This window comes from Triticum aestivum, chromosome 6B (assembly GCF_018294505.1).
Source record: "Triticum aestivum cultivar Chinese Spring chromosome 6B, IWGSC CS RefSeq v2.1, whole genome shotgun sequence".
Lineage (NCBI taxonomy): Eukaryota > Viridiplantae > Streptophyta > Magnoliopsida > Poales > Poaceae > Triticum > Triticum aestivum.
Genome location: NC_057810.1, coordinates 703,734,003 through 703,804,656, shown reverse-complemented (window position 1 = coordinate 703,804,656; position 70,654 = coordinate 703,734,003). Strand labels below are relative to the sequence as shown.

The window sequence follows — 70,654 nt, the reverse complement described above, 5'->3', positions numbered from 1 at the left end:
GGCAACAGATATCACACCAACCAACGAGGTCTCATGTTTCTAAAGTACTAGTCAATGTGTACGTGAATTGCACGTTAATTTGGAAGTATATTAAGTGCATGCGGATATTAAGTAGGATATTATTTGCATATTATTATGTGATTAGCATTATATTTGACATGAAATTAATTACATAATAAATGTGTTGAGCGCTCGACATTGAAGCAGTCTAGGTCGTTGGATTGACATGATTTGATAACCGAGATTAATTGAATCTGCCCCTTTTGGTCTTTTTATATTGGTATAGATAATTACTCTTTATGGTTGTATAATAAAATATAACTTAAAAGGAATTTAAAAGTGGTCATGTCATTTTAAAAAGAGTTCATGTGTTATATTAAAACACATTAATACACTTTATAATATATATGAATCTACACTAATATAAAAAGATCCAAAGGGGCAAATTCAATTAATCTCGGTCATCAAATCATGTCAATCCAACGACCTATACTGCTTCAATGTCGAGCGCTCAACACTTTTAGCGTGCAGTTAATTTCAAGCCAAAATAATGCTAATCACATAATAATACACAAATGATATCCTACTTAATATCCGCATGCACTTAATATACTTCTAAATTAACGTGCATTGCACGTACACATCGCCTAGTTATTAAAAACATACAATTCAAATAGTATTTATGTGAGGATCTAAAATCTGAGGGAGCACTAGGCTCGTATTTTTTTTAGAAAACACAAAAACTTTTATATACTATGTAAACTTTTTAAAACAATATAAAGTTTCCTTAAAGCAAGAACACTTTTATATAGTACATCAATATTTTATAAAAATGGATAAATTTAAAGTTATATGGGAACTTATAAATATATGAACCTTTCTAAAATTACTTTAATATTTTGTTAAACATGCAAACACTTTTTAAAATTATCAAAACATTTTCATAATGCATAATTTAATTATGTCTATTTTTGTTAAATTATTGTGTACATATTTTATGAAGTTATATGAACTTTGCAATGTAATTTACTTTAATTATATGTATATTACTTATAACACATGATCATAATTTACATGCTCTCTCCCATCAATATTAATTGTTGCTGACTTAGTACACTAACTTGTTTTCGCAGGGGACTTAGTACAACTTACAAACTAGTACTAACTCAGAGACAACTAATATAGACCGGAGGAAGTATTTTCTTTTACTAATTTAACCATTTTAGCCACGAGCGCGTTATGCTATAAATAGAATTTATCCTTTCTAAACTAAGTGGTTGTGGCTTGAGTCGTATGTGTGACCATTATATAACCTTATGTTCCAGGTTCGAATCATCGACTCGGCACTAGCCTTATGTTGTAGGTTGGAATCATCGAGAGGGCACCATTTTTGCTGGAATAAGTTTCTTAATTTATGTTGTTCAGACTTATGAATCCTTACATGATAGCAAAATAGCAAAAAGGTCCGTGCGTTGCGACGGGATAATAAAATCATGGTCTTCAAATATGCACACTACACGTATATACATGTATTTGAATATTTGTATACTGACCGGCGCGCAAGCGGGCATAAGGCATGTGCATTCTAACATGCTCATGATGGATCGATGTTGGACTTGATCCTTGATGCGTGTATTTTTATTAATACATCCTCGATGCGTGTATGAGAGGGAAAAGAGAAGTCAGTCTCATGATGGATGAAAACTGGAGGGCCCTATGAGGTACAAATAATTCGAAGAAACGCCCATTCTTTTATTTTTACGGGTGGCGAGGTGGGTAATTTACTTCACGACACAGATGAACAATTAGAGAAACAATTAACGAATAATTTTTTTCACTTACGGGTGGCGGGGAGGGTAATTTACATCAAGTTTAGTGACAGTTTCAATGGTTGAAAAAAGTCAGAGAAACAATTAACGGAAAATAAACAAATTACACTCACATGTGGCATGATGGATAATTTATTTCAACTTTATGGGCAGGTAGATGGACGTATAAAATATCGAAGAAACACACTCTCCTCTAATATTAGGTATAGATGTGATCGGGTCAATTGGCTAGCCACGCATGCATACGAGCGGCAGGTCACGGGTACCTCCACCGGACCAGTTTCCATTTTTATTTTACAATTTGTGTTGTTTCTCTTTGCCGGCCTTTTTGTAAGAATTTTTTTAGGAGGTTTTCTGCAAAAAATAATAGGCCAGACACCCTCCTTCCCGACCTTCAGTCACTGACAGCAGGTCCCACCCCACGTTGGCGCATCTAGTCAGCACTGTGTTTATATACAAACATGATTTGCATTGTACATGCACACACAGCCGAGTTATGGCACTAGTTCGATGTACGCCGTAAGTATTGACACCAAATTAAGTGACTTTTCTTGCCAAATTTAAGCACTTTATATAGCTTCAGTCGATACCGTTGAGCCGTGATCCGCGCTCGCCATGGGACCAACACTGCATCTGCCTCTACGCAAGCAGCCATGCATCAAAGCTAGTAGGATTATTTCAGGAATTCTAGCGATACACTTTTAGTGGGAGGAGACGTTTCTCTCGATGACAAGGCGCCTACGGTGACTTTGTAAATCTCAAGATGATATGTCGGCTCAGTCTTTTGAAGATACTCATAGGAGTATGGTGTACGTATGTGCGTTCATAAGAATGAGTGTATGCGCATATGTATGACGCTTGCGTCTGTACTTTGTTAAGAAAAAAGCTAGTAGAACACTGGATACGATTCGTAGAGCTAGCAATGTTTGTGCATTTTCTCAGTTGAGCATATTGTGGAGTCGTGTTTCACGCTCGCCATGGGACCAGCGCCGCATCTTCCAATACGTAAACGTCCATACTACTACATCGAAGCTAAGCTATACTGTGGACATTGGAGATGCACACTCAGAAGGAGAATCCACACATTCCACCAACAGCCCAGTGTTTTTTTTTTTGAGAATCATCGGGGGAGGAGTCCCTCCATCTAAATATATTACTCAAAGTGGTCATTATGCCAGGAGAGTGATCCAGTTTATAAGGAAAACCGGATCGAAAACCTAAACAAATTGACCCGTTTATAAGGGAAACCGGGCCGAAAACCGTACAATAAGGTTACAAGGAGAGGAGAAGAACAAGACACCCAACAAGGGCAGGACCTAGCTAGCAGACTAAAAGGACCATCACTACGAAAGACACAAGTAGTTGTGGGGTGTCGTCGAGGGATCACAATACTTAGACTTTGCGAGGAACCTAACGCACCGCATTGCGTTCGTACCGAGCCCCACGGCACAACTCAGGAGCATCCACAACCAACGAGTGCAAAAAACACGAACCTTGGCTGGATGCCCCGCCACGGAAGATCGGAACGATTAACAATTTGGGGAGGAATCTGGCGCCATCAAATAGCAAAGATGAACCAAGACATCACCAAGAGCACGACACTCGCCGCAACACATCGGCCGCCAAGGGAGAGTCTTGAGCATGCATAGCGAGACACCTTCACGAGGGGGAAACAGATGGCCGCCCTGCGGCGCCCAAGGCACCGCCACCAAACCCCAAAGAACACCACCAGACAACCACCGTCGACTCCAAGCCAGTCACACCACCACCAGCACCATTGGACCCTCCGACTGGTCCCAAGTTGGCCACACCACCACCACCAGACGCGGCAACCTCAACCACACGCAGGCACAGAAGCCGTTGTTTGGGTCTCCAAGATGACGCCTCCAAGGAGGTAGTGCCGACAAGGACACAAGATCGTCATCCGATCTGACAAGCCGGATCTTAGGTTTTCACCTGGATACCACAAGACAAGGTACTGCAGGTGCTGGAGCTCCACAACGACACCTCCAACGAGGAAAACGATGTCCACAGACACCATTGCCGCCGACATCGACATACTCGATGCAAGGTTCTCACCCGGAGTTTGAGCACATCCCTACAGCAAGATGGCAGCTGAGCACCACCACCATCGGGCCCCTCCGAGACGAAGAAGCACGACGAACCGTCGCAGCCAACCGCACCCCACGGAGACCGCCGACGGCCAAACATCAGCACTAGGCACTGGATCCACCAGTGGTCGTCCGAACGTAGGGCCACCGGACGCAGCGCGAGCCGCCGAACCTAACTGAGCACCATACCAGCGAGGAGCAGAGGAGCGCTGCCCGAGGCCAGGAACCAACATGGTTCCGGGCTGCAGCCAAACATCAGGAGCACCAACACGCCCCACGCGCGCCACCGTGCACCTGCCGGAGACCAGATCCAAAGCGCCACAGCACCAACCGAGGTGGGGGGGGGGATCGAAAACCGGCTGCAGCATTCCCACCTCACACCACCAGCAACACTCACCGCTACCAGCCTCCACTACTCCTGCCTCCACCAGCCAGCAACACCACCTCCCCAAGCCGAACCACCACGGGCCAGATCCGCCCGGATCCAGCCAGGCCAGCGAAGCACCACCTATGCACCTCAAGCTCCACCAGCACGCGCACGGGCAGGACGTACGCAGGAAGTGACCCAGATCCAACCCCCTGCCGGCACCCCCGACCGTGAACCCCCGCAAGGCGCCAGATCCGCGCCGCCGGAGGCCTCGCGCGCCCGAGCCGCGCCCCGCACGCCCAGACGGGCCACCCCGCGCGCCCACTCGCGCCTTCCCGGACGCGGCTGCCCATGCCAGCGCGCGCACCCGCGCGAGCGCCACGCCGAGCTCCCGCCGTAGCAGACGGCCCGCGCCGCCCCTGCCCGAGCTGGAGGAGGGAAGGACCCCGCCGCCGCCAGGCCGCGCGGGCTTCGCCCGGCGACGTCCGTCGACGGCGGCGAGGGGAGGAGGGGACGGAGGGGAGCTCGTTGGCGGCGCCTAGGGTTCGCTCCCGGGCCGCCCGTGGGAGCGACCAGGGGAGCGGGGAGAAAAACGGTCCTTCCACCAACAGCCCAGTGAACTCAGCAGTCATGATCATTTGCCTTTGGCGCCGTTTGCAACATCCGGTTCCGCGTGCGTGTAGACCTGCATTTGTTTGCTTGAGAGGTCCCCGTACGTACGTGACCAGTCCCTCAAGAGGTTCTGCATTGAACATATGCATACAAGTAAAATAAAAAAAATAGAGGCACGACGGAATTAATACACAATTTTGCTATTTTTCAGCTATTTGTATATCAGTATAGTGTAAGAACAGTCTGACTTGGGCACTAAAATTCTAACTCCTTCCATCCATGTAAACATTACTTAATGCATTTTTCGAGACTGTTTTTAACTATTGATAAGGTTAATTATATATGAAATTTATAATATGAAAAATATATCATTGCAAGCTTCTTTCACATACAAATTTAACGGTATACTTTGTGTAACTTGATTGTCATATACTGTTGTTCTAACATTTGATTAAATTTAGTCTAAAAAAGGCATTAAACTATATATGCATATACAGAAGGACCAGAGGATGTTAACATACGACAACTATCAATATCAATTGAAGAATAACCATCCCCCTCAGTCGTGATTCACGCTATGCATGGGACCAGACAGATACCGCAGTACCGCATCTGCCTACACGCAAACATCCATACATCTAAGCTAGCTATAGTAGAAGGTTGGAGACGATGCATGTATGCAGACGGCAAATCTAAATTCCGCCGAGCAGCTAGAGACACCAAAAGTCACGAGAACCGCCCATTTTGTTTTTCAGAAAACATCCATTAGAATAACGTAGACATACACACACTCACATTCAGTGGCGGAGCCAGGATTCGAGTATAGGAGGGCCGAGTACGTATATTAATCTAATCTTGTTGGTAATTGCTCGTCGCTCCTACTAAAACGGTCGATCATTGGGGGCGGGGGGGGGGGGGGGGGGGGGGGGCTGGCCCCCCCTGCTCGTCCCCCCTGGCTCCGCCCCTGCTCACATCACCACTCACAAACACTCACCCGTCCCCTACTTAGAGCAACTCTAGCAGACCCCGCAAAATAACCGCCAAAATGCGGGCCGGCGGCGAAAATCCTGCCCGAACAGACACCGCAAACGCGGCCGGCCCGCAAAATTTTTTGAGGGGCGTGGCAAAAACTCGACTCCAACCCGTGTATTCGCGCCCCCCCCCCCCACCCGGCCCGTCGGTGCCCTGCATATAGCGGGAGCGGTTGGTGGGGGGCATTTCAGCCCGCACTTTCCCCCACCAACCACCTCCCCTCTTCCCCTCGCCCCGCCGCCGCCCAAGATTCGGCGAAAGTGGCCGCCGGGAGCACGCCGAAAGGCCTCCACATGCACGAGGGTGCCCTCCTCCCCCCTCCTCTCCCCTTCCTCCTGGGTTGGCGGGCCGGGACCTTGCGGATCTGCAGTGCTTCATCACGGGCGGCCGGATTTGGCTTTCCCGGCCGCCGGCGGCTGCGCCAAGCTATGGAATGGTAGGGGAGCACCTCGCGCAGCCCCAGCAAAGGCTCATCGATGCATGCAGGTGCGGGTTTGTCCGCTCGCCGCCGCCGCCGGTTTGCCGGCATGGGTTTGGCCGGCCGGCCGTCGGGCTCGGCCCTCGCGCAGAGGCTCTGTGGCTCGTGATGCCGCTCATACAGTGCTGCGGCTGACGTCGGGCACGCCGAAGCACACCGGATGGGTGTTCTTCAAATGCGAAAACGACGGGGTACGTGTTGTTTTGCATTCGGTTCATTTCGATAGCTCATTATGTTTGCTCAACTCGAACATCATCATGCGTGTAGGAAGATGGTTGCTCATTTTGGTTTGGGGAAGGCGAATACATTGATTTATTGATAGAAAGAAAATAAATAGATGTTCCTGCACTCCTTAGTTCAATCGAAGGCAATGAAGCGCATGCATGTGCAACTAAAGGGAAAGCAACATCTACTTCTTTAGAACCAAAGAATAATAATGAAGAATGCAAGATTAAGAATCCGCAGATCAACAATGAGTGCATGGAGAAGATATTGCTTTAACTAGTGGGAGCAGTAATGGAAGTTGGAAATCTTCTAAAATGCATACTTGTGGTTCTTATTTTTTTTTGGTTTTGCTATTCTAGCAAAGATTTAGTGATGTCATGTGTATCCAATGTGGTTGAAAATGCAAAAAAATGCAAATTAAGGTGCAAATTTATATTTTGCGGGCTGGGGGAGGACGGCCACAGAGGTCAGACCTCGCAAAGCTGACCCGTAAAACAAGATGCGGGTCGACTTTGCGGGGTCTGCCTCTGCGACTTTTCGCTGCAGACTGCAAAACAATTTTTCCGTGAACTGCAAACGTAAAATGCGGGTCGGTGAAATGCGGGATCTGCTAAAGATGCTCTTAAAAGCGGATCGATGTTGAGGAGATTCCGCCTCATTATTGACGAAAACATATCGCCTACTAATGAAATAATTATCTTGATTAATGAGATAGCAATGAGTCCGCGTCGTCAGATACATGGCCTCTTAGAAGAATTTATCATGCACGTACCCGCAGAAGAGGCAAAGGCATGCTCGTACAATAATTATTTGCGATTTCTCTATATTTTATAGAATACTACCTCCAACCTGGTTTACTACTCTCCTTTATATTCTGGGTCATATTTTGATCATGATTTTAACTAAATATATATGTTATACGTAGCAAACAATAATATTGTTGGAAACTATATTCAAATACAAATTCAACAATATAATTTTGTGTGACAAGCATTAGCATTTTGCTAGTCAAATATATGGCCAATGTTGATCCAAAATACGGTGGACACTTGTAATCCAGGACGAAGGTAGTAGAAAGATAGCTATTTCTACCTAAGGGCACCTCCTACGCATCCGGCATCCGCCCGCGGACGGGGAGGGACAAGTCCGCGGACACGGATACGGGAGGCGGCGATCCAACGCTGTCCGCATACATTTCAAACACGGTTCAACTAAATTGGACAAAATTCGTGCAAACACTATGGATTTTTATATAAACCGGACGAGATTCATTGCATTTTGGACAATTTTTAACTTAACTCTATTTTAAACCTAATCTAAATGATCGTCGGCGGCCGTTTCCCATGTCCGGCCAAAATTGAAGCTTTGGCTCTTGTCTTCGCCTTCTCTAATTCCGACTCGGTGCTCTCCAGCTCTACCTCTGCAGCCTCCGCCACCATAGATTGAGCGGCTAATCACCCCAGGATTTTCAGACCGCCAAGCTTGGCTTTGGGTGGAGGTGAAGAGCGGTGGCCTTCTTGGGACCCGAGCGACAGTGACCTACCATGCACTACACTTTTTCGCTGCCGACGGCACCCGCGGACATGCCGAATTTGTGGTTGTGGTGACAGGGCGCGGCCTCGGTGGAGCCGGCAGTGTCCTCCTCCTCGTCGCTCTTGCCCCACACCTCGTCCGCCACCTCATCCATCTCCTTATAGGCAGCCTTCAGTTTCTCTTGATACTGGCGGTACTGCTAGCGGTCGCGGCGGATATCGCGGGCGGAGCAGTAGGACTTGAGTAGCTTCGCCTACTCCACCACGTCCGCGTCCGACACAATGGCCATGCCGGCGGCGAACTGCTCCTCCGCCTGCCGATGCTCCTCGAGGAGCTGGAGTTTGTAGGCCTGGTTGGCCCGCGCCTTCTGGAACTGCTCCTCTCGCTCCTTCGGCATCATGTCCATATAGTGCGAACGTGCCTTGCCGATGATCATGCTGACATGCACCGACAAGGAGGGTGGCGCCGGCTCATCCTCGACCGCGTCCTCCATTGGGACATCGTCGGCCGTTGTCTGCTTGTCGGCCTGTTAGCCGGCAGCAATGACATTTATCTCCTTCTTCTGCTCCTACGGGAGTCCGTCCTAGAGGGCTTTCGAGCACGAGGAGGCCCTGGTGAGATTTGTGCAGAGAGAAGAAAGGGATCGGAGAAGGATGACTGCGCCTATGGCCAGGCTTGGAGTTTATATAGTGGTAAGATGGCAATGGTGGGTGGCAGACGGACAGAGACGAGTGGCACCGGAGTAGGTTCCTCGGCAACCATGTGTCATTAATGTAGGGTGATGGACGACTATGGCATCGTTTGAACGCGGAGCAGTCGCGTGCACGGGAAGCGGCGCGGGCTCTCGGTTGGTGCACTGCTTCAATGCAGCATCACTGAGAGGTCACATCCGCTCTTGCCGAGCATGAATGCTTCACTGACGCTCTGGAGCGGTGCTGATAGTTTCAGACGGAAAGCGCGTGCAGGCAAGGGGGGGGGGGAGTTGGGTGGGCCAGGGCTGTCAGAAGCGGATGTGGCAGCGGTCCAACAAAGCCCCCCACACTTTGTCACTGATTTGCGGGAAAAAAAGCTTCCGTACCGATACAGTCCCGCATTGGATGGGGGAACATGTGCTCACATTTTGCCTATCTCGCCTGCAGAGGCTGAAAGAGGCGGATAATGTTTGCATACCTGCCTAGGAATAAAAGGACACACTATATCTAATCCATTAGGTTTCAAGTCCTAGACTTGGCACCGTGCTCATATTTTTATGGGTCTACAATTGTACTATATGTTCAGGCCGTACGATGTAGCAGTTTTTTTATTCATGGACTAATTCGTCAATTAGAGATTGCTTTTACCATGCAGTTTTTATCATGTAAATAAGATTTGCTTGGCTAAAAGTACAAGTACAAATCACTCGCAAAACAAAGTGTAAGAACAAATTGTGAACCGGTTGAAATGGGAGTATCATAAGTGATATTATACATGTCAACTAAACTTTTTGGATGATGTGACACACAATTAAATGAGAAAAGAGGGATGTAGTATCATATCATGATACTGTATCATATTAAATGTTGTACTACTTTGTATCATGCATTACAATTAATAAGGCAACCTAAAATACTAACTTATGATACTAAAATATGATACTTTCATTACCACCAGCTTAAGGCTCTGATAATGTCTCATAAAAGGTTTAAGAAACAGGACAACGAGATACCACCGACGCTCTCTCCGTGTAGCTACTAGTTCCAAAAGTATAAATAAATAAAATACAATAAATGTACGCCACAAAAATGGGAAAAGGTTTTCTGAGGTTGCCCAGCTGATCGATCTGGCCTCCAATAAATTGCCTACACACAACACCCCGCCTACACACACGCACGTAGAGACACATAGAGAGAGAGAGGGGATGGCAATGCTGCCTCAGCTGGCCTCGTCCGAATGCTTCGGCCTCCGTTCACAAAACAGCCATTACTACCTGCAGTGCGTGCATCGCAAGGAGGGCGGCAATCGCATCGAGGCGAACGCCGACGCCCTCATCGAAAACATGCGCGCTCGATTCTTCGTGGAGCCGTGGGGGGAGCACCCCGGGTACGTCCACGTCCGCTGCTGCTACAACAACAAGTACTGGATACTCTCTCCGTCTAGGTGAGTAAGTCATTTTAGGTTGTGCACCGTGACCAAGGAGGAGGGGAAAACAAAAGAACTTAATATTCATTTGCTAATTAATAGCATTGCATGCAATGAACTAACCACTGCATGTCGTGTTTGGTACTCTCAAGTCATTAAAAGCATGCACACCCCACATCTCTTATTGATTGATATGTCAAGAAACAAGAAACGATGTAGAATTTAATGCACCACGCCTAAGTGTTTTGAGATTATTTGGTTTTCGTAAGATGACTTACACACCTAGACGGAGGGAGTACCTGTGGAGGTGCAGGAGCCCGGCGCCCACGGCACACGCCCTTCCTCTTCCTGGGTCATTGGCACCGCCACCGCAAATGAACCGGAGGAGGACACGTCCAGCCCGCATTGCATGCTCTTTCGGCCCGAGCGTTTCAAGACCAACGACACTATCAGGTTAGGGTTACTTGCCTCTACTCTACTCGTACGCCGGCCGGGTAACAAACATTTTTTTCTTTTCTATAAAAAGACTTTGACTAGCCCTTCTAGTTCTATTGCTGAGTTTGTTTCCATAAAAGGCTTCGAAACTAATCGTAGTAAGGCTGGTCATAATAGGAGTAATATAAGTAGTACTAGCATAGATGTCACGTAAGCAAAAATTGTGAGATGGCAAGTAGTTAATGATAAGAGAGGCAAATAGAGTAACATAATATGTTATCATCGCATAGCATTTTGCAATGCAAAATGATTCTACAAAGAAATAAATAAAGACATCACATATGTTACTCCCCACTAGGAAGGTGGTAACATAGACTAATAACATATGCATGTTATTAGTCTTAGTTACTCTCCACTATGACCAGCCTAAGAGTAACGCTAGGCATACATATAAGTGTAACTCTTTGTATGTTTAGTATTATTGGTATTATAACTACGATATGACTCTCTTTTTTATCACCATCAACACTCTCGTTATGATTATATTACCGGTTATTACCATCGTCCCAAAAATAAATGTCTCAAATTTAGTACAACTTTGTATTATACTTATTTTGAGGCGGAGGGAGTAACAGTTATCACGCTACCAGAATAGTATTCCTTCCGTTCCATAATTTAACTATAACGAAGACAAAAACTATGGAACGTAGGGATAGTTGATACTCCATCCTTCTTAAAATATAAAGTGCGCTTAATTTTGCATGGTCTTTGATGCATGACTTTAACCACTAATATATATCAAAAAGTACGTGGATTGCACACAGTGGCGGAGCTACCCGAAAAACTCGGGGGGAGGGGGGGAGGGGGGGACACAAACGATCAGTGTCTGGGGGCGGGGGGGGGGGGGGGGGCAAATGCTAAAAATGTTCTAATTTAAGTCTCCCAAAAAAATTTCTTTAGAAATTGGTCAAAGGCTGGGGGGGGGGGGCAGCAGCCCCCCGGCCCCAACATAGCTCCGCCTCTGATTGCACATGTATAAGAAGTCAATCTTTAAAAAAAAATTGCGGGTCAAGAAGTCAGGCTGCAAGTGGGATCACCTGCGCCTCCCACATCATGCCACATATGTCCACATGATTATGTGGGATTAAGTGGGCTTTCCACTTAACACAAACAAGAGTTTGCGGCCGCCGCATGCCCACTTAAATCAACTCTCACCCTCAAAAAAAAACTTAAATCAACTCTCCTGTGTTAAACGCACGCCCACATGAGTTTGCACGTTTTTCTGTCCTGAGTTTGTATCCATGGCTACCAGCGAAATATCAGCAGCCGATTGCATCCTTGGCACATATGACAGCCGCCCCGCACTGTCCATGACGGTTGGCGGCGCTGGTGTCTGGCACGGCGGCGCACTGCAGGGGAGGTCTAGGACGGCGATAGCCGCCAGATCCGGGGCGGAGGGACTCGTTTAAGGCGGCGAAGGGTCCGGGACGGCGGCGGTCGCCAGATCCAGGGGAGAGGGACTCGTTCAAGGCGACGACGGAGCTTGAGGGCAGCAGCGCCGAAGAACTCGGGTGTGGTGGTTGTCCATGTCTATTGCTACTTTTCTATGAGGCAGACGAGGGCGGCCCTAGGGCGTCCATCAAAGAGACGGACGCCGGCGCTACGGTCGATGGACGAGGCAGACGACGGCGCTAGCCGGCCAAGGAGGAGATAGGCGGCGGCGTGCCCTATACCGTTGCTGCATCGCAACCGTCATGGAAGAACGAAGAAGAAGTTAATTCTAGGGGAATGAAGAAGAGGAGGTGGGTTAGAGGCGGCACCCGCGGGACAAATGATCAGTGTCGGGGGGGGGGGGGGGGGCAAATGCTAAAAATGTTCTAATCTAAGTCTCCCAAAAAAAATTTCTTTAGAAATTGGTCAAAGGCTGGGGGGGCAGCGGCCCCCCGGCCTCAACATAGCTCCGCCTCTGATTGCACATGTATAAGAAGTCAATCTTTTAAAAAAAATTGCGGGTCAAGAAGTCAGGCTGCAAGTGGGATCACCTGCGCCTCCCACATCATGCCACATATGTCCACATGATTATGTGGGATTAAGTGGGCTTTCCACTTAACACAAACAAGAGTTTGCGGCCGCCGCATGCCCATTTAAATCAACTCTCACGCTTAAAAAAAACTTAAATCAACTCTCCTGTGTTAAACGCACGCCCACATGAGTTTGCACGTTTTTTTGTCCTGAGTTTGTATCCATGGCTTCCAGCGAAATATCAGCAGCCGATTGCATCCTTGGCACATATGACAGCCACCCCGCATTGTCCATGACGGTTGGCGGCGCTGGTGTCTGGCACAGCGGCGCACTGCAGGGGAGGTCTAGGACGGCGATAGCCGCCAGATTCGAGGCGGAGGGACTCGTTTAAGGCGGCGAAGGGTAGGTCCGGGACGGCGGCGGTCGCCAGATCCGGGGCAGAGGGACTCGTTCAAGGCGGCGACGGAGCTTGAGGGCAGCAGCGCCGAAGAACTCGGGTGTGGTGGTTGTCCATGTCGGTTGCTACTTTTCTATGAGGCAGACGAGGGCGGCCCTAGGGCGTCCATCAAGGAGACGGATGCCGGCGCTATGGTCGATGGACGAGGCAGACGACGGCGCTAGCCGGCCAAGGAGGAGATAGGCAGCGGCGTGCCCTATACCGTTGTTGCATCTCAACCGTCATGGAAGAACGGAGAAGAAGTTAATTCTAGGGGAATAATGAAGAGGAGGTGGGTTAGAGGCGGCGCCCACGGGACAAATGATCAGTGTCTGGGGGGGGGGGGGCAAATGCTAAAAATGTTTTAATCTAAGTCTCCCAAAAAATATTTCTTTAGAAATTGGTCAAAGGCTGGGGAGGGGGGGGGGGGGCAGCGGCCCCCGGCCCCAACATAGCTCCGCCTCTGATTGCACATGTATAAGAAGTCAATCTTTAAAAAAAATGCGGGTCAAGAAGTCAGGCTGCAAGTGGGATCACCTGCGCCTCCTACATCATGCCACATATGTCCACATGATTATGTGGGATTAAGTGGGCTTTCCACTTAACACAAACAAAAGTTTGCGGCCGCCGCATGCCCACTTAAATCAACTCTCATCCTCAAAAAAAAAACTTAAATCAACTCTCCTGTGTTAAACGCACGCCCACATGAGTTTGCACGTTTTTCTATCCTGGGTTTGTATTCATGGCTTCCAGCGAACTATCAGCAGCCGATTGCATCCTTGGCACATATGACAGCCGCCCCGCACTGTCCATGACGGTTGGCCGCGCTGGTGTCTGGCACGGTGGCGCACTGCAGGGGAGGTCTAGGACGGCGACGGCCGCCAGATCCGGGGCGGAGGGACTCATTTAAGGCGGCGAAGGGTAGGTCCGGGACGGCGGCGGCCGCCAGATCCGGGGCAGAGGGACTCGTTCAAGGCGGCGACGGAGCTTGAGGGCAGCAGCGCCGAAGAACTCGGGTGTGGTGGTTGTCCATGTCTGTTGCTACTTTTCTATGAGGCAGACGAGGGAGGCCCTAGGGCGTCCATTAAGGAGACGGACGCCGGCGCTACGGTCGATGGACGAGGCAGACGACGGCGCTAGCCGGCCAAGGAGGAGATAGGCGGCGGCGTGCCCTATACCGTTGCTGCATCGCAACCGTCATGGAAGAACGGAGAAGAAGTTGATTCTAGGGGAATGAAGAAGAGGAGGTGGGTTAGAGGCGGCGCCCGCGGGACAACCCACTTATTTCACATACAAAAACGTAAATTACATGGGTGTCCACAAATGCAAATTATGTGGACTTTTAAGTGCGCACCGTGGGCAGCCCATGTCCAGTTGCAGCCTGAATAAGAAGCATAGTCATATTTGTCTTGCAAAACAATTTTATTTCATATATCTATATACTAATCTTATAGACATAAAATACCTGAAAATTATAGTCAAAATTATGCAAAAAGACCAGAAAAGTCAATCGGCGCCTTATATTTTCGGAAGAAGGGAGTATGTTATTATGCAATTGCAAGTTATCTGGAAAAGGAGGAAACTACTGAATGTTCATTGGGAGAAAGGAGTAACTGGAACCAATTTGGGTTTTTTTTTATGGGAACCAATTCATGTTTTTTTTTTTGAATTATTTGGATTGCTTACCACATGTGTCATGTGGTAGGGAACCAATTCAGGTTCGTTGGATAGAAATGTCATTGGATTTGTTATGAAAATGTGTTTCACGTCAACATGGCACCCGTAGGGTATGGGTATGTTTAAAGCATGCCAAAACCCGCACCCGTCTCAATATTTTCCGCATAAATCCATACCCGTACCCACACCCCGGGTTTCAAATTGTTCCCATATCCGTACCCGCCGTGTACGGGTAATACCCGCGGGTTAAAATACCCATCTTGGCATTTATATTTCAGCATGTTCAAAGTTGACCAAACAATTATCAAGACATTCAAATAATCCATTCATGCATCATACACATTCTTCAGTGGACCAAACCAATCATCAGCACATTCATGCATCATGGAAATTCAAAAAAATGTTAAGTGTGGAGTGCAAAATTATTCACCAAATTGGACGCTTGTCATGCTTCATCATTTTCATTGGCGGAGCACATGCCCGGCTTGTAGTCACCGAAGCGCCCATGCATCTTCTCTAATGAAGGTGGTTGGAGGCGTGAGAAGGGAGGCGAAGAAGTATAATTTAACGTCCACGTCATCCCGTGAGAACCTGGAGGCACGAGGAGGGTCGCGTGCAGGAGAGAGGAGACCAATGACAACAAATCTACTTCGCAAGTTGTACTTAGCGTTTGGTAGCTTTGGTTTATTTTCTCAATCTAGTCAATGACACATGGGCCTACTTGACATGGTGTAGTAGTATACGGGTTTGCGGGTTCATGGGTATGGGTATTGCCTTCCCGTACCCATAACCGATTTATCCGATGGGTATAACTTTTTCTTATTTAGAAACCCATGGGTATTTTTATTTTCCATACCCTCACCCTAATAGAGTTTTTACCCGCCGGGTTTGCGGGTAGCGGGTACCCATTGCCATGTTGAGTTTCACTTTTTTTTATTTAGTTTATTACTTGCATTATCATTGAAATGTGAGGTGTGAAAGTTACTAATTAGAGACTACTGCCAAATAAGAAAAAGTCAACTATTCAAACAGAGGGATTAGTTATATTTCCATGCAGAGTTCTTCACATACTCCCTCCGTTTCTTTTTAGTTTGCATATAAGATTTGATCAAAGTTAAACTTTGTAAAATTTGACTAGCTTTGTAGGAAAAGATATCAACATCCACACTATGAAATCAATAATATTAGATGCATGATGAAATTAATTTTCATAACATATACCTTTAGTAATGGAGATGTTAATATTTTTTTCTATAAAGTTAGTCAAACTTTACAAAGTTTGACTTTGACCAAATCTTATATGCGGACTAAAAAGAAATGGAGGGAGTATGTATCACTTAAATCACACTAACACCCTACTAAATATTATCTCTTAGTCTCTTGCGCCGGCCACTGGATTAGCTCATCTGCGCTCTGCAGATAAGAAAGTTATTATGGGTAAATTTGATATATGCCACTAGAAAGTTTTAGGTTTTGAGAAATGCCCTAACTATTCTCATATTTTGAAAAATGCTAAGTTTTTTATACTTCTAGATATACCATTGCGCACTGTTTCAGACCATTATTAGAAAAGGCCCGTGCTAGGCACCGGTCGGCCGGCCCAAATTTGGACCGGTCGCCACGCGGCCCCACGATCTGCCTCGCAAAAAAAACAAGCTGTTAGATTAGATTATTATCTTTGTCCCCTCCACCTCCCGCACGCAAAGAAACAAAAAATAAAAATAAAAAAGTCAACTAAACCCTGTATCACGACATATCTCGCACGCGGGAAAAAAGTCCACCTCGCGCATCGCTGGTGACGTCCCCCTTCAATGAGCCCCCTTGGTCTTTGAGCTCCGATGAAGATGCCACCTGGGGTCGCCATGGCCGGTCACAGCAATTGCCATGCCCGGTCGTAGTAACAAGCATGGCCAGTTCCAACAAAAACTTGCCACACCGAAAACGCCGCTCGTGTCCGCTAGGGAGATGTCGTGGCTGGACGTAGCAAAATGTCATACCGGTTGTAGCACCACCGATGCTGGTTCTGGCTAAAACTGAGCGCACCACCATATTCCCAGTAAAAAAAAAACTCGGCAACAAAAACATTGTAATCGTCCATGGCAGCAAAAAGATTGGTGCTTCCAGCGAGAACTGTCAATGGCTCCAGCAAAAGAAGCTCATCGCTGCTGGTCGTAGCAAAAAAATCTATACGGTACCGATAAAAAAGAAATTTGTCAGTCTCAACAAAAACAACTTGACGGCCGTCAGGTTCCATCACAGATCAAAAGTGGTTGCAGCACCGCCGGCAAAATGATGCAGCTTCGCCAACAACGGATGAAGCTTTGCTGGCAACGGATGCAGCACCGCCCCCAGGCGGTCCCAACACTGTCGTCTATTGTTTGTAGCATCTCTGCCATGCCATCTCAGCACCTCAGCTAGGCGGTTCCACCACCTCCGTCCAACGGTTGCAGCATCCTCCTCCCCCACCCCCCTCCCGCCCGGCGTTACCGGTTTAAGCACTGGTGGCCGCCATCTCTAGCCTCGCTGGTTGCAAAGCATCCGACCTGATATGGACGGCCATGGCTTCCCCCGGCCGGGTTGCAAGAAGCCCATGGCCTCCCTTTGCAACACCCCTCTCGGACCTGAAAACCAAAGGGAGGACGGGCTCGCATGGCGGCCAGGGAGAGGAATAAGACGAGATCGACTCGATTTTCTAGAAGGAGAGAGAGTAGAGATAGGGGTTCTGAACGAGTGGTGGGGAGAAGATAAGGATGTGCAGGGCGGCGGGATGCCCCCCCCCCCCCCCGTATGACGTGGGAAGCAACACGGGGCAGCATATGTGGGTCGATCGTACGAGGGTGTGCGTCCGACTTAACTTTCGGCTGGTCCGCCAGGTGGTAACTTTCCCATGAGACAATTAGGAGATAAAAGGATGAAAATGCCCCTGGCCAACATGAATGAGCTGCTCCCGATCAACTTTCTCCCGTCTCTTCCCATTTCTTCCTAGATGCTTCTCCTGGCGCCCGCCCGCCGAGCTTCAATTCCTCCCAGTCACCGCCTCCCAGGTATAGTATTCCTGATAGTTTCATGCCGTGCATCAACTGCTCCTGGCCACCGCCTCCAAGGTCCAAGCTACTCACGACTGCCGCCTATGGTAACTCGGTCAACCATCATCTCTTGGGTGCCCCATGCCGGTTCAATTTGTTGCAGGGTTTGCGCAGACATTTCGAAACCGGCGCCCCCATTGGCGTTGCCACTCAGCCACCACGTCATCTGTGTTGCGGTCGTCTTCCATGGCTCCTTCAGGTGCGATTCCGGATTTCCTCAGGCTCACGCAGACGCAAGGAGCTTGTCCCTGCCACCAACACCCTCTCCCATGGGCTGTGCTGGCCGAATTCGGCTGTCTCCTTCGACTCCGGTTGTCGTTCGTCGTGTGTCGTTCTCTTCATGGGCAAGCACGTGTCCAATTTCTCTCGTCCACATGCTCCCCTCGACGTCGCCCTCTTTTTCACACGCTGATTTGTCGCTTCCGTCAACCACCATGCTCGCCCATCGTTTCCTAGCGTCAGTTACCATCGGCGATCATCTTCCGCTGGTGGCGTCCGGAAGGAGGAGGGGACACAATGGCGAAGAGAAGGAAATTAGAAGGGGCATCGGCGGCCTAGGGCAAAAATGGAGGTGTCAGCGGTCGATAGAAATGTTAGATTTTTGGAAGAAAAGAAAATACACCTTATATTAAAAAGGAGGGAGTATTATCTTAAGCATAGGTGCACCAAAAGAAAACTTAACCTTTTCTTTATCTTTCTCGAAGCTATTGCCCGCTTTATAGATAAAGTAAAATTTTCCTTTATCTTTAATACAAGAACTTTATTTATTTATTTTTGCTCTTTACTGAATGATAACAGGTTCCTCCATCTTTTCCTAAAAAAATGTGTTTACGGGCCCCTAGTAGGAAGACACGACTCCATACCCAAGTTGCAACTACAAGACTTTAAGGATGATATACCTATTAGAGATATGAGAGACTATCATTTTGGCGTCACTGGTTTGCCGAGACACGAGGCATTGCCTAGGCATGTTGCTTTCAAAGGCGACAATGGCAAATACCTCGGCACGACTCATGTCATGGCAACCATCTGGGAAAAAGTTGGGAAGGTTTTGGATGGATTTGGCCTGCTGGAAAAGCTCTTACATGAGAAACCTGCCGAAGATGCATTGAGAAATGAATTCGGACATCTACGTCTGCAATTTCACACAGAAGATAAGGGAGATGCAGGTGTGATTTTCACTACTTTTACCCGTGATGATGGGACCGTCCGCATATTATCCAACCTGAATGGGTATTGGAAGCGCGGCTCGGACTCAGATGATTGGGTTTCAAGTGCGCACATACAAGACCCCCTCCACGACAACGACCCTGATACATTATTTGAGGTGGTCACCGGGGATGGCTTCATTGCACTCCGGAATCTGGGCAACAAGAAATTCTGCAAAAGGTTAGACGCAGACGGGGTGTCACTCAGATTGCCTCAGTGCTTCCGACGAGAACATATCCCAATGCGCAAGGTTGGAGGTGGAAGAGCCAGTTGAGAAATGTGAGATCTATGATGAGAAGTACTCCCTCCGTTCGGAATTACTTGTCTCGAAAATGGATGTATCTAGAACTAAAATACGTCTAGGTGCATCCATTTCTACGACAAGTAATTCCGAACGGAGGGAGTACCACCTGGAGGAAGCAAGGATTTACAACAAGCAGATTCTAAACGTGGCCACTGATTACAGCACCAACGACACCGGCAAAGAGATGAAAGCCAAGTTTTCCTTCGTCAAGAAAATTGAAGTGGCCAGCAAGTGGGAAACCAGCGCTTCATCCAAGCAAGGAACCGGCCGGTGCCAAGATAAGCTTCGGCACCGGCGGGGAGAAACCGCCGATAATCGTAGGCGGAGAAGTCACATTCTCCTATGAGTCCTCTTCGTCGCATGCCAAGGGAACATCTGAAACCAACACCGGAGGAGACAACGGTCACGCAGGAGTATGATATCCCTCCCAAGACTGCAATCGCAGCAAAGCTGGTCGGAATGCGAGCTTTCTGTGATGTGCCTATTCATACAAGAAGAGGGTACGCCTGACCACCGGAAAAGAAGTTACCAGCACCCACCATGATGGCATCTATACCGTGGCCAACAACTACAACTTCGGAATCGTTTTCACCGATAACAAAGAAGAGGTCGATCGAGAGGTTAGAGGCTCGGTACTTTTCAACCGGGCCTTAGTTATGCTTTCTACTCAGTTGGGTTTCCTTTCTTTCACGTATGTTGTCTGAATAATCCTGATGTTTAGCGTCAGGCTAGCTGCACGTACGTAGTGGTGGAGTACTCCGTAGCAGCGTGCATGTCATGTTTGCTTGTTCTATCTATCGGGTCTACCACGTCACCATGTTAGACGTGATCCGCGGGTCGCACATGTAGTGTAATGTAATGTAATGTAAGCCTGAGACGTGCGGGTTCACGTCGAGGCGTTGTCTTTCCATTGTGCTGTGTCGGTTACCCAGCCTCCAGCTTCGGGTCGTGGGATGGCGCGATCAGATCGAGCTGTGAGCGTTGAGGGTTCTTATGTGCTATTGTAATGGTGAGCTTTGCTCCCGAGAATAAAAGTAAAGATACAAGAGAAGCCGCAGCAAGTGCGCGGCACAAAAACTTGTGTTCGTGTGCGTGTTTGTGTGTTGTGCAGACCAGTGTGTTCACGACTCGTGAGGATGGCAGGATCTACGATTTCAGTTCCACCTCGGTGAAGCAAAGGAGGAGATCATGAATCACTAGCTCAGCGATCGATGAACAGCTGACAACAAAAAAGAACTCAGTGATGAAAGCCAGATGTTCATTCGTCAGGAGAACGCATGCGGACAGTCATCCATGGTCTTGTGGTTGAAAACGGGCTCAGAGTGTGATCACAGATAATTATTCAACTCACAACAGATGGCATGGAGACGTTGACAGTGAATCTAGATCTTGCTCACGAATTGTTTGAAATCATAGGAAAAAATTAAAGAATCTAGATCTTGCTCACGAATGGTTTGAAGTCATAGGGAAAAAATAGAAAAAGAAAAGAGACCGGATTAGGGATCGGGGGAATTGAACCCGACGTGAATCGAACACGCAACCTTCTGATCTGGAGTCAGACGCGCTACCATTGCGCCACGGATCCGGGTGTGATATCGCTCGCTAATCAAGCTACAAGACTGAGAGCACGGGCACGGGTACTGCACGAGCAATAATTTTCTCTTCTCCTTTGCTAGTTGTAGCTGAAGATCAATTATTTTGGCCCACTGTCTTCATGGTCATCTGACTTGCAGAAGTTCCGCAGCAGTATCTTCCGATCCATGGAAACTCTACATGAATTAGCACGATTGCTTGCACTATCTATGATCTCTTTCATATATCACATGTAACATCTCTTGAAGCCAGTGAACATTGTCATAGTTTCCAGTCATTCTTGTGCAAGTAAACCTTGATCCTACCGTTTTCGCCTTTTCGGCGAGAAATATTCCTGAGATTTCCACCCAGCCATCTACATCTACAATGGTTCAAATTCAATCAACAAATCATATGGATGAGATGATGTGTTCCCCCTAGGATATCAATCACTTGGTACTTGGTACAAGCAGTAACTCAACACATTCTACAGTCAAGCAGGGGAGAGCAGAGCGGCTGCCCCTATAATGAAGCTTAACTTTGGCTCGCTTGACGCGGCTGTTTCAGAATTGCTTTCGGAACCTGTTTTTTTTTTTTGTTGGCTTGCAGAGTTTGAATTCTGCGGAGGTGCCAAATGCTTCCAGATTAGAACTTGCTTAGTAGTGAATTGGGAACAAGAAGAAAAAGAAAAGGCTGGTGCTTCCCTTGTTGAGTCTGTACTTCAACTAGGAGGTTGTTGATATCACTCTAGATTCTCGAAAGGCTACTCTTGTGGTGGATGGCGGCACTAGAAGTTGATGCTTTTTATGAACGGGCTTCCAGATTAAGCATCAGGAATTATTGGATTAACTTTTAATTCAGGACAAAACGATGGCCTGCTTATTCAGTCGTTGGAGCAACTTCTCGACAAGCAATTATAAATGAGATTGGTATGGTCCTGTATGGATTATAAGAGAGGTTTGGACTTTGGAGAGCCCTATTTCTGTGCTTTGGCGGCAAACAATTGAGACTCTCGTCTATTTTCCCTGGAGATTTTAATGATGCCCGAGTATTTACGTAAGTATTGCGGTGGGGGATGGCAATACGGGACCTTTTTCTGCTTTTGTTTTGGCTGGAAAAGAGATACGGGAGGAGGGGAAAATAGGTAGCCGTCGGATGAAGAATGGGCGAAGGGGAGCACGCAAGCTGCGTGTGCTCCCATACGTGCTCCTCTTTCATCCAGTCTTCATCCGATGGCTACATCCCTTTACATGAGTTTTGCAAGTTGTAGTTTATATTTCGTTTCGATGTGCTACCCTTACAAGGTACGTTGGGGATGGCACCGGCAGGCTACATCCGCGGCGATTCCTATGGACCTCACTGATCAATAAAACAACGTACTTACCCCCACAAAAACAACACAACATGCACTCTTATTTTTCACCCTTTTTCTTTTTTTAACACTATTTTTTTCTCACAATCCGCAGCGATTCATGAAAATTATTGTATTCATTGGTAAATTATGATAACTATTTTATATTGCTTCATACAATTGTTCATTCAGTTTTTTAAAAAAGTGTTCATGTACTTCAAATAAATGTTCTTGAATTTTCTTAAACTATTTCATGCATTCAAAAAAAAGTTCATGACATTTGCAAAACATTAGTTTATTTTAATAAATCATGATATTTTAAAACAATTGTACCATTTAAAAATATTAATATGTTTAAAAATGATTCATGACATTTTTGCGCTTTTAAAAAAAGCATACCATATAAATAATGTTTGTACCATTTTAAGAAAGTTGTTGATGACACTTAAAAATGTTCATGAAAACTAAAAAAATCAGGGAATATAAAAAGTACCCGTACACTGAAATCGGACTTATAAATTCATGGATAAAAAATGAACTGGAAAAGAAAGAAAGAGTGAAAAAAGGACAACAAAAAATAAACTGGCAAAATATTGAAACAAATAAAGAGAAGAAAAAACTATAAAAAGGACACAAGAAAAAACATGAAACAAGAAGCCGAAACAAAACTAAAAACCCAATAAGAGAACAAGAAATATCAAAAGACAAAAAGGACGGAAGGTTCCTAAAACCAGTCCGTTGGTGTTGGAAACGCCTGACGGGTTGTATATATTAGCAGTATCTTTTATTAATTTAATCCATACAAAAACCATGATAACATCACTACTCCTCGTAGCACGTTCGTTAATGATTCACATCCATAGGTCCAAGTTCATCTCCGCTCATTCACGAAATGACGATTCTCGACCATGGAATTTCCTCATAGGCTCGCCTCGCCCATGAGCGTGGTCGTGGCATGCTGCGAAGCGCACAGGGTGCTCGCCTCTAGTGATTGTTAAATGGGTTGGGCTCAAGTTCCCACTCGCCTAGCGCTCGTCTCTAGACGAACCAGCATACATCACAGCGCACGCACATAGTTTTTTTTTCCCTTTTTTTTATTTTTTTTATTTTTCCACCTCTAGTTTTTATTACTAGTAAGTTACACGTGCCTTGCATGCGGGAGTGAAGTGTGACCCAATATCGACACACAACATTATAATAGACAAACATATATATTTGAAGTAGGTTTAAGTTGCATCACCCATCCCATTCAAAATCAAATTATAAGTACATAATATTTGATGAATGTGGTATATACTACATAAAACTCACATGAAACATATAAGAACAGTTGGGTACTCCATTTGCAAAGAAAATTGGACTTTGGGAATATGTTGCATTATCTTTGAACATAAAAAGTAAAGTAAAAAATCAATGTCAAGTCTTTTGGAAGAAGAAAAACTTGGGAAAATTGAAGTATGGAAGAGTCTAGAACAACTGAGCAATGTATGTGTTATGTGCATATTGTACAAGGTCAAAAATAGAATAATCATGAATGTCCATTCTTTTAATAGAGGAAAACATGAAGAATTGAAGTCTGGAAGAATCTAGAACAAAGAAGAAGAGAGAATTCCTTGTTTAACACTGTCTTAAAATTTATTGCCTTATTTAACACTGAGAAACTTTTCATTCCTTATTTAACTCTGAGTCTAAAATTTATGCCCTTTATAATACTTTTGTCCATTTTAAATCTTAATGATGTTAAATCATACATGAAAAAACCTATTTGCCCCTCATGTGATATGTGACCAAAATTTTACGTGTATGTGTGTATCCAGCCAACTCGTTTTGCTATGCGTGTGAGCCAATTTCTATGGAAAATCGCTCGAGTGCTTCTGGTAGCTCTTTTGTACGTGCCACCACGGGGACGTCTCCTTAGTTTCTGTTGATGCGAGCTGCCCACCCGTAGGTTAGGTGTATTTGTACATACTTCCTCCGTTTTAAAATAGATGAATCAACTTTGTACTAACAAAGTTGAGTCATCGCCCACAACGTGGTTTGTATTGACAACCATCTTAGTGCGCCCTATCCCCTCGCTACAGTACTGTGAGGCGATTTTGGGGCCGAATCTTCGATCCCCGCCGGCGCTCGTGCTTGGGCGGCAGATGGATCTGATGGCTCTCCTCGGGTCGCTGTGCGCCGGCGATTAGCGCCCCCTGGAGGTGATCTCCGTCTGGGATTGCACATGGTCTGCAATCTCCTTCTTTGCTCCCTCACCTCCGTCTGTTATTTCTTTAGTTGTTCGGTGCGGCGGTTAGATTTCTAGCTGGTCGTGGTTCGGGGTGATTTTGGGGCAATCCTTGCATTGCTGCCCACCCTTGGCCATTGCTGACTGGGATCTGCCGGCGTGCTCATGGCGGGGGCTACAGAGGAGAAGGGGAAGAGTGGTGAGGCGGCCGCCCGATTGACCCCGTGTAGCGGCGGTGCCCCGTCGGGGCCGCTGCTTTCCAGCTTGGGGAAGGCGGCGGCGCTCTCTAAACCGGTGCGGGAGACGGGTGGTTCCGGCTCCAGTGCACCTGTAGAAGATCTGCTGGAGCGCTTGCGGCTGACAACAGTCGAGGCACAACCTGTGATGCTGGACAATGAAGACGACGCCGATCTGGTTGACTCCGGTTGTGCGCTGGTGGGGAAGGTACTTTCTCCTGGTGTTCTTCACATTCAGACGATCGCGTCGGCGATGAGGCCGGCTTGGGGCAATCCGAAAGGGCTGCTGTTCCACCCCGCAGGGGACAATCTGTTCGTTGCAGAATTCGGTACAAGAGAGGACCGTGTGCGTGTGATGGAAAACTCACCATGGGTGGTCGGCAAGCACGCCGTCCTGCTCAAGAATTACAATGCGGACGTGCAGCCGATGCAGGTTAATTTTGACCGGCTGGCCATTTGGGCCAGGATTATGGCACTCCCACCAAGACTGATGAACTCAAAGTTGGGCATGGAGTTTGCCAAGCCAATCGGAACTATCCTCCGGGTCGAGGCAGACTCAGGTGGGCGCTGCTGGGGTGCTTTTATGCGGGTCAGAGCCGAAGTGGTCGTGCAGGAACCTTTGGTGCGCTATGTGACAGTAACTTCAGCTAAGCTCAAGACAACTGAAACTTATGCCGTGATGTATGAGCGACTTCCTTTCTACTGTTTCTCGTGTGGGTTGCTCGGGCACTCCTCAATCTTGTGTCCTACCCCCGCAGAGCGTGATGCTAATGGTGAGCTGCCTTATGCAGCAAAGAAACTGTGTGCTATCGATGACCAGCTACGGAAGTCAAACGGAGCAAGGTCAGGCAATGCCTCCTCGTCGGCTGGTTTTGATTCCCAACCTCCTAGTCACAGGGTCCCTTCAGGGGGCTCTCGTTCTTCTGCGTCTGGTAGTAAAGCCAAGGACTTTGGTAAGACCACTAGGGGGGATGAGGAGGGGGAGGTCTCCTCCCCCATCAAAGGTGGTCGGATGTCCACCCAGGGTCGGGAACGCTCCAATCGTGGCCGAGGCAGGGGTCGTTCTGATGGCTCGGGAAAGGAGTTGTTTCCAGGTCCAAAATCCAAGAAAGGAATGAGTGGGCAGAAAAGAAAGAAGGTGAAGGACCAGCCGTCCACTTCTGGGGCAGATGAGCAGCTGCCTAGTGTGGATAATGCCCTTGCTTTGGTGGTCTCAGCCAAAGCAATTGATGGGACTCTGGAAACCTAGGAGAACCAATCCAGTGACACCAACAAGAAACTAAGACCCACACCCTCTCGATCGGCGGATCAGGCGGCGGCTGCGGAGCAGCCCCGCCAGACGCAATGAGCCTTATGTGCTGGAACTGCCGCGACTTGGGGTCGGACGCGACAGTAGGCGAGCTTCGCTGGTTAGTGAAGACTTACCGACCCTCGATCCTCTTCTTGTCGGAGACCAAGATGGTGGATCGTAAAGCAAAGAATTTTATGTGGTCGTTAGGCTACTCTAGTTCCTTTGTTGTTAGTTCTGAGGGCCTCAGTGGAGGCTTGGCTCTTTTTTGGTCTTTGCCATATTCAGTCTCGCTGAAGGGTTTCAACTCACACTGTATTGATGTGATTGTCTCATCGGACGACCTGGCTCCTTGGCGGCTGACCTTTGTTTATGGGGAACCTAAGCGTGAGCTCCGTCATGAATTTTGGAGTTTGATGCGGAGGCTGTCCCGGCAGTGGAAGGGCCCATGGATTTGCTGCGGTGACTTCAATGAGGCTCTTTGCCATGATGAGCACTTTGGTGCTCGTGATCGATCTGATGCTCAGATGGAGCTTTTTCGAAACTGTCTTGATGACTGCGGGCTGGTGGACCTTGGCTTTTCTGGACCGAAATTCACCTGGACAAATCGGCAAGACGCGCAATGTAATGTGCGTGTCAGACTTGATCGCGCCGTGGCTAATGGAGATTTTACTGCACGATTTGAGTTTTATCAAGTGGAGAACATTATTACTACGACCTCTGACCACTATGCGGTGGCCATCTCCCTCGACTCCCAACGTGTGTTGGCGGACCGGCCTCCTGTGCAGCATGGGTTCCGCTATGAGGCTATGTGGCGTCAGGCTGAAGACTACACTGAGGTGGTGAAGAACGCTTGGAGGGCTCAAGGTACTGGAGCTCACTCACTGCGGGAGACATGGTCTGGTTTGAAATATGTGTCCGGTGCTCTGAAGGAATGGAGCAAGGTGTCCTTTGGCTGTGTTCGTCGTGCTATCCAGAGGGCCGAAAGGAGACTCAAGACTCTGCGCATGTCACCAGTGAATGCGGCTGTGCTGAAGGAAGAGCGCGAGCTGGAATGTCAGCTATGTGAATTGTTTGAGCGTGAGGAAATCATGGCTCGCCAACGGTCTCGGATCGACTGGCTCCGGGCGGGAGATCGTAATACGGAATTCTTCCATGCTCGGGCCTCTGCTCTACGACGCACCAATCGTATCAAGGCCTTTGTGCGGGAGGACGGGTCAAAATGTGTCTCACAGGCTGGGATGAAAGAGATGGTACATGAGTTTTATGAGAATCTCTTCTCCGCTGAGGACTGCTTCTCTATGGAGAGTGTTTTGGATGCTATCCCAAGGAAGGTTGATGATAACATGAACGCCGAGTTGTGCAAACCTTATAGTAATGAGGAGATCAGAGTGGCTCTCTTTCAGATGGGGCCTACAAAGGCCCCTGGACCGGATGGTCTACCGGCTATGTTCTATCAAACTCACCGGGATCTGCTCCAGCATGATATTTGCGATGCTATTCGCTCTTTCTTGAGTGGTGAGGCTATACCTGAAGGACTATGCGACTCTATCATTGTCTTAATCCCTAAGAGTGCTTTTGTGCCAGACCGCTTGATCACGGACAGTGTTCTAGTGGCGTATGAATGTTTGCATACGGTTCGAAAGCAACATGCCAAGAGGACCTTCTTTGCTCTCAGAGTGGATATGATGAAGGCGTACGATCGCATTGAGTGGTCATACCTCCATGGGTATCTGCAAAAGTTGGGTTTTGCTCCTGTTTGGATACAAACTGTGATGCGCTGCGTTACCTCGGCAAGATACGCGGTGAAGATCAACGGAGAGCTTACTTCTGCGGTGGTGCCATCCCGGGGGATCCGTCAAGGAGACCCCATCAGTCAATATCTGTTCTTACTGTGTACTGAAGGTTTGTCTAGTTTACTGCAAAAGAGGGAGAGCCTTGGCGAGCTACAAGGGATCCGAAATGGTATGCAAGGTCCCCCTATTTCCCACTTGCTTTTTGTAGATGACAACATCTTCATTGCACGCAGTGATAATAGAAGTGTGGAAGCTCTCAAATCTGCTCTCCGGCAATATTGTGATGCTTCTGGGCAAAAGATCAATTTGAAGAAGTCTTCAGTTTTCTTTGGGAAGCATTGCCCTGATGGTGTGAAGGGAACTGTGAAGGGGTACCTTGGGGTTGACAATGAAATTCTGCATGACTCATACCTCGGTATGCCCACTGAGATTGATCGGGCAGCCACCAACTCTTTCAATTTCTTGCCTGCCCGGGTCTGGAAGAGGATCATTGGCTGCAATGATAGACCAATGTCGCGTGTTGGAAAGGAAATTTTGCTGAAATCCGTTGCTCAAGCTATTCCAACCTATGTTATGAGTTGTTTCCAACTCCATGTCTCCATTTGTGAGCAAATGAAGACCAGCATCGCCAACCACTGGTGGGGTGTTGAAGACGGCCATAAGAAGATGCATTGGCGTTCGTGGGATTGGATCTCAACTCCGAAGTTCCTCGGTGGTATGGGCTTCCGTGACTTGGTGTTGTTCAACCAAGCGATGTTAGCTCGTCAGTGTTGGCGTCTTCTCACCGAACCTGGATCTCTGTGCTCAAGGGTGTTGAAGGGGCGTTATTTCCGTGGTGGTGAGTTATGGGAAGCCACCAAGCCAAGGTCTTCCTCTTTCACATGGCGGAGCCTTCTGTTTGTGAGAGAGCTAATTCAGAAAGGGGTTCGATGGGGTGTCGGCAATGGAGCCAGGATCAAGATCATGGTAGACAACTGGATTCCGGGCTTCCCCTCTGGAACTTTCAGCAGCAAACTCCCTTTAACTGCTACTACTACAGTTCAGTTCCTTATGACGGACTCCTTGATGGCGTGGGATGAGGAGACCGTGCGGAGTTTCTTTTCGGATGCTGTTGCTGACCAAATCTTGCAAGTCCCGGTCAGCCGACATGGTGGAGAGGATTTTTTATCTTGGCCACATCATAAACTCGGCATCTTCACGGTCAAATCTGGGTATAATCTGGCTCGAAGTGAGATTTTCTTCTCCTCTAAAAGTGGAAAGGAGCAGGGGCTGGCTTCCAACCTACAGTTGCAAGAGAAAAACTGGAAGGCCCTTTGGGCTGTCATTTGCCCAAACAAAATGAAGATTGTTCTGTGGCGCGTCGCGCATGATTGTCTACCTACTGGGCACCAGCTAGTGCATCGCCACATCCCAGCCGATGACGGTTGTATTTTCTGCAACCGAACTGAGCGTGTGGAGCACCTCTTTCTGATGTGCCCTTTTGCTTGTTCAATCTGGAGCTGTGTTAAAGAAAGCTTTGGACTCCGGCTGTGTAGAAAAGACCTTCGGAATGCCCGTCAATGGCTGTTTGATTTCCTCACCCGTGAATCCCAGCTTCATGCTACAGTTATGGCTATTACCCTTTGGCACATCTGGGAAGCGACGAATGACGCTCGTAACAATGTTATTTTTTTGCAGCCTAGGAGAGTTGCTGCTAAAATTCGAGCTTATGTGGAAATGGTGAGACAACACTGCATAAAACCCGGGCCTGTTGCTAGGCGTGAGTCCTCTTCTTCAACTCTCCGGTGGACTCCGCCACTTGCGGGCACGGTTGCTGTCAATGTTGATGCCGCCTTGTTCCCCTCGACTCGACGGATGGGTATTGGTGTCGTCGTTCGAAATCACAGTGGGGACTGTCTTGTTGCTTGCAACGAAGTGTTTCCTGGTATTACTGAACCAGAGCTTGCTGAGGCTCTTGCCATTCGGCACGCTTTGAACATCTGCCAAGCTGAAGGCTTCATGCATATCAGTCTAGTGTCAGATTGCCTCTCTATGGTGAACAAGATCAGGTCTCCTGTCCAAGATCGTTCGAGTGTGGGCGCCGTTGTCTCCGACATCAAGTCTCTGGCTGTTAGTTTTACCCTACTTTCTCACATGTCAAGCGTGGACTGAATGTAGCGGCACATAAACTAGCACGGAGCTGTGAGCTAGCTGTAAACTACTTTTACCGTGGTGTGGCTCCGGATTGCATCCGGGACGAATTGTATTCTGATGTTCCTTAATCTATGAAGTACTGTCTTTCTTAAAAAAAACAAAGTTGAGTCATCTATTTTAAAACGGATGGGAGTATCTTATTACATGACGCGCGCCCATTATCTTTCTAAGCTCCTCTACTTTAGCTGGGTACACACACGTATTTAGATATGCATAGATGTATGTGTACGTGGCCGTCCGGCGCACGGTATTCAAATACATAAGCGTACTTTCCGGCAGTGGCGAAGCCAGCTATTTAGCTGTTGGCTTATATAATCTCTATTATTAAAGGGCAATCTGCCGTCCTCCTCCCCCGCTCCTGTCACCCTTCACGCAAAAAAATAAAATAAAAACGGCGCTAAAATAGCCGCCACGACCACGACGAGCCAGCGATAAAAATACTCATTGAAACGAACCCACGCACGCACGATCCGATCAAGGTTCCCACGATCCCCTGCCAACAAACCATCCGGTCTGCGTGACCCCCTTCCTCGCGCCCTAACACATCTTATCTGGGACCTCATCTGGTTGCTCTCCCACCCCCACCCATGGCGAGTCCGGAGGAGATAGTTGAGAAAGGGGAGGAAGAGTAGGTACAGGGCGGCGGCGGAACCCGACCTTCTCAAGAGCACGCCGGGACACGGCACCATAGGCGTACACGAGCGCTTCAACACGCTCCAAGCCATGCAGATCACCAACGTCGAGCAATTCGTGGCCGCCGCGCCCTAGGGCGTGCGCAAGCACGATAGCACCGCGTGGCACCGGTCGTGCAGGGACATGGCGTCCATGAGAGCCTGAACGCACTCCAAGCCCTACTGGTCGCCAACGCCGAGCGCCTCATGGCTGCTGTGGCCGCCGCCCCCCTTAGGCGTGCGCAAGCACGATCCCGATCTCCGCGTGGAACTTTCGGGCATCACGGACGTCACGGGTGCAGTCGCGAGGTGTCCCAGAGATGGGCTGCAACCTTGCCGCACGCCTATCCTTCGGCACGCTCGGCACGCCGCCCTCCCACCTGCATCGCCGCTGCACGGCCCGTACGTGAGCCGAGCGGTGATCATATCCTCAAGACTGAGCTGGAAACCATGCCCTTCAAGATTGTCAGTCTTGGCGGCACACCCAGGGTTAGCACGAGGCGAGCAAGATTGCAAGCCCACCATTACATTTCTTGTTCACGGGCAAGACACCATTCAAACTGACATCTTCTAGCTCACATTATCCCGTTCCTTACCTTTTCTTCGTTGTTGTGTTTATGTATCATGTTCAAGCCTCCATGCCATCCAGCCGAAGGCGCTCTCTTACAGAAGAGATGCGATGGCAACACTAGAGTACTGCTATTACTACTTTTTGTAACAAAAGACGACAGTATGAACAAAAGGTATGCAATTTTTTTTCTATATGTTTGATTACGTACAGTGTGCCGACACGCATGCAAATATTTTTTTTCTATGGCGGGTGGGAGAATAAATCAGCTAGCTAGTGAGCAATCATCCAGAGCAACGTGCGATCGGGTCTGGTCGGTGAGCACCAGCACCAGCGTGCATCATCGATGACCGTGCCATGCTCGCTCACGCCATGCTCACCGTACTTCGCACGCTTCTGTAGCCTCCATGCTTCGCGCCATTGCGCGAGCTGCGCCCCGCCATGGCCGATCTGCACACAACCGCCATCTGTTGTCCTGCTGGCCACCATGCCGTTGGCTGCTCCCCTGAACGCCGCAGCGCCTGAGTCTACCACGTCAACGTTGCCGTGGTCTCGCGGCATCTCGCACACTGCCACCAGACCATTCATGCCGCGAGGTGCCCCAGCTTGGTCACAAAGGCGACGTGATCCATCCCGACGATGAGCAGGTCGAGAAGCGGTGATCTCCCATCTCCTGGCGCCACGCTCACACTGTTGAGATCCCCACCACCGCTAGCTTGCTCCTCCCTGTGCTCCCTGCCCGCAGACGCAGCGTGAGAGAGGGGGGAGTACGAGAGAGACAGGAATCGGGTCAGGTCAATTTGGGGGTCTTTTTTGCCACGTCCGTATGGAGCGGTCAAAACCGGGGTGAGTCATCACCAAAACCGGTCAAAATCGAGATCAGGGACAAGACTTATCCGGTTTTAGGAGTTCGGGGTGCAAGTTATCCGGTTTCGTAGTTGAGGGACTAAATCTAGACTTCGGCAAAAATTGAGAGACAAAAAGTATATTTTTCTCATTATTTTATTAAGCAACGTTCTTGTATTTCTTTATGGGGGAGTACATTTCACCTAGGAAAGAACTAGCTTTGCCTTCTCTCCCAGTGGAAACACATATCCTACATTTTTCACTTCCTCTCATTAACACAACCAAACTGATTACATTTCTTTCATAGCATCCACACACACAGCCGAGCCACAAGCTGGCCCTAATATTCTGCCACTCACGCACTATAACCTAGGCCACTAACACATCACTCCTTTTTTTTTTGCGGGTGAACACTAACACATTACTCGGTCAGCACATGCACATACTAACCAACTAATCATTGTTTAATTACTCGGTCACCTAGGAGGTCAAGCACGTACTTATGTTCTTCCGTTTTAGCTTCAATCAAGTACGTCTTTTATTCTACTGCTCTATCATTGTCAAAGACTAATAATTGATTACTTTATAATCTAGTAATTGGGGATCGGTCATTCATATAAGCTTCATCTAGTGGGGTTAAATTTTGGTCACATACTCCATAAGGGGCAAACAGGACTTTTCAGATGTCATTCAACACCGTTAAGGCTTAAAATGGACGGAAGTGTCGTAAAGAAAATAAAATTTAAAAATGGTCGTTAGATAGGGAAGAAAGAAATTTCCAGTGTCAAAGAGGGAAACAATATTTAAAATAGTGTTATATAAGGAATTTTCACAAAGAAGAAATGTCGTGGAATCTTCTGGATTAGTGCACGTGGCAGAATCTAATATGGTGGAGAGAATATCCAACGGTCAAGACTACTTGGATTTGCCACCTCCCAACTGTTGGATCGGCTTCATCGAACAACCGATATTCAAAGTTATTCATACACTATATAATAGTATAGAGGTGTACATTTGTCTTCTCTATTCATATATATTATTGGATTTTTTGGGTAAATATGCTAATTATGTTATGTAATTCAGAACATTGTTCATGTAATTTTAAAAAATGTTCATATCTAAAACAATGTTCTTGAATTTCTTTTAAAATATTTCATGCATTCAAAAAAATGCTCAAGAAAAAACAATTGTTTGCACATTTGTAATAAATTGTTTGTGGCATTTTACAAAAAAAAAATGAAAAAAAAATCTTGACATTCAAAACAAATGTTCGTTCCATTTAACAAAAAAGTTTACATGCTTAAAAAAGAATTCGTAAAAAGGTTCACATACTTAAAATAAATGTGGCAACGATGACATGCAGCAGGTGGCCTGTTCGGTGGTCTCCCACGGTGCCAACCCGTGCATAGTTCTCCATTTTTTAGCCAATGAGAGGGGGAGGGAACACAGGGCACATCCAGTTTGGGCTCGCGATGTACTTTGGCTCTAGTGATTTTACAGTCTTTATTGTTTTAAACAAAAACACTTTTTACAAAAATGTAAACATTTTTCTAGTTAAATGATTTTAAAGTGTGTGGACATTTCATAAAATCATGAACTTTCTTCCGAAAATCATCATGTATTTGTAAAATGTTAACGGACGTGGAAAAAATTCAATGTGTATAAAAAGTTCATCATATATTGAAAAGGGTAGTAAGGAGGGTGTGACTAGGAATGACGTACCAACATCTTCCAGACATTTTATAATTTAACAATTGTTTGATTGACATGCTTGCATTATTTTTAATACATGTTTAAAAATTGTTCATTATGTTTTTAAAATATTCAACATGTATTAAAAATATTCCCAGTTTTACAGAAAATGTTTAAATTGTATTTGAAAATGTTTATTTATAATATTTTGGTTCATTTCTAAAAACAGGCAAAAATAAAAATAAATTGAAAAAAATAAGAAAGAAAGAAAACATTAAAAATCAATCAATAAACCAAAAAAACTGACTAGAATCAATAGAGAATAGACTGGGAAAAACTAAAAAAATAAGCGAGTGGAAAACAATGACCACAAGAAAATTCAGTTGAAATTGGCGAGACCAAAATGTACAGATCATGTGTGTTTCAGCAACTTTTTTCTTTCTTGAAGGCATCCAAAGACATCTTAAATCTGATTAATATCAAGGAAAACAAAACTAGCACAATGTAAAGACAACTCAATGTAGAGCGACCAATAAAAAATAAATTACATCGAAAAGCATACTAACCTTCTTCTTCCTCGATTGTACGGCATCGGACGAAGACTAAAAATTGCAGTAAACTATTAGTAAAGGACATGGATACCCTACAAACGCTCTCATCATACTAGGCTTTGAAGACCGCAATAGTCACTCAATCCTCGAGGCGAGATTTATAAATCACTGAAGCAACGTCTGCTGGAGCATCACCCCACACAATTCAAAAGGGTTGAAGAAACCGGACCATGTCATAGAACAACACGGAAGAAGATGTCAAAATCGCCGCACCAATAGCCAGCCATAACTCTCCTTGAAAGACACACCAACTGCCAATATCTGAAGGGAACCAACAAATCCAAGGACGCAAACTCTCATAGGCCCTTCGTAGATGCCGGATCAGACGTTGTCGAGTTAGGCAGGCCGAAAAAACTTTATTCCAACATGACATGCCACCAAGAACTCGTCGATGTTGCTAGGGAAAAAACAAAGGACAAGAAAATGGGACATGTGAGCCCCACTCCTCTTGCCGTTGACGAGGGCACGGGACAACGAAGAGAAGGGCTCAACGTCTTGATGGAGGTTGTGTAGTGGCAGCGATACCCTTTAGTAGGAATGATGTCTCCCACATTTGATCCCTGTTCTGGTGGTGTGTCCAGCGTCGTTGGAGGGTGTGTGTGGAGGTGTGTCTTCGTCCGATTTCTCGGGATTCGGTCGGTGTTGATCTTCGGTGGATCTAGTCTTCGTTTATGTGTTTACATATTTGATCTTTTCAATCTGTGACTCACTTCATCGACGACGGCTGCTGCTCTAGTTCGCTGGTCCTTGAGGCCTTAGCACGATGACTTTCAACTGTCTAGTATAACAAAGTTTGCCCAGCTCCAGCGAGGGAAGAGCGATGATGGTGGCACGCCTTCAACCCGCTCCAGTAGTTTTAGTTATTGCTAGGTGGCCCATGGACCTGGTTGTAAAAATAAATATAGTTGGTGTTCTCTGTACTACCATGATTGATTATGAATGGATTGAAAGTTCCTTCAATAACAAAAATAGAATTTCCCCGACAACGAGTTAAACTGGGCCGAAAGAAGATCATTTTGGCCCATTATTCAGCAGGGCTTTGCATTTTTCACAGAGTGGATGGGCCTTCTCTTGCTGCTGCTCCTCTTGGGGAGGCTCCGTGTCGTCTCGTACTGCTAAGCAAACCCCTCTTCCCGTCTCTCCCCACCCGCCGCCGCCGCCGCCGCCGCCGCCGCCATGGACGCCGGCGACCCCTCCACCTCGCTCGCCGTCACCGCGGCAGACGCGCCCCAGAGCAGCGCCAAGAAGAAGCCGGCCCCCAAGCGGTTCATCCACACCCCGATCCCGGCCTCCATCCTCAACGACCCCACCCTCGCCGCCGCCGCCACCTCGCTCCTCCCGGCCGCCTACAACTTCGAGCTCCACAAGACGGCGCACCGCATCCGCTCCTCGGGCGCGCGCCGCGCCGCGCTGCAGCTGCCCGAGGGCCTGCTCCTCTTCTCGCTGCCCCTCTCCCACCTCCTCGGCCCCTTCCTCGCCGAGGACCCCTCCAACGACGTCCTCATCCTCGCCGACCCCACCTACGGCGCCTGCTGCCTCGGCGACCGCCCCGCCAAGGCCCTCGCCGCCGACCTCCTCGTCCACTACGGCCACTCCTGCCTCGTCCCCGTCACCTCCTCGCTCCTCCCCGTGCTCTACGTCTTCGTCGAGATCCGCGTCGACGCGCTCCGCCTCGCCGTCGCCGTCCGGGGCGCCTTCCCGGACCCGGACGCCGCGCCCCGCCTCGCCCTCGCCGGCACCGTGCAGTTCATCGCCGCCGTGCACGCCGCGCGCGAGATGCTCACGCGGGACGGCTACCGCGACATCGTCGTTCCGCAGGCCAAGCCGCTCTCCGCCGGCGAGATCCTCGGGTGCACCGCGCCCACGCTGAAGAAGGCGGAGGGGGTGGGCGTGGTGGTGTTCGTCGCCGACGGCAGGTTCCACCTCGAGGCCTTCATGATTGCCAACCCTGCGGTGAAGGCGTACCGGTTCGATCCCTTTCTTGGTGTGCTTGTGCTGGAGGAGTATGACCATGTTGGGATGAAGCAGGCGAGGAAGGAGGCGGTGCTGGCGGCGAGGAAGGCCAAGAGCTGGGGGGTTGTGCTCGGCACGCTGGGACGGCAGGGGAGTTTAAAGGTCCTTGACCGGGTGGTGGAGCATCTGGAGGAGAAAGGTTTGGACCACACGGTGGTGCTCATGTCGGAGCTCTCCCCGACGAGGATGGAGCTATTCGGGGATTCCGTGGATGCATGGGTGCAGATTGCATGTCCTCGGCTGTCGATCGATTGGGGGGAGGGGTTCAAGAGGCCGGTGCTGACAACATTTGAGTTTGATGTTGCACTGGGGTATGTTCCTGGGTGGTGGGAGAAAGGGAGTAGGCAAAATGGCGGCGGTGGAGGTGGCAGTGGGTGTTGTTCAGGTTCAGGAACTTGTGGAAATGGTGATTGTAGTAATGGTGATTGCGGTGGAGATGATTTTGGAGGGGAATACCCGATGGATTACTATTCACAGGACGGGGGTGATTGGAATGGCTGCTACATGAAGAAGAAGCCCTCCACTGGCGAGAGAAAGCCACGAGTTCGAATCGGTAATTACAAGAAAAAATCATAGTAGCTTACATACAATTCGGTTCTGTTCTTTCCTTGCACATTATGACACCGATTCCTTGTATTATTAACACACGTCTTGCATTTAGCTTTTGTCAGTTTCAGTGACATTTCCATAGGTTTAAGTAACCACTTTAAATTGACAAGCTATGAATAGATATACATCTTGCCATAGAGCGGATTTTTGCATGGTAATTTAAGTGAATTGTAGTGTTCTTTTGCATAAAGGCGTAAGTGAAATGAGAAAGAAATATTTCAAGAAAACCTAGGCTTCTCTGAATTGTCCTCATACACTAACAGCATACTGTAAGTCTGTAAAGTTTTCTCTTGATGTTATTGTTTAGCATAGTCGGTATAGAGAGAAATAGGAATGTTGGTTAGTTTCTGAAGAGGATTGGAGGGGAATGAGGAGGATTTTGACTTATAATGGATTTAACACCCCTCGATCCTCACCAAACCGAACAAGGGCTCATGTGCGTAACTGTGTGGTTTGTTTATGAATCCATTTTTTGAGAATTAAGATTCTGTCCTAAGTATTGTGTGTACTTTCTTAGGGACGTAGAGTAATATTTGCAAGTATTTGTACACACTTGCATCAATTGGTCTGGCGCAATTTTTCTCACTGGTTTATTCATTAACCAAATCCTGCATGATCATTCGTGTTGACACAAAATTTCTACCATGTGTTATATTGGTCTTGTGGTTATTTGTATTCATCATCAATTCTAATTAGCAGGCAGTAGTGTCCAAGTTGAGGACAAGCAAGCAATGAAATGAAACATCGCTGAGGTCATGGAAGCCGGCCGAGATATCAACAACCTTCATGGCTCCAGAATTTTTGACACCAGACCTCAATCTTGGCATCGTCATTCTTCACGCAATGCAACAAAATACTCTGAGCTCATTTATCATCAAACCAGCCAATGTACGATTTTGTTCGCCGCTGTGGTGCCGTAGCTGTATACTGGGATGTAATGTATATTTATTTTCCCTGCATCATACTGTAAACTTATGTATCGTTTACTGCCGAATCTTTCCCCAAATGCGAAGTCTGCTTTGGCTCAGATTCTCAGACTATTAAGTTTTGATACTACAAAATCTTTGCATCATCGTTCTTCACGCAATGCGATGAACTTGCCAGCGTCAGAATACTATATGCTTCTTTTATCAAACAAGCCAGTGTACGATTTGTTCATTGCTGGATGTATACTGGTTACTAAGATGTACTACCGCTGTAAACTAATACAAGAACACAGGTGTACTTTTGTGATCTAAACGGTCTTGTTTTCTTTACAGAATTGAACTGCAACTTTTCCCAAAATGTGAAATCTGTTTTGGCTCAAATTATTTAGTTGGCTATCACAAATTTTCAAGTCCATATTTGGATTATGACCTCAACAGAAACATAGATTTGTTTTTGTAGAATTTCCATAGAACTTCTACCGTTAGTTCTCCGACATTATTGCTGTGGTGATTTCAAGCTGATATTTGACTAGGCAAAGTTGCAGTTGCAGTTGCAGGACATATTTGCAGAGACAATAGAGATGGGACTCAACAAGTAAAACATACTAGCAGTAACGGACCCCAACCAGGCAATCATCCAACACAACATATTATTATAGCAGCGGTTCGTGTTCAAGAGTTTCTAGGCCAAACGGGGCCAAACGAGTTCTATAGTCCCAGGGCGGAGGATAGATCTGCATTACAATTTCACACGACGCAAACTGCTCGGCTTCACATAGCAGGATCCTCAGTGCTCCATGGCCAGCACGCACCGCAGGCAGCCGCCTTCGTGCAGCAGGTCGAACGCCTTGTTGATGTCGGTAAGGTTCATGTTGTGGGTGATGTACTCGTCCACCTTGATTTCCTGTGGATGTGCATGATATGTCGTCAGGTTTTGTTTCAGATGGAAAAAAGCTCCTCTTAACTTGCGGATTATTTCTGTTCGAGAGAGTATGATTGATACCTTGTTCATGTACTTCTCGACGAGCCACGGGACCTGGCTTCGGCTCTTGAAGCCGCCGAAAGCTGTTCCCTTCCAGACACGGCCAGTGACTAGCTGGAATGGCCGTGTGGCAATCTCCTGGCCAGACGCAGCTACGCCAACGACAACAGAGGTACCCCAGCCCTACAGTTAAGAAAAAAATCAGTCAAGGCAATATATTGTACTTTGGGGGTGCTGAAAATCATGAAAAGGATCCCTAAGAGAGAATTTCGAAACAGTAAGAAACATATTTCCATATAAAAACAGGTATGTAACATATTACAACGAATTTAAACTCCTTTTCCTTTCGGCTCAAACATCTTTCATTTATTTAGAAACAAATATTCGATGATAGATTAAGTCAGGAGTCTAAACTGGCCTGGGTAAGGTATCCTACGAAGAGTTGTGGGTAATATGTGAGATGAGTCCACAAAGTTCATGAACATGCCATGTACATAAGCTGCAACTCCAGCTTACCTTGTGGCAGCATTCGAGTGCAGACCTCATGATAGAAACATTTCCGATGCACTCAAAACTGTAATCCACACCACCATCTGTAAGGTCAACAAGGACCTGCTGGATTGGTTTGTCATGGTCTTTTGGGTTCACAAACTCTGTGACTCCAAAGTTCTTAGCTGCAAAAGGCAAGTAAAGAAGACAGAATTAACAAGTAGCATCCAGTTTGCAATGTGATCCAGGTAATGTGATCAATATTAACAAGTACAGCAGATCAAGTTTGCAAGGATACATTCGTAATACATACTAGCATATTACTACGAAAGAACAAAAGTAGACTCATGGTATATAGACCTGAATGAGCCTAGAAACCAATGTGATTCGTTAAGGAGCCCTGTGCACTGAAGAAAGGCATAAAAAAGTCTAGGAAATTTCTGGTTTATATTAACTGAATTCTAAATATTAAATGTGGGATTTAACCCAAGCAAGAACTATATAAAAGGTTTCCATTCCCCACACTAGCCGCAGGAGAACAGGTTCAGTTTCTATTCAAAGCAAGCATTAGTTTTAAAAAGGCTTCCACAAACAGTATGCACAGCGCAAGAAAGTTTCGTCTTCTAGCAGAAAACACAAATATGAGCTACTCTCTTTCGGCAGTTGAACAAAAAGTTTGTGCAGCTTAAGAGGAAAATTAACATACTATTAGTAGTTTCTAAGCTTTCAGGGGGGCGGAGTTTGCAATGAAGAAAAGGACAGGAACTGTAATCTTACCAACATCAAACTTCTTGGTATCAATGTCAATGCCAATAATCCGAGAAGCACCAGCTGATTTTGCCCCCTCAGCAACCTAAAAATGGAAGTTCAGGTGTTGAAGCTTAGTAGTTTACACACTCAGGTATATAAGTATATCCAAATATATTTTACTTACTGCAAGTCCGACTGTGCCAAGCCCAAAAACAGCAACAATGGAACCTGCTTCAACCTTTGCAGTATTCCATACTGCTCCAAGGCCTACATAATTGTAATTTGTAAGATATAAAGAAACTGAGACAATAACTAATTTTGGAAATTATCAAGAGGATAATGTCAAAGGTGCTACACATATTGTTGTCAGCACATAATAGGTGTAAACAACAGTATGGAATCATGTATCAACTCTCAGAACAAAAGTTTACCAATAAAAGAGTAGGAATCTTGCAGCATCATGACACAAATGATGGTCTCTAAATTATGGGTAACCCCACAGTCTTATGCTGATAAAGGGGCCCTAAATGAAGGGTGATTTAAGCAAAAGAAATAGAACAGAGAAACAACCCACAGCCGAGCAGCCGAGATTATCAAACAAATCAATGAGCATTTCACGCAAAATTTGTTTAAAAGAATGTGAAATTACAGAAAAATCTTGTGTGACGGCTAAACTAGACTGCTGATGAATAAAACATCAGATCTGTACAAGGAAAGTACGATTAGAACCTACCAGTAGAAACACCACAGCCGAGCAGGCAGACCTTATCCAGGGGCGCCTGTGGGTTGATCTTGGCAACACTGACGTCATGCACAACAGTGTACTGACTGAACGTGGACGTCCCCATGAAATGGTAGATGGGCTTCCCATTAACCGAGAAGCGGCTCTTGCGGTCGCTCATCATGACCCCGACCCCAGTGGCGCCGCGAACTTTGCCGCAGAGGTTGGTCTTCCCGCTGTTGCACATCTTGCAGTCCCTGCATTCCGCTTGGTAGCAAGGGATGACATGGTCCCCAGGCTGCACGTCGGTCACCCCTTCGCCGACACTCTCAACAATTCTATCAGCAGTGACAAAAGCAAACTTATCAGCGCACAGTTATCTTGGGTATGGATGATAATTCATGAAACCGGACAGATTTTATAGGCTTACCCAGCAGCCTCGTGACCGAGAATGCAAGGAAAGAGACCCTCGGGATCCTGCATAGCAAATGAATAAAATCCTTTCATGAACATGACCACGGATTCTAGTAAATCGCTACAGCATGCAGTAGGCTCTCAAGTTCCTAGAAACATTTTCTTCTGTACAGCAGGTCAAGTCACCCTACAGCCATTCCCGCGCGATGAGGAACGACCCATACAATCCTACATAGAAGTCCATTAGTTAACCCCCAATTGTTCAGTCAACGCGACCAGTCATCGTAATAATCTAGAAGAAGAAGAAAAGAAGCAGCAGCCTCAGTTGTCGCAGTCTAAACTTCTGAAGACGCTACACAAGCGTGCGACGCAGTGGAATAATACTACTGACGGGCGGAAAAATCCAAGTTCCAGCACCGGATAAGTCGCTGGGGTTGTGGGGGGCGGCGGTGACTACCAGCAGTGCCGAAACCTAGATTCGAGGGGCGAGAAAGAGGGAGGGAGAGACCTTGCCGCTCCAGGTGTAGTAGTCGGTGTGGCAGAGCGCGGTGGAGAGGATCTTGATGCGGACCTCGCCGGCCTGCGGCGGCGCCACCTGCACGTCCTCGACCACCAGCGGCTTGTTCGCCTCGTACGCCACCGCCGCTGCGCGCAGCAGACCACGAAACCCCAGATCAGACCAAACGACCGTACCGGAATTCAAGATACACTCCATGCACAGCAGCCGGCGCGGATGGGAGGGGGGTTACCTTTGCAGGTGATGACCTGGCCCTGGGTGGAGGACGCCATTGCCGATCGCTTCCGCTGTGCTGGGATGGACAGCGGAGGAGGGGTGGGGTGGGGTGGGGGTTGTGGAGGAGGTGGGGATAGGGAGGCGGACTGGAGAAGAGCAGCAGGAGGGCAAGCGGTGGTGGGGGGTTTCAGCTTGGTGAAATGGGCCGGGCCGGGCCGGGCGGGTGGGCTCTGGGTTTGGGATACCCGAGATCATTGCGAGGCCAGGCTGGCAGGATCTCCGTCTGAGATATCCTAACGGAGAATCCTCCGAGAATGATGGTTGAGTTTCGTACCAAACAAAATTGAGCCAGGATTACAAGGGCGGCTATGTAGAGGTTTGGAATGAGTATATATTATTACAGTGGAAAAAAAAACTGAAGTTACATTTCGCTCTGTGAGGGCATTGAAGTATATAATCTGCTTCCTCTGTCCCAAATTATAAGGCGACGGAGGTACTCCCTCCATTCCGAATTACTTGTCGCACATATGGATGTATCTAGATGTATTTTAGTTCTAGATACATCCATTTCAGCGACGAGTAATTTGGGACGGAGGGAGTAGTACACAGCAACGAAATCCCCAATATTCGGCTGATAATTTCTTGCATGGAAAAAAAAGTTAGGGTTCGGCCACACGAATGTGTCATGCTTTCGATAGCCCTTGCAATTTACAAAAAAAAAAGCAGAGAAAATCAATGCCCATTTTTTCTCTCAAAGTAAATCTAATAAATCCCCACATTATCCGTGTGGTGAGCAACCTTCAAAGCATTCAGAAAAACACAATATCCGGCTGATGTTTCTCAACTGCAGACTGCCAATCTGCCATGAACATGGGAATTTGTCGTGCTTTCAAGTAGACAGGGCCAAGGTGTTTCAGCTTTTTCATTTGATTGAAGAACACAGACTGGTTTTCAGACGAACAACACAACACTTCATTATCTGTACATACAAAACGCTCCACAGGTCACCATCACAGTCTTCCCAGGGGGTGTTACGCGCCACACGAGGTCCGCGGTTTCAGAAACCGAAGGGAGGGCGGTTCAATTAGTCCGACTTGTCCTCGGGGTTCATCTGCAGGGCCAGCACCACGAGCCCCACCGCCGCGGCCGCGGACAGGGCCGTCGAAGTGTAGCCGAGGAGCAGCAGCGGGACCTTGAGCGGCTGCATCGGAAAGAAAAAGAACTTTCAGAGAAGGTGGCAGGATGGACGGTGAAGCATACATAGTTGAGATGGAACCTATGTATGTCGCCTTCGGTTACCTGGCTGTCGTCTGGACTGCTTTGCACGCCTTGGGCCAGCTGCCAGGAGAAGAACCTGCATCGGATGGTAGACGCGGGATGTCAAACAAGCATTCGGTTGAGTATTCGTGCCACTGCGAAAGAGCGTGCACGGCCGGATTATGTGATGAACACGCTTGGGTGTCGATCGGTTTGATATGTGAAGCATGATGTGCATGTATGTATCCTTGATTAACCGGACACCATTAGAATCATATAATACTATTGACCAACAGAATGATTCTATTGACCAACAGCTTGTCTGTTGTTAACATAATACTCCCTCCGTTCCAAAATAAATGACTCAACTTTCTACTAATTTTAGTACAAAGTTAGATCATCTATTTTGGAACGGAGGGAGTACTATTGATTAAGTTAAGGAATCATTTACATAGAATCGAATCAAATATAAAATGTAGTAGTATGAGATGCATGCAGCCCAAACATGAGAAGTATCCAGTAAAGTATTTTGAGAAACTGGTAACTATAGTGTTTTTTTTTGAAACAAGAAAACTGGTAACTATAGTCTATCTACTTATTTATTGATGTTAGTCAAAAGTGTCATATGTGGCATGTTGCTTATGGAAATTTAGCACTATAATTCATGCACAACAGCTGACCAAGAAAATAAAACCAATTATCTTTACAAGTTTGCTTAACTGAAAGAGATGATGTACAGTACAGCCGTACAGGTGTATGGGTCTGGAACTTACCCGAAAACTAGTCCAACTGCAGCACCGATGTACGCATTTTGCGCTGTCAATTCGAATTCAGCTCCTGCAAACTGACAAGATAAGGGTATTAGATAAAACCATGTACAGGTCCACCTGAAGGTGATCAAAGTGCAGAGAGGCAAACTTACCTTCAGCTTTCTTTTTTCTTTCATGGCCTGTACTTCAGCTTGAATCACTGGGCGTTTCGACAGAGCCTTACCGATCTTGATCATTGTTTCAGAAATCTATAGAAATGCAATAAAAAAATGTTACATTTGCAGATACATGGGTGGCTCAAATAAACCTTTAAAACAATAAAAAAACAGGATACAAGTTTCTTTGTTGTTGAGAAAACAGGATGCAAGGTAATTTAGCAATGAGACAGCATGAAGCCATGCTTAAGCAATGAATCTGAGACTTCTTCTGTCTCATCAGGTCGGATTCCTGTCACTAGTACACCCACCCACTTTCAGATGTTTGTATCCTGCTGCAACCAATATTACAGAAATGTTGGAGTTGGACATGGCACTAACCCGCTTGCTGGCCCCAATTGTATGGTAACGACATGGACACATGTTTGCGACATAATCAAATCGTAATCCAGCACTTAACAAATATACCTGAAGCAATTTCAGAAGAACGGAATGGATAGACCATGAGTGAGTTACTAACCTTCTTGAACTCTCCATTGCCATACTGCCCCATAGTCTGAAACTTCTTTCCGGCTGATGCCAGCCGCTTGCCAAATGCTACGCTATGTAAGGAAAACAGCAAGGAATGCAGCCTTCAGTCAAGAAACCATGTCATGTATAACACAAATCCTAACAATATACAGATGAGATCCGTGCCTGATTTCGCGCTGGCGGTCAAGTAGGGCGCCATCGACGGCAGCTGCTTGGCAAGGTTGTTTGATGCTTCTGTGTTAGCCATCTCCCATGCTTTTCCCAGGTCCAGCAGCAGGTCACCGACCTCTTGGCCACACTGTCTCCCAGCAAACAAACAACAATAGTTGGACACGGTTGCACCAAAATAGAACTCCAATGTTTATCAGATCGAATCACTGAATTCTGCGGTACGTACCTCGTTGAGAACAGGCCCGTTGGAGAGATCGAATGCCGCGTCATTGAGCTTCAAGAAAAATCAAGCAGAAATTGTTAGATGGATTAAAGTTGTATTTACAGTTCAAACTGCCCGTAGTGATGCAATTTCAGTATGTCTTGTTCAATAACTTGGCTTGGCATGTAGTGCCTAACCAAGTTCCACATTTGTTTAGCCACTAAGTAAAAGTAGTCAAAGAACAAATGACGAGCCTCAACTTCAGCATAAGATAGGCAACACTTTGCCAGCCACATTCTGACGCTTTTACTGGGATTATCCTCAGTGAGTGTACAGGTATTAACTGATTATTATCTTAGCACATAACCAAATAGCCGTAGCAACTGTGCAGATGAGCTTGGATCGGAGCTGAGAAGGGGGTAGTGACTGCTTACATCGAGGCGGAGGTCGCGGGGCAGCAGGGACAGGAATTTGGGCGGGAGCACCAAGCAATCCTACCAACAGAACAACGCAATCAAAACCAATCCACCAAATCTTGGAATCAATGCAGGCGGTACGGCGAGTGGCTTACCGCGAGTTCCTGGAGGAGGGGCAGGACGGGCTCCTCGTCGGGGTCGCCGCCGCCGCCGGTCGAGGAGGAGGCGAGGGGCTTGGAGGAGTCGGAGGAGACGGCGAGCGGGGGACCCGGGCACCTTCGCCGCCGTATGTGGACGCGCGAGGGGCGAGAGGATCCGGAGCACGAGGCTGCGGCGGCGCCGCCGGCGGCCGGGAGAGGCGAGGCGAGCAGCGGGCAGCGGAGCACGGCGGTGGCCATTGGTTCTGAAACAGGAGTATTATTTTTTTTCTCGCTTCTTTTTTTCGTTTTGTTTTACGTACGTCTTTGCCGACAAGGCTGTGGGCCCACGCTATCACTTCTCTTCCAATAGAATTGGGCACAAATCTGGTTTCGTTTTTCTGAGTTGGCCACGTCAGAAATATACGAGAGAATATGTGGCATACTGAACATGAATATTCGAGAGAGAAAATGACAGAAAAACTACATACTCCCTCCATTCATTTTTTTCTTCTGATTGAGATGTATATAGATGCATTTTAATGGAGACAATAGCCAAACTACCACTAGTCAAAACCAAACATGCCAACATACCACTAGTAAAAGCGAACTTGCCAAAATAGCACTCATTTCAGTTTTCTCTAGCCAAAATAGAGCACTAGCTTAACTGAGACTAACATCATCCCAAAAAGACTTGCATGCCCTTACCTCTCCAATACAGAATGTACATGGACACAAAATGGTTCTCGCAACACAGTATAGCAATTAGCAAAAGAGCACCTCTTCAACACAGAATGTATATGGACACAAAATGGTTCTCACAACACAGTATAGCAATTAGCAAAAGAGCACCTCCTAGTCACATACACCATTCTGCTACTAAGAATGCATGCACGTACACCATTCTGCTACTAAGCATCTGCTACTAAGCATGCATGCACGGTTGCAAACAGTCATCATACCATAGGATAGGAGTACTGGCTCCGATTACATAGCATCTAATTAATCTCCTACAAGTTATAATAAAGAGAGTTAGAACTGCAACTGATCAAAGAAATGTAGCTCTCCGCTCTCCCTGGTCAACGAACCAAAATCCATATAACTGCAAGTTGAAATGGTATTAGTTAGTATTATAACATAACCTGAATGTAGATGTCCTAGTGTTGGATGTATTCTTTCTAGTATTAGCCACATGATAGCAAAAAAGAAAGGTTGTGAGCAACCTGATCTGGGCGCTCAACATCCAACAAAGAACCAACAATCATATAACATAAAAGAACAAAGTATGCAACCTGATTTGGGCGATCAACATCCAAAAGCTTGCGGATATCCTCCTTCACATGGCATTATTGTTTCTAGAAAAAAAGAGATTAAGGATCAGGATGAAGGCAATTTAGAGAAAACAGAAAATTAATGAACATACAAGACAAGTGGCAATTTAGAGAAAACAGAAAATTTGCATTCCAGTAAAGAAAAACTCATACCATAAGCAAAAGTTCACGGTTTTCACAACCAAATGAACTAAATTCACCGAAGAGGGCTAGGAGTAGCAGTTTTGCTCCTTGTAGATGCACTAGGAGGTGTTGAAGCAATTGCAATAGCTGCTGCCCTTTGCCTTGTCATTGGACTTGTAGGAGTACCAAGTTGAGTATCTTGCTTGGTTGGTGTCTTAGGAGAAGTAGCTGCAATGCTTGCTTCAACCTTTGATTTTTTTCCTACAGTTCAATACAACATTGTTAGCAATTAATATGCAAGACATTTGGCAGCAAGTCAAAGAAATTTAGACTCATGAAATAATTACCATGGAGGAGGAGTAGCATCTCGGTCCACGTCACTTTCAATCTCTGGCTCCTTGCATGTCTTTCGAAGATGACCTAATGCTCCACACCTTTTGCATTTATGTTTTTTGCCAGTTCCACCTTCGGTGTAATTCTTTATCCACCTAGTTCTTGGATGTCCAACACTCTTGGTAAGCTTTGGAGGGATCATATCAAATCCAGGATTTACCTTGGGCCATTGGGACCTGCCCCTAATTGGCATGAGAATTCCCTCATATGCCGCTTTGAACCTTGCCACTGAGAAGCACTCATCAATATAATCCTCTAGCTTGGCTTTTTTGGAGAATATGAAACGAAGAGCATGTGTGCATGGCTTGCCACAAATCTGCCATCTCCTACAAGAGCACTCATTTTTCTCCAAGTTAACGGTGTGCCTCCATCCATTTCCTGAAATCTCAGCTATATTTGGCGATGCTCTTGCTTCCAAATAATGCAGCCCCTTGTTGGTAGTTGTTTTTATGTCTATCTCAAATATACTTCCAGGATTGGCTGCCAACAATTCGGCTCTAAAGTTCCACAACTGCTGAAAATTCTCCTTATATGTACCTTCCAATTGATCCTTTGCACGAGCTCCTCCTTTCCAAACATCGGTGTACTGAAGCTTAATATCATACTCCTTCTGCAAAGTTTCTCTAAGTTGTTTTGCACTCACCGTGGGGTTCTCCTCAAGCGCAGCATTCCCTTTATCAGCAAGCCAATCTCTATTTGCCATTCCTTTGCTGCAATTGGTACTCCCACAAGTATGGCCAAAAGGAAGTTTCTTTACCTGCAATAACATTAAGAAACAAAGTGCCAAATAAACAATGGTAAAGAGAAACAAATCAATAAATAACATCAGCCAAAGCAAGAAGCAAACAACGGTACTAATCATACCATGAAAGTTTTAGTGTTCGGTAACTTTGAGGCATGTATTCTCCATGGACAATCCTCATCAGTGCAATTAGCCCTAAATCTCTGAGTGTCACTATACTGCGTGCCAAAGGACCAATCTTCTCTAATTGCTAGTTGTCTCAATGCAACTCTAAATGCTTTAGAGTTAGGAAATGTGGCTCCTACTTTGATTCGAGGATTGTTTTTGTCGTGGATATAAGTAGGAGCCATATTGTTTGCAAATAAGGCCTCATCATCCCCTCGCACATGTTATGGATCATAAGAGTTGTCAACATCCAGTGTTCCCATTGGAACTCTTGCAGCCTTTGGCTCGGCATTTTTCTGTGGTTTGGGATTCTCCTTTGACTCAGCATTCTCTTCATGCAAATAGGTGTTCTCCTCATTGCATCCCACGAGCTCATCATCCTCGTACTCCCCTTCATAGGCTTGCTTCAGCCAAGCAAAGAATGGAGCGTGAACCGGCTGATCATCCATCTCCTCGGTCATGACAAGAGTAGGTTCATTTTGTTGTTGTTTGCTCTCAATGGTCACACCAAACCTTACTATTTTTGTGTCTGGACATATATCAAACAATTGAGCTATCTCTGATTTAGAGATCAATGGGACGGCGTTACCTCTGGATCCATACCAAATGGTCATTCTCTGATCAGCAGACCATTTGCACCTCTCCTCCACAACCTCCTTTATCCGCGCCATGGACAAGCCCCGACCGGCCATAAAATTCCATGTTCTGCCCCTTGTGTACACTCTTCTTTCGTCTACAATCGTCAAGTAAGACTGAACATCTATTTCTACTTTGAAATCACCCATCGAATCTGAAACACGCAAAACAGAGGCTTATCATCTAGGAGCGTTCACCATTCACAGTACATAATAGCAGGTAGAGATAGTAGATACTAGCAGGTATAAACTACTACAAGCCTTAATTGTAATAAAAATAAAAAAGGTTTAAAGCATCAGATCTGTCTCCCATTGCTTCTTTTTCACACAAATAGTCTATATCTGACAAAACACCAAATATGCCCATCCACTTGCCATGAAAAATACCAAGGATTTGCAGCACTTGCAATGAAAAATACTAAAGGTAACATGGGGGAAATCATACAAGGTCAAGGGAATCGAGGGTGTAGTGCGTTGTTGAGTGCCCTGGGAGGATGGTGTCGGGAGAGCCAAATCTGATGCTGCCCTCGAAGGCCTGGGAGGACGGCTTCGGGATCCTGGGGAGGCCGCCCCAGTAGCTGCCGTGGAGGACCTGGGAGGACGGCGTCGGGCCTCGTCGCGGTTCTGGAGGTCGGTGTCGGGCCTCGTCGGGGTCCTGGGAGGTCGGCGTCGAGAGCCTAGGGAGGGCGGCGTTGGATGGCGAGGCTACGGGACGCGGTGTCGAGAGGGGGCTGAGGCTAGGTGTCGTGGTGGGCGCACAGCAGATGCCAAGGGATGGCTAAAGAGAGGAGGAGGCTCGAGGGCGCTGGTGGGTTCCAGATGCGAGGTTGGCATGCGCGGGCGCGGGACGCCGGACATACCCAGGTTCGGGGCTCTCCGGAGAGATAACACCCCTAGTCCTGCCGAGTTTGGTTGGATGATTGATAGTACAATGTTGCTCCTGGAGCTGTGTGGAGGAGGAAGGAAGCTGGCCAAGGCTTGGGCTGCTCCTTCTCCCCGGTACTGCTATTGGGTGGCTAGTTCTATGCTTGCTCGTGCTTCTGTTTCTTACTTGTCCTCCCTGTGTGCCCCTGTAGGCGTGGGTTCCTGGGGGGTTTTATAGATCAACCCACCCAGGGTTACAATGGTAATATGCCGAGTCGGTGGGTCCGTATTGTCGGTGTCCGGGACACCGGGCTGGGTCCCGCTTGTGGGCTTGTGGTTCGCCGGGTTCCCCTAGGTGCGGGCCCCGCGTGCCTAGGGGGACTGTGCGCCGTCTTGTCGATCGTCAGGGCGTGGCCGAGTCGAGTCGTGTACAGTGCTCTCCGTCAGGCTGCCGCTTGCTGTCGTCAGCGGTGAGGGCGGGAGCACTATTGCCACGCCAGCCTTGGTCAGCGGGTAGGTGAGGGGCACTGTTGCCACGCCCCGGCTGACCACAGGCATGGGTGGAAACACTGTTGTCTTGGTCATCGGTGGTTGAGGTCTCGTCCCATCGTACGGCCTGGATGGGACGGGAGCTGACCCGTGGCTGGGTTGCCGTGGATGCCACGGGTGGGGCTGGCTTGCCTGGGGAAGCCTTGGTTGCGCCGGGTTGAGTTGTCTTGCGCCAGTTGCTGTGGCCGGGTTGACGTACCTTGCCGGGTCGGAGAGTTTGGCCGGGTTGCGGGCCCTGCCGGGTCGAGCGACCCGGCCAGGCGCGTGCCGGTTTGCGGGGCGATGCGGGCCCCGCTATTTTTGAAAAGGATCCGGGTTCCGTTGCCCGCCCGGGGTTCATCCCCCTGACAGCAGTCCCCGAAGCTGTGAAGGTCCGCCGTCTTCTGATGAGTGGGCCTTCGCAGTTTCCCCCTTGAGCAAGGCGGATTCTGCGAGCGCCGGGTCCGGCAACACCCACTATGTGCCGGTTTTCTCGGAAACCGGATCGCGGCATCCCGGCCGTGGCGGGAACCGAGGAGTCCGTCGAATCTTGAGGCGATCCCTTGGGCTTCGTGCAGGCGCCACGTGGCGCCCGGAAGTCGGAGGGGCCTGACAGGCCACGCGCGTGACGGGACCGGGCGACGGGCCGGGGGCCCGCCGCCGCGCCCTTGGGCCACGCGCGCGGATTTATTGTGGCGTCTGGGGGCCGGTTGCACTTCCCCGAGCAGTTAGTGCGCGCGTACGTGCGCACTTATTGCGGGGTAGTGGAACGGGCGCGTGCAGACGATCCCACTTCCCCATGTTTGAACCGGGGCTTATAAATTGAGGGGGCAAGGGGGCGGCGGACACCATTCTCGCTCGCGCCCTCCTGTCCCCCTGCTCGTGCTCTGCTCTTTGCCACCGACGCACAGCTGCGCCCGCAGCCCCGAGCAGAGCTTCCTCCGTCGTTCATCTTCTTCTTCCCGCTTCTGTCCATGGCGCTGCCGTCAGGCTCCTGGATGGGCTCCAACGTCACCAGCTGAGGACATCACGCAGCTTCGAGCTTCGCGGCGCTTGCCGCGGGAGACGGACGTCGGCGTCCGCCTGCCGCGCGGCGAGCAGAGGCCCCGGCCCGAGGGGCAGGAGCGCGTCGTCTTCCTCACGCATTTTGAGCGCGGGTTCGGGCTGCCGGTGAGCACCTTCTTCCGCACATTCTTGGAGTTCTTCGGGCTTCAGCCGCACCATCTTGGCGCCGGCGCCATCGTCCAGCTCTCCGGCTTCATGACCCTGTGCGAGGGGTACCTGGGGGTCGAGCCGACGATCGACCTCTGGGCGCGCTTCTTCTCCTTGAAGCAGCAGGGCCCGTCGGCCGGGGAGTTCGCCGACTGCGGCGCCGCCGTCATCTCGAAGCGGCCGGGGCGGATTTCCCCAAGATCCCGCTCGAGGATTCTGCCAAGAAGTGGCAGAATTCCTTCTTTTATGTCCGCAACCATGGCACGGACCATATCAATCTTCCGCCTTCGTCATCACGCCACCGCGGGTGAAGACGAACTGGGGCTACTCGCTCCGGCGCCCGTCGCAGGAGATCGTCAACCTCTGCGAGCGGGTGACGGTGATGAGGATGCAGGAGGGGCTCACCGGCACGGACCTCCTTGCCGCGTTCATCACCCGCCGGGTTCTTCCGCTTCAGAGGCGCTCCTGCCTCATCGGCGAGATGATGGGCCAGCAGGACCCCAACCGAATGGGGTTGACGCGGCTGTCTGTGGAGCAGGTCGCGTGCGGCGTCAACGACATCTCGAAGGCCAACCTTGGAGAGGACTGGCGATTCGGCAAGGCACCGTATAGCCAGTCGAACCCGGCGCCACAGGTGAGCGTCTTGTCTTCTTACTTTGCTGCCGCGCATCTTCTTATTCGTCCCAACGCGACGCGGGAGATTCTCTTGAACGCAATCCGGCATCCTTACGCCTGGGCTCCATCGCAGGTGGCGCTGGTGGCACCAGAGGAGCCCGCGGCCCAAGGTGGCGAGGAGGTGGCCGAGTCCAACGCCGGCGCTGGGCGTCGTGCTGGTAAGCCTTGCACATTCCCTTCTTCATTTTGCCTTGAATTGTTGATCATGTCGCGGTGTAGGCGACGCTGACGCCGGTTGTTGGTTTAGCAGCATTGAGCGGGGGAGGCGGCGACGCGGGCGGAGCCGGGTCCTCACATGGGGCGACGCCGAGCCGTCCGCATGGAAAGGACAGTGTCGCGCCGTGACCCCGGGGCTCAAAGCGCGCGGCGGACCCGACCGAGCCTGGAAGGCCGGCCAAGAAGAAGCGCGGGAGGCCGACCCCGGTCCTGGTCTTGACGGGGTAAGTTTCATTTCCTGCTTGCGCCTGGATTTCTTGAGTCATTCTTGTCTCTTTTTGCTTATTCTGCCTTCTTCTTCAGGTCACCCATCGCGCTGGCGAGGGCGGCGGCGGAGGCTGCGGCCGCCGAAGGGGCCGCGTTCCGCAGGAGCCGGTCCAACCTTGCCGGCCTGGCCGGGGAGGAGGGACGGGGCGACTCGGACCTCGGCCTAGACCCGAACGACGCCGAGGCCTTAGCCTGGTGGGACAGGAACCGGGCCGAGGCGGAGCTGGAGGCGGCGTTGGTCCAGGCTTGGACCAACGCGGCGGCGGCATGGGCGCGATCCGGCATGGAGCCGGCCTGGCGCGAGATGCCGGAGGGCACGGTGGTGGTAGTGACGGTTTTTTAGCCATCGTTGGTGAGGGAGCACGGCCGTGGGGGCCAGGCTGAGGTGGTGATCCTCGACCGGGAGGTCGTGGAGGTGGGGGGCGACACCCCGCCGCGAGCCGACGTGGTCGAGCGCGCGGGGCTGATGGTGGTGGAGGCGACGGCGTCCTGGAGGAGATGTTGCAGGCGGCGGCGCCGGAGGCGCCATCGGCTATGGAGGAGACACCATGGCGGCGGTGCCTCAGGTGGCGACGCAGGGCGTCCCGGCATCTGAGTTGCCGTCAGCGCCGGTAGGGGCGTCTGAGGAGGTGTTGGCCGCGTCGCAAGCGGCCAGCGGGGGGCACGCCTTGGTGCCCCGGCAGGGTGGGCCCCAAGCTGTCGTGCCGCAGCCCGCGCGGAGCGGGGGTGCGGCCATCTTCAAGCCTCAGACCCAGGAGAAGTCGGCGCTGGATGCCGTCAGCCGCCGCCTGCAAGGCCGAACGGAGAGGTTTGAGGCCTTCGCCCAGGCCGAGATGGAGCGGACGCGCGACCTGGAGCACGCCGTGCTGGTAAGTCTTTCTTCTTTGGTTTTCCTTGTAATTTCTTCTTTGTGGAGGCGCGCCAGCGCACCCACTAGGTGTAGCCCGAGGTTCGGGCCAACTACGTAGTAGTTGGGTCGAATCTTTAGATCGCCGGGCCTTGTTCTTACTTCTGTCTTTTTCAGTATCTTAATGCCTTCCGGGTTGCCGCCTTCAACCGTCTCCTGGGCAAGCATCGGGAGCTCAAGGAGCAGCTTGCTGCCAAGGAGGAGGAGCTTCGCGTTGCCGCAGGTATGTTCGTGCTCTTTTCTAGTGGGGACGCGCTAGCGCACCCACTGGGTGTAGCACCCGAGATTCGGGCCAACTACGTAGTAGTTGGGCCAAATCTTAAGTCTTGTCTTTTTTCTTCTGCTGAATTCTTCTTCTTTGCAGCCGAGGTGCTGTCTTGGCGGACCTGACTGCTCCGGGCTGGTCACCATTATGACCGGCTTGTTGCCGACACCGGTCGTCTTGGCGTCGAGGCGGCGCAGGCGAGGGCGGAGGCGGCCGCGGCTCGGTGGTCTCTTGACGAGGCCAACCGGCTGCATGAGCAGCTGGCAGGTCACAAGAGCCGTCTTGAGGCCGAGGTGGAGCTTCTGAAGGCAGAGGCCGCCAAAGTGATGGAGACGTAGCGGGCCCTGGCCGAGGCGGACCAGCAGCGCGGCCAGCTGGCCGATGACAAGGGCCGACTCCAGGCCGAGGTGGATCGCCTACAGGAGCGGGCCGCCGCGGCCGAGGAGGCTCGTCAGGACGAGACTCGTCGCCGGGAGGCGGCTGAGAAGGTGGCCGAAGACAAGGAAGCCGAGCTGAAGGCGGCCCTTGCTAAGGTGGCCGATCTGGAGAAGGCACTCGGGGAGCGCGACCGCGTCGTGGAGCGGGAGCGGCGTGGTACGTTGCTCGAGGCGCAGTACCTGGAAGAGTCCTTCTCCAGTAAGTGCCGCTTCTTGTAATTTGCCGGGTCGGGACCCGGCTTTTCTTCCTTGTTGTTCTTCTAATCTTGTTTCTTCCTTTTGCGACAGGAGCCTTCCCGGAGACGCAGCGGCTAGCGGAGGAAGCCGTCCACCACCAGCGCGACCCGACCGGCATTGTCGGGTCTGGGATGGATCCGCGGGTGGCTTGGACCTTCCCGGAGATCATTGCCGCTGCAGAGGCCCGCCTGCGGGTCCTGGGGACGCAGATGGAGCGGCTGTCCCAGGCTGGCACCATGATGACAGCGGCCCTGCGGCCAGACTCCGTCCATCCGTGCAGCTTCTCGCGCCTGGCGCGTTGGTTGGAGATGGGCCCAGACCGTCTTGGTGAGTGGCGTGTTTCCGCCGCCCGTGCCGGTGCTGAGATGGCTCTTCGGTTCACGTTGTCTTGGCATCCGGATCTTCAACTGGACGCGCTGATGGGCCAGCACGCTGGTTCGGAGTAGTTGCTGCAGGAGCAAGCCGGCCGGATCGCCTCCCGGGCCAGCTACATCGCCGAGTTCGCCTTCCATGACGAGTTCCATCCAGAGCGGATGGAAGACGGCAGGGCCGTGGATGGCGACGACTATGGCTTGCTTCTCCATGACCCAGAAGGGAGCTCAGAGGAGACGGGCATCTACAGCGACGCGGATGCTGAGGAGGACACCGGTTTCACGCCGGACCCGGAGGCCGCCAGAGGAGGGTCGTCGACGTCGCGACGCGGTGCTGGAGATGCCTGAGATACTTTAGGCAGAATTTGTTAAGTAGCAGGTCCACCCACCCACTGGGGGTTGTTCAGTGTGTAATGAACTCGGGCCGTGGGCCTTTGTTTTAAATATTTGTGTGTGAATGTCGTGAGTGCTTTTTTGCTCTTTGCCTTCCGCTTTTTTGAACCGATTTCATGCGTTTTTCCTTTCTCAAACGCCCCCCCCCCCGCGAGTCAGACGGCTGAGGCTCCGGTCCGTGACAAGGGGTTCGATTCTTCGAGAGGTGCGCGTAGGACTTGGGTCCTTAGAAGCGTTGAGCGAGAGCGAAACACCCACTAGGCCGGCTGGCGGCAATCCGGCTTGGCCGGTTGGCGAGCAGCCAGTCGTGCGGCTACTTGTTTGATGAGTGACGGGCCAGGTTGGTTGACCCGGCGGCCTTTGACTTAGTGTATGAATCGTAAAGGAGCTTTGGCCCGTTGTGCTTGCCCGCCGACTGCCAAAGCTGGATCTGCGGTTTTAGGGCGAAGTGGAGGACCGCGGCGTCCCAACTTTTTCAGGAATCACCAAGTAAGGCGGCGAGGTGGCGACCAAGCCGGCCTGCCCCCGAGCCCTCGGGTCGAGCGAGTCGAGCTGGTGGCCGGGTTCAGTGGTAAAGTGATGCAGATAAATATGGACACAATAAATTGGTCGGCAAAAGGTAGCCCCCGAGTTTCATTCGGGGACCCCGTAGTTTCATGCGTTTACAAAAGGCGATGATACATACACTCGTGCGGCTAACTGTAAAACGGGCGGAGGAGTTCCGCGTTCCACGGTCGGGTCATTTCTTTGCCGGCGGTGTCCTTCTTGCGCTTCTTTGACTTGCGCGTATCGATGAGGCAGTAGGCATTGCGGTCGCGCAAGGCTCTGCTCACGATGAACGGGCCCTCCCATGGAGAGGACAGCTTGTGTTGGCCTGCCTGGTCTTGGACGAGTCGGAGGACGAGGTCGCCTTCACGGAATGCGAGAGGCTTGATCTTCTTGCTGTGGTAGTGCCTCGGGCCTTGCTGGTAGATAGCCGAACGGCTAAGTGCCAAAAGGCGTGCTTCTTCGAGCAGGTCGACGCCATCTTCGCGTGCCTCTCTTGCTTCAGCTTCGGTGTACATCGCGACGCGCGGCGAGTCGAACTCGACGCCGGTCGGGATGACAGCTTTGGATCCATAGGCGAGGAAGAACGGGGTGAACCCGGTCGATCGATTCGGTGTTGTGCGCAGACTCCAGAGTACCGCTGGCAACTCGTCAAGCCAGCTGCCGGATAAGCGGATAAGTGGCTCGACGAGTCGCGACTTGATGCCGGACAGGATGAGTCCGTTGGCTTGCTCGACCTGCCTGTTGGACTGCGGATGTGCCACAGAGGCCAGGTCGAGGCAGATGCCGGAGACAGAGCAGTATTGCTCGAGCGCGCCCTTGGCGAAGTTGGTGCCATTGTCGGTGATGATGCTGTTCGGCATGCCGTAGCGCACCGCTATGTCCTTTATGAACCGGACGGCTGTTGGCCCATCCAATTTCTTGATAGGTCTTGCCTCGATCCAGTTGGTAAACTTGTCCACTGCCACCAGTAAGTGTGTCATGCCGCCTCGAGCGGTTTTGAATGGTCCCACCATGTCGAGTCCCCAGACCGCGAAGGGCCAGGCGATCGGTATGGTGCGGAGTGCTGACGCCGGCCGGTGGCTGCGTTTGCTGAAGCATTGGCACCCTTCACACTTGAGAACGAGCGACTCGACGTCTTCGAGGGCCGTGGGCCAATAGAAACCATGGAGGAACGCCTTGGCCACCAAGGATCGTGATGCGGCGTGGTGCCCGCACTCGCCTTGGTGAATGTCGAGGAGGATGTCGATGCCGCGATCATGCTCGACGCAGCGCTGGAACACGCCGGTAGAGCTGCGTTTGACGAGCTCGTTGTTGATGATGCTGTAGGTGGATGCCCGGCGTTGAATTTGCCGAGCCTCGGTCTCGTCCATTGGGAGAACCCCGTTCTCCAGAAACTCCGATATCGGGAGAGCCCAAGATGGAGCTGCAACCACTGCGAAGACAGCCACCAGGGTGGGTTCCGGGTCGGCAGCCCACGAGCGGGGTTGAGCAGCCCCTGGGTTGGGGATGGCGACGACCGGGTCCGGGATGATGGTGGCCGGGTCGAGCTGAGCAGCCCCTGGGCCGGGTTCAGCAGTCCCCGAGCCGACTTGGGGTGCGGTCGGGTCATCTGGAACATGAATGGACTCAGAGTCCGGCAATGGCTTGACGGACGGCTTGCGCAGGTGCTCGAGGGAGACGCCGGACGGGATGGCTTGTCGTGATGAGGCGATCTTGGCGAGCGTGTCGGCTGCCTCGTTCTTTGCGCGTGGGACGTGGAGGAACTCACAACCCTCGAAGGATCTGAACAGCTTCTGGACGAGGAAGCGGTAGCTTGCCATGTTGGAGTCACGGGCGTCCCATTCGCCGGAACACTGCTGCACCACCAGGTCTGAGTCGCCGTAGCACAGGATGCACCGGATGCCGAGTTCCTTGGCAAGCCGGAGGCCGTGCACAAGGGCTTCATATTCGACGACGTTGTTGGAGGCGGCGAAGTGGATCTGGAGCGCGTAGCGGAGCCGGTCGCCCTTCGGAGATAAAAGTACGATGCCGGCCCCTAAGCCGAGTCGCATCTTGGACCCGTCGAAGTGCATGCGCCAATGCGTCGAGTCGGGAGGCGGCGGCAAGTATTGGGTCTCGGTCCAGTCGATGAGGAAATCAGCTAGGGCCTGAGACTTGATCGTGGTGCGGGGCTCATAGAGGATGGTGTGGCCGGCTAGCTGGATCACCCACTTGGCGACCCGGCCAGAGGCGTCCAGGCACCCGATGATTTCTCCGATAGACGCCGTGCTGACGACGGTGACGACATGCTCTTGGAAGTACTGCTTCAGCTTCTTGGCAGTGAGGTACACGCCGTATCACATCTTCTGGTAATGCGGGTAGTTCTGCTTGGAAATAGAGAGCACCTCGCTCAGGTAGTAGACTTGCCGCTGGACGGTTTGGATCTTGCCCTTCTCTGGTCGCTCGACCACCAGCACCGTGTTGACCGCCCGCGAGGTCGCGGCTATGTAGAGCAATAGCGGCTCCTTGTCGGTCGGCGTGGCTAGGACTGGTGCGGTGGAGAGCACACGCTTGAGGTCTTGGAAGGCCTCGTCTGCCTTGTCGTTCCACTCGAACGGGCTTGTCTTCTTCATCAGCTGGTACATGGGGAGCGCCCTCTCGCCCAGCCGGCTTAGGAACCGACTGGCCAAGGCCAAGCACCCGAAGAACTTCTGGACATCGCGCAACCGAGTCGGCTTGCGCATGCGCTCGATGGTCTTGATCTTCTCCGGGTTCGCCTCAATGCCGCATTCCGAGACGAGGAAGCCGAGCAGCTTTCCGTCCGGGACACCGAAAACGCACTTTTCCGGGTTCAGCTTGACCTTGTATTCGCGGAGATTGGCAAATGTTCCCTTCAAATCGTCGAGGAGCGTGAGGTGCTGCTTGGTATTCACCACAATGTCGTCCACGTACATGTGGATGTTGCGGCCGAGTTGCGTCAGCATGCATTTCTGCATGCAGCGTTGGAAGGTGGCGCCGGCGTTCTTCAAGCCGAACGACATGGTGATGTAGCAATACGCCCCAAAGGGCGTGATGAAGGACGTCTTCAGGGCATCGGCTGGGTCCAGCTTGATCTGGTGGTAGCCGGAGTAAGCGTCCAGGAAGGACAAGAGCTCGCACCTGGTGGTCGAGTCGATGACTTGGTCAATCCACGGGAGAGCGAACGGATCCTTGGGATAGGCCTTGTTGAGGATGGTGTAGTCGATACACATGCGCCAGGTCTTGTTCTTCTTCAGGACGAGGACTGGATTGGCCAGCCACTCGGGGTGAAATACTTCCATTATGAAGCCGGCCGCCAAAAGCTTAGCGACCTCTTCACCAATGGTTCTTCTCTTCTCTTCAGAAAATCATCGGAGGGGTTGACGGACAGGCTTGGCGTCCTTGCGGACGTGAAGTTTGTGCTCGGCGTACTTCCTCGGGATACCCGGCATGTCCTTGGGGGGTCCATGTGAAGATATCCCGATTCTCACGGAGGAAGTCGACGAGCTCGCCTTCCTATTTGTTGTCGAGGTGGGCACCTACGACAACGTACTTGCTGCAGCTTGGGTCTTCAGGGTTGAGCTTCACTTTGTTGGTCTCCTTGGAGGGCTTGAAGGCAGCCTCGTCGGCCGGGTCCGAGGTCGGGATCGACGCATCGAAGGCCTCGCCTGCCAGGCGATGATCCGGTCGAGCTGGCGCCACTCCTCGGCAATGACCAGCGACTCGGCCAGCTTGGCGCCGTCTCGGGCGCACTCCAGAGACTTGCGGTAGTCGCCGATGATGGTAATGAGGCCCTTGGGGCCCGACATCTTCATCTTCAGATACGCGTAGTGGGGAACCGCCATGAACTTGGCGAGCGCAGGCCGGCCCAGCAAAGCATGATATGCGCTGGACAGGTCCACCACCTCGAACCAGATCGGTTCGCGCTGGAAGTGGCTGCTGTCGCCGAACAGGACATCAAGCCGGACCCGACCAATGGGCGAGTAGGAAAGGCCGGGCACGATGGCGTGGAAGACTATCCGGGTTGGCTCCAGGTCCTCGGCCTTGAGGCCGAGCTTGGTCATCGTGTTGCGGTAGAGGATGTTGATGCTACCGCCGCCGTCGATGAGGACTCGAAAGAACTTGCATGTGCGCCGCGCGACGATGGTGGGGTTGAGGACGAGGGCGTATCCACCCGGACTCGACATGACCGCCGGGTGATCCTCACGGGTCCAGGTGACCAGGCGATCCGACCAGTGCATGAAATCCGGCTTGGCCGGGACGACGGTGTTCACCTCCTGCCGAAGAAGGCGCTCGTTGCGTTTGTCCTTGCCGAGGCTGGTGAAGACGACGTAGGCCGCGTTCTGGTCCGGGTAGGCGTCGTTCCGCATCGCGCCGCCAGCGGGAGGCGGTGGTGGAGGCCGAGGCGGCTGCCCTGCGCCTGGAGCTGGAGCCGGAGCCGGAGGAGGCGGAACGTCTCCCTCATGATGCGCTTGGTGATAGCGCACTATCGAAGCGTGTGCGTGGAGGGCCTTGCGCCACTGTGGTGCTTGCATGGGGCGTCGAGCATCTCTTTAAAACTCATGGCGGGTTGCCACGCCATCTTGCCGGTCTGCCGGCGCTTCATTGCCGGGTCCGCCGCGGGCTCGGCGGCCGTGACGAGCCGATTGTCGTGACGCTGCGCCGGTTGGTCAGCCTTGCACTTGTTGTTCTGGTGATGCTGCTGCCGGCTGCTCTCGCCGGCCGACTTGGGAGGTGGAACCGGCTTTGCTTTGCCGGCTTCGTCCAGCGCCACCTGGATCTTCATGGCGGAGTCGGCGTTGGCGTACTTGTCCGCCGTTACCATGAGCGCGGCCATGGTGGCCGGCTCGGAGCGTAAGAGCTTGTGCTTGAGGAGGTGCCGTCTCAGCACCCACTGACGAAGTATTGGATCGTTTGGACTTCATGGACGCCCTCGCAGCTGTTTTGGAGCTTGGTCCAGTGTGCTAAGTACTCGCAACCCGTCTCCGTCGGCCCCTGCACGCACATGGCGAGCTGGCTAGGGCGACCGGGTCGCTTTTAGGTCCCCGTGAAGTTGCGGACAAAGGCCTCCTCGAAATCGACCCACACGTTGATGCTGCCCATCGGCAGACTGTTCAACCACGTGCGGGCCGACCCCTGGAGCATGAGCGGTGTGTAGCGCACGGCTAGACGATGATTGGCACCGGTGATGCCAATGGCCGTGGAGTAGTCGGTGAGCCAGTCTTCTGGCTTCACAGTCCAATTGTACTTGGGGGTGTCGCGGGGGAGCACGAACCCTTTAGGAAAGGGCTCCTCCCGGATGCGTGGGCCGAAGCACGCCGGCCCGATAGCACCGCTCTCCTCCACCTCCAGGGAGCGAGCGAGCTGATCGAGGCGGTGGCGCGCGTCGGCGTCGTCGATGGTGCGCGGGCCAAGTCGACTGGCGGCCAGGCCCCGAGGGGCCGGGTTGGTTGGAGCCGAACGTCGGCCAAGCTGGCTGGGTCCGCGCTGGGTCTCTGGGGCGGTCTCGTTTCCCAGAGCGTCGGCGGCGGTGGCGGCTGGGTTGCATTGAGTCCGGGCTTGGCCGGAGTGCCCCTCGCCGGGTGGCGAGGAAGCCATGTGCAGAAGTTCGCCGGGTCCGCCAAGACGGGCGGAGCCGGATCCCGCCGGCTTGGCGAGCTGGTTGAGGCGATCCTGCTGGATGTTGGTGGCGTGGAGGAGTTCACGCATCCGCCCGATGTGCTCCTTAAGCTCCTCGCCCGCGAGTTGGTCGATGGCGACCGCGGTTGCCTCCGCAGTGCGCATGTTCTTCACTGGGGTTTCGTAGACGGTCCGGACGGCGTCGAAGGCTCGACCGATCGCTCCTCCCTGGGCGCGCGCGTCGGCGACCTGGCTTGGCTCGGCCGTGGCGGGCGTAACTCCATGAGCGGCATCGTGCTCCATCTGAGCGGCCTCCAAGCGGCGCCTGGTGGCGGCCAGCGTCTCGGACAGGTCCAGCATCTGCTGGCGCCTATCCTCGAGCTGGGTTCGGGCTTCGACGACGTTTGTGGTGTCGACATCGGTGCCGATGGGGATGCGGAGGCTCTGCATCGCAGCACGCAGCGGGTCAGACGGCTTGGTCCGTTCCACGGTGGCCCTGGCCTCCGCGGCCTTCCTCATCTTGCTCGACAAGGAAGAGGCGCCATCGCCCGTGGCATAAACCTCCACATGGACGTCCATCCCCCCGACGGCAATGCCACCGCCGAGGGAAAGGGGAGAGTCGGAGTAGCTGAGCACCTCGTTGGGGTACTCCTCGGCCGCGAGCGCATCGGTGATGAGGAGCGCGGCGAAGGAGGCGGCGAGCGCGCCGACAACATCGTCCGCCAGCGCGACAGACTCGTCGGCGTAGGAGAAGGGCCCCGTCTGAAGCATGCTCCCGGCCAGCTTCTCGAGCTGCCCCATGGTGGGCGCCAACTGTCGTGGTGGGCGCACGACAGATGCCAAGGGATGGCTAAAGAGAGGAGGAGGCTCGAGGGCGCTGGTGGGCTCCAGAGGCGAGGTTGGCATGCGCGGGCGTGGGACGCCGGACATACCCAGGTTCGGGGCTCTCCGGAGAGATAACACCCCTAGTCCTGCTGATTTTGGTTGGATAATTGATAGTACAATGTTGCTCCTGGAGCTGTATGGAGGAGGAAGGAAGCTGGCCAAGGCTGGGGCTGTTCCTTCTCTCCGGTACTGCTGATGGGTGGCTAGTCCTATGCTTCTGCTTCTTGCTTTTCGTCTCTGTGTGTCGTATGATGATGCCGATGCGATGCCCCTATGGGCGTGGGTTCCTGGGGGGTTTTACAGATCAACCCACCCAGGGTTACAATGGTAATATGCCGAGTCGGTGGGTCTGTATTGTCGGTGTCCGGGACACCGAGCTGGGTCCCGCTCGTGGGCTTGTGGTTTGCCGGGTTCCACTAGGCGCGGGCCCCGCAAGCCTAGGGGGACTGTGCGCTGTCTTGTCGATCGTCAGGGCGTGGCCGAGTCGAGTCGTGTACAGTGCTCTCCGTCAGGCCGCCGCTTGCTGCCGTTAGCGGTGAGGGCGGGAGCACTGTTGCCACGCCAGCCTTGGTCAGCGGGTAGGTGAGGGGCACTGTTGCCACGCTCCGGCTGACCATAGGCATGGATGGAAACACTGTTGTCTTGGTCATCGGTAGTTTAGGTCTCGTCCCATCATACGGCCTAGATGGGACGGGAGCTAACCCGTGGCTGGGTTGCCGTGGACGCCACAGGTGGTGCTGGCTTGCCGTGGAAGCCTTGGTTGCGTCAGGTCGATTTGTCTTGCGCCAGTTGCTTGCGGCCGGGTTGACATACCTTGCCGTGTCGAAGAGTTTGGCCGGGTTGCGGGCCCTGCCGGGTCGAGCGGCCCGGCCAAGCGCGTGCCAGCTTGCGGGGTGATGCGGGCCCCGCTATTTTTGAAAAGGATCCGGGTTCCGTTGCCCGCTCAGGGTTCATCCCCCCGACAGTAGGGGAGGGTAGTGGGGCGAGTGGAAGGGCAGCGGAGCGAGCGCCGGCGCGCCGCCATGAGTAGGCTGGGAGGAGGATACGGGAGAGATTGGGTACGGGAGGATGGCACTCTGTCTTTAGGTTTACTAGGGGCATTTTGGGAATACGAGAAAAAATGACAAAGTGCTAACGGTTTGACTCACAGAATTTGTTTGACATCTAACGGGAGTGCTATTGTGGCCTGGAAAACCGAGAGAGGAGTGCTATTTTGACACTTTGGTTTTTCATAGTGGTATTTTGGCACTTGTGGTTTTCATTAGTGGTATAGTGGCAATTCTCTCATTTTAATGTGTAGGTTCACGTATTTCAGTCTGTATGTAGTCCATATTAAAATATTCAATATATATATATATATATATATATATATATATATATTTTAACAAAGTAACATTAAATTGTGTTATGGTCTTTACCATGGTAAACACCGGACCGTATTTAACAAGTAGAGTAGTTTTGTGAATTCCAGACATAGATGATGACATGGCTTTGTAGAACACCTAATGTCATTGTGATGGTCAATATTCCTTTTAGGAGCTCACTTGACAATTATAATACAAAGAAGGCGCAATGCACCCTATTTGAAAGAAATGCAAAAAAAGACAGTTTTTACTCACGCCCTGTTCAATTATGAGATGAGTTGAGTTTTTTTGGTGCCGTCCACGCGGAGGTCACCAACGCCTACCACGCCACCCGCTGTTGCGGTTGGAGGCGATGGTCACGTCTCCGAGATGTGGGCTGGGAGACTGTCGGCTGTTTCAAGCTCTTCTGACAGTTTGGGCATGGTGCGGCCTTCGTGGAGCTCCCTCGATGAGGATGCCGATGACCACGACGAAGATGGCATTGAGCTTGCCCCGCAGACGCCACGGGCTCCCAAGTGCTCTAGCGAGGTGAGCGCGCTGCCGAACTGGGCTGCTCCGACTACTCCAGCCTCGTCCGCTGCTGCTCTGGCTGCCATTGCCCTCGCCTCCCGGAAGGCCGACCCGGCCATTGGTGGCTGTAGGACTTGCGCTCATCGCCTCCCATGGCCTATGGCAGTGACCAATCAGGCATCCCTGCCCGCCATTCCTGACGAGATGACGCCAGAGAAGTTGGAGTCTCCTTTGTTTGTTCCGTCTTTAGTGTCTGCTTGCAACGGCCTCTTTGCCGCCGCTGCCACTCTTGAAGACGAGGCTGGCTGGGAGCATGTTGGTCGGGGGCGCCGGTCCGGCGGAGGCACTCCCCTCGAGCCGTTGCAGGAAGGGCTCGAGTGTGGCCTCGCCTTCAAGCGTTGGGCTCGAGGAAGATGCTACCGTTGCCTTGTACGTGGCCACCAAGTGAGTGCGTGCCATGGGCCATTCAGATGCATTCGCTGTCGTCGCCCTGGTCATAGGGAGAGATTCTGTTGTGCTCGCTCTCCGGTTGCTCCAGATCGCTCTCCGGTTGCTCGAGATTGCTCTCCAGTTGCTCGCGTTGGCTCTTCGGTCACTCGTGCTCCATGCCAGCCGAGCCGCTCCCCGTCCGTCCAGGCTTGTACTTCGTTGACTAGGAGTTGGGCAGAGGTCGTGGGCCCTTCGTCGTTGTGTGTGTCGGTGCCGCCAAGGTCCCAATCTGGGTGTTGTAAGGATTTCAATGTCAGTGTCTTTTTGGACTCTACTTTTGAATCCCAGCTTGCCTTGCTTCGTACGGAGCTCCTTCAGAAGATTGAGTTGTTTCGCACTGAGCTTCACGACGCACTTGCCAAACTTCAGGTTGTGTCGGTTGTGCCTTTGTTGCCTGAGCTCCCGATTGGTTCCGTTGAGGAGGCTGAATGCCTCTTCGGAGATTTTTCTCCTCGTGCTCTACATGCGATGCCGTCTTCCCCGGGGAGTGGGTTCATCTCCGAGGTTGTGGCTCCAATTATGCAGATTATGCCTGAGTTGCAGGAGCTTTGTGGGGAATCATCTATGGTGTTACCGATGGAGCTGGGCTCATTGGAGTCCTTGGTGGTGGCCATGACACCCTCGCTACCTCAGTCGCCCGCCTTTGCGAACAATGGAGACTTGGTTGGTTCTATCACTGCCTCATCTATGGCCATTGGGAATATGGCGTCTTTGAGTGGAGAGGTTGATGAGACATGTGTGTTGGCACCTAACTCTGAGCAAGTGGAGACGCCTGAGTCCATCGTGTCAGTGATACTAGTGACTGATGATGTTGAGGCGGTTGATACATTGGCGCCCGATCCTTCTGAGCCCAACCAACAGCTCGCCCATGTGGAGCGTGGAGATTCCGATGTTGAGGGCACCCACTCGCACGTGATTGTTGGGCAGGTTTCTGTGCGTGACAAGGTTAATGAGATTCTCTTTCAGATAGAGCTTCATAGCTTGCTCAAACGTTTGGAGAGGATGAGCACTGGGTCTGGCAAGGAGATTGTGGAGGAGGCTCTCACAAGCAAAGGAAAGAAGAGTGGCGTCACAGAAAAGGCGTCCGCAACTACTTGATGGATGGTTATCAGTCTCTTGAGTTGTCCTTATGGCTTGACTTGTCTTCATTGATTTGGGTGTGCCCGTGGTTTTCGGCTGAGTTACTCTTGTTGGGGTGTCTTTGCGATGTATTGGTGGTCGTTAGGTGTTGGGTTTGGTTGTCAGGTTGCAAGCCTTGAGAGTAGTCTACGTGTGGTTGGTCTGTATCGGTTTTCGCCCGGTTTTCCGTTAATTAACTGGGCAATTCTCTTCTGCTTAATTAATCGATGGGGCAAATCTTTTGCCTCCATTTCGAAAAAAATAATTCTTTACTAGGTTTAGAAAAAAGTGATCCAGACATCTTTTACAAATACTACAAAAAAGGGTAGTGGAATAGTACGGTTTATAAAACCATTATTTGTTCATGTATGTTGGAGTTATTTTTGGCAAACCCCTCGATAGGTCATATCGGCTAGGCGAATATACCGGAGGGGAAACATGAGATGTGTTACACGGTTCAGACCGTCAAGGTGGAGGTAAAATCCTACTTCTTGCTCGTATTTATTAATTTTGGTCTATAGGTGTGTAAAATGATGATCGAGGGATTGAAAATAATCTCTAAGGTTCTATCCATATCAACTAGTCCTACCCCATCTTATATGGATACCGGGCTCCAGGATTTACATGATCCTAGTTGGTTAGGGTTGCGGGGGGGTCCTCCTGGATGCCAGCTTCCTTTTTGTACACTGCAAGTATTTCGAATCCTTCTCTCCATGGGGCCCATGGGGTAGGGTGTTGACCCAGGGCCTAAACCAACCTAAGGAGCCCGGGCTAGCCTACTGCACCCCTAGACCGTAACACTGTCAACAACCCCTGAACCGGTCTTGAAGACGTCAATTTTGTAAGCTTGTCGAGGTCGCAACCAGTTCATGAAGCTCTACTAAAAGTAGTTATGCATGACTCAGTTCTTTAAAACAAGCAGTGCTTCTCGGCCCATCCCCTTCAGCTGTTATGCTTCCTGAATTCGGTTGGCCCATTTGAATGGCAGCCGCATCCGATCTTGAGTTGTTGGTGTAGATAGTCGATCCTCATGGAGAAGTTTCCCTGCGAAGCCGGTTTCTCGGGGGTCGATTTTCCACGGAACACTTACGAAAATTTTGAAATTTTTTAAGCCTGGACCTTGGGAGGATCAGACTAGGCCTCGGTCCGAGCTGGTCAAGCCAAACCAGTTTGGTCCTGTTGACTGCTGGTCAACCTGATGTGTGTGTCATGAGCCCCATCAAGGCCACGTCCTGTCAGTCATGATGATGTGACTGGACTGCACGACCCGGGCACCAGCGCCATTAACACATCAAAATATTGAAGACCATGCTTTCAAAAAACACAATATCCTCCTAAAACTCTAGGAAAACCAAGTTTTTTAATGTAGCCTTAGACGTTTGAACCCAGCGGGAATAAGTTCTAGCAACCAGTTATCACCTTAGGCATGATTTGTTGCAGTAGTTAACAGTAGCTGCATTGCATACACATCTCAACCCAGTCTGGCTCTGGAAGAACAACCTCGGATGCGACATCTGCAAGTTGTTTGGTTGCCTGCATATGGACTTCCTAGTTTCTGCATTAGGGGATCAACTTTGGCACGTTGTTTGGTTGCCTGCATTGTCTCGGCGCATACAACTACATGTTGTTTGGTTGCTCGCATGGGTATGATTAAGAGCTAGCACTTGCACTTAGCACACAGGGTTAAGAGCTAGCAGAGGAAGGGGGAGAAGAAATGTAGTGTGTGTGTGAAAGGATCGAGATGGACCTAGAGGGGGGGGTGAATAGGTACAATTACAAATTTTAATTATTACTTGGCAATTTTTAGGCAATAATGCGGAATATGAAGATGAGCCTAACAATTGCACGTGAGCACAAAGTACTAAACAAATAACACAAACACGTAAGTAGGCAAGCACAATATAATGTACGTAAGTGTAAAGAGACAAGTAACCACAAGTAGAGAGTTAAGGTTAGGAATAACCGCAACTCCGGGAGACGAGGATGTAAGCCGATGTTCACTTCCTTGGAGGGAAGCTAGTCACCGTTAGAGAGGTGGATGTTACCACGAAGGCACACCAACGCCATGAAGGCTCACCCTATTCTCCCTTTGAGACAACACCACGGAGGCGTTTCTCAACCACTAGTGGTAGACCTTGGGGTGGTCTCCAAACCCTCACAAACTTTTCCGAGGGTAATCACAAAGTTCAATTCCTCTCCGAATGACTCCTACCGCCTAGGAGTCTCCAACCTCCAAGAGTAACAAGAACGATGGGGAAATGCTCAAAACTTGCTCAAGTCACGAATTCCTTTGGTGCAAAGAAGGGGAAGAAGTGGATCTATCACTTGATTGGAGAACTTCTCCCAAATGCTCCTAGAACACTTGGGAATCTAGGATTTAGTGTGGATGAATGAGAGAGAGAGAGTGAGGAGTGTTCTTGAGAGGCTCAAAGTGAATGGTCAACCTTATCCCGTGGAAGGGAAAGGTATATATATAGGTGGTGGGAAGAAGTGAACGTTTGGGGTGCAGGATGGCCGGACGTCCGGAGAACGTCGGACGTCCGGAGGCCCAAATGGGTCTGGACGTCCGACAACCATCGGACGACCGACCACTGTGAAAAGTGTGACCCACAACTCAGTGTACAGGATACGTACGTCCGAGCGGGGCCGGACATCCGTAAGAAGGCTTCTGTTGTGAAAGTGTCGGACGTCCGGAGGGTTCCGGACATCCGTAGAAATGTTTCTGTTGTGGAAGTGTCGGACGTCTGGAGGGTTCCGGACATCCGTATAAATGTTTCTGTTGTGGAAGTGTCGGACGTCCGGAAGTGTCCGAACGTCCGGGCAATCAGGAAGGACCGGACGTCCGTAGAACACCGGACGTCCGAAGGCTGTTGGAAATATGCCCTAGAGGCAATAATAAAAGGATTATTATTATATTTCCTTGTTCATGATAATTTTCTTTTATTCATGCTATAATTGTATTATCCGGAAATCATAATACACGTGTGAATACATAGACCACAATACGTCCCTAGTAAGCCTCTAGTTGACTAGCTCGTTGGTCAACAAATAGTCATGGTTTCCTGACTATGGACATTAGATGTCGTTGACAACGGGATCACATCATTAGGAGAATGATGTGATGGACAAGACCCAATCCTAAGCATAGCACAAGATCGTGTAGTTCGTTTTGCTAGAGCTTTTCCAATGTCAAGTATCTTTTCCTTAGACCATGAGATCGTGTAACTCCCGGATACCGTAGGAGTGCTTTGGGTGTACCAAACGTCACAACGTAACTGGGTGACTATAAAGGTGCACTACAGGTATCTCCGAAAGTGTCTGTTGGGTTGACACGGATCGAGACTGGGATTTGTCACTTCGTATGACGGAGAGGTATCTCTGGGCCCACTCGGTAATGCATCATCATAATGAGCTCAAAGTGACCAAGTGTTTGGTCACGTGATCATGCATTACGGTACGAGTAAAGTGACTTGCCGGTAACGAGACTGAACGAGGTATTGGGATACCGACGATCGAGTCTCGGGCAAGTAACGTACCGTTTGACAAAGGGAATTGTATACGGGGTTGATTGAATCCTCGACATCGTGGTTCATCCGATGAGATCATCGAGGAGCATGTGGGAGCCAACATGGGTATCCAGATCCCGCTGTTGGTTATTGACCGGAGAGCCGTCTCGGTCATGTTTGCATGTCTCCCGAACCCGTAGGGTCTACACACTTAAGGTTCGGTGACGCTAGGGTTATTGGGAAGACTTGTATGTGATTACCGAATGTTGTTCGGAGTCCCGGATGAGATCCCGGATGTCACGAGGAGTTCCGGAATGGTCCGGAGGTGAAGATTTATATATGGGAAGTTGTCATACGGACACCGGAAAGTTTCGGGGGCATATCGGTACTGTACCGGGGCCACCGGAGGGGTTCCGGGGGTCCACCGGGAGGGGCCACCCCTCTCGGAGGGCCTCATGGGTCGTAGAGGGCAGGGAACCAGCCCCTGGAGGGCTGGGCGTGCGCCCCCCTTTGGCCCATGCGCCTAGGGTTGGGGGGAAACCCTAGTGGGGGCGCCCCCCTTGCTTGGGGGGCAAGCCCCCTCCCTTGGCCGCCGCCCCCCTCTAGATCTCATCTAGAGGGGGCCGGCCCCCTTCCCCCTTCCCCTATAAATGGAGGGGCGAGGGGAGGGCTGCACACAACATCCAAGGCGCAGCCCCTCCCCTCCCCAACACCTCTCCTCCTCCGTTAAGTGCTTGGCGAAGCCCTGTCGGAGTACTGCCTCTCCACCATCACCATGCCGTCGTGCTGCTGCTGGAGCCTTCTTCCTCAACCTCTCCTTCCCCCTTGCTTGATCAAGAAGGAGGAGACGTCATCCACTCCGTACGTGTGTTGAACACGGAGGTGCTATCCGATCGGCACTTGGTCATCGGTGATTTGGATCACGGCGAGTACGACTCCATCATCCCCGTTCTCTTGAACGCTTCCGCACGCGATCTACAAGTGGTATGTAGATGCATCTCTCTCCTATCACTCGTTGCTTACCTGAACTCATAGATGTATCTTGGTGAAACCG

At 50.3% G+C, this 70,654-nt stretch overlaps 3 protein-coding genes and 1 non-coding gene across 4 annotated transcripts; 1 reads left to right on the top strand and 3 right to left on the bottom strand.

Annotated features, from left to right (window-relative positions):
• Window positions 1-20,987: 20,987 nt before the first annotated feature.
• Window positions 20,988-21,059, bottom strand: TRNAW-CCA (transfer RNA tryptophan (anticodon CCA)). The gene has a single exon. It is a non-coding gene; the product is annotated as a tRNA-Trp (tRNA).
• A 14,558-nt stretch (window positions 21,060-35,617) lies between these two features.
• On the top strand, window positions 35,618-38,380 carry LOC123139707 (2-(3-amino-3-carboxypropyl)histidine synthase subunit 1). The gene is made up of 2 exons (XM_044559437.1): window positions 35,618-37,091; window positions 37,847-38,380. The coding sequence occupies exons 1-2, from the start codon at window positions 35,702-35,704 to the stop codon at window positions 37,885-37,887; spliced, it is 1,431 nt and encodes a 476-aa protein (XP_044415372.1). The 5' UTR covers window positions 35,618-35,701; the 3' UTR covers window positions 37,888-38,380.
• A 326-nt stretch (window positions 38,381-38,706) lies between these two features.
• Window positions 38,707-42,389, bottom strand: LOC123139708 (alcohol dehydrogenase class-3). Its single transcript, XM_044559438.1, has 9 exons — window positions 42,179-42,389; window positions 41,938-42,074; window positions 41,446-41,492; window positions 41,028-41,353; window positions 40,479-40,561; window positions 40,322-40,397; window positions 39,572-39,729; window positions 39,077-39,238; window positions 38,707-38,977 (listed from the first exon to the last, which is right to left on the bottom strand). The coding sequence occupies exons 1-9, from the start codon at window positions 42,216-42,218 to the stop codon at window positions 38,861-38,863; spliced, it is 1,146 nt and encodes a 381-aa protein (XP_044415373.1). The 5' UTR covers window positions 42,219-42,389; the 3' UTR covers window positions 38,707-38,860.
• A 604-nt stretch (window positions 42,390-42,993) lies between these two features.
• LOC123139709 (uncharacterized) lies at window positions 42,994-46,125 on the bottom strand. The gene is made up of 9 exons (XM_044559439.1): window positions 45,820-46,125; window positions 45,683-45,742; window positions 45,273-45,320; window positions 45,041-45,173; window positions 44,865-44,941; window positions 44,342-44,437; window positions 44,193-44,263; window positions 43,462-43,516; window positions 42,994-43,363 (listed from the first exon to the last, which is right to left on the bottom strand). The coding sequence occupies exons 1-9, from the start codon at window positions 46,060-46,062 to the stop codon at window positions 43,247-43,249; spliced, it is 900 nt and encodes a 299-aa protein (XP_044415374.1). The 5' UTR covers window positions 46,063-46,125; the 3' UTR covers window positions 42,994-43,246.
• Window positions 46,126-70,654: the final 24,529 nt, after the last annotated feature.

What these genes read in the sequence shown, in the direction of transcription:
- LOC123139707 (XM_044559437.1), top strand. Translation starts at nt 35,702, where the DNA reads ATGGACGCCGGCGACCCCTCCACCTCGCTCGCCGTCACCGCGGCAGAC. An exon ending in AAAGCCACGAGTTCGAATCG is followed by an intron (nt 37,092 to 37,846) that starts GTAATTACAAGA and finishes TCTAATTAGCAG; the next exon opens with GCAGTAGTGTCCAAGTTGAG.
- LOC123139708 (XM_044559438.1), bottom strand. Translation starts at nt 42,218, where the DNA reads ATGGCGTCCTCCACCCAGGGCCAGGTCATCACCTGCAAAG. An exon ending in ACTACACCTGGAGCGGCAAG is followed by an intron (nt 41,493 to 41,937) that starts GTCTCTCCCTCC and finishes TTTGCTATGCAG; the next exon opens with GATCCCGAGGGTCTCTTTCC. An exon ending in TACCAAGAAGTTTGATGTTG is followed by an intron (nt 39,730 to 40,321) that starts GTAAGATTACAG and finishes TGCCTTTTGCAG; the next exon opens with CTAAGAACTTTGGAGTCACA.
- LOC123139709 (XM_044559439.1), bottom strand. Translation starts at nt 46,062, where the DNA reads ATGGCCACCGCCGTGCTCCGCTGCCCGCTGCTCGCCTCGCCTCTCCCG. An exon ending in ACGGGCCTGTTCTCAACGAG is followed by an intron (nt 45,174 to 45,272) that starts GTACGTACCGCA and finishes GCTGGGAGACAG; the next exon opens with TGTGGCCAAGAGGTCGGTGA. An exon ending in GACCGCCAGCGCGAAATCAG is followed by an intron (nt 44,942 to 45,040) that starts GCACGGATCTCA and finishes TACATAGCGTAG; the next exon opens with CATTTGGCAAGCGGCTGGCA.